Below are 72,089 nucleotides of genomic sequence, written 5' to 3'. Positions count from 1 at the left end.
TCGTATTGCCACTTCTAAATCTAATGGAGAAATTCCTCTCACAATACTCAATATTTTTTCATATGGTACAATCGAGGTAGTTCGTCCTAAATTTGACACTTTTAAGGTAAATAGTACTCGTTTAAAACCTTATTTTGATAAAATTGATAGCAGAGAGGAGGTGTAACACCCCAATCCCGTATCCGTCGCCGGAATAGATAAAGGGGCATTACCAGTCTTGAAACTCATATCAGAAGAGTAAAATTTTTTATTTTTATTTTTTGAACATTCCTTTAGATAAGTACTAGAGACAGTCAGGGATACAATTTAAACTTCTATAAGTACACATTCAAAAGATGTCATTTTCGCATGGCTTATATACATTAACCAAAATATCCTCTCACTACTAGTCTATTCTATACATGCCATAAGATAATCCAAAACGTAGTAGTACCAAACAATGGATAGTGATAGTGTGACTAGTTGCTGATGATCCCCGAGCCTGTAGCTTCGCAATGAGATCTATAAAAGAGAGAAAACAAAGTAAACGGAGTAAGCATTACAATGCTTAGTAAGTTTTAAGCAGTGACAACAGATAACAATCAAATTATAACATAGTTGTTCATATTTTATTTCACTCTTCCTTCGGGCATACCATCCCTTTACCGAATATGCACATCTCATCATATACAATAGGCAGATAAACTTTCACATAAAAGTGAGCTCATGTGACATAGATATATTGTATGATTTCACATATCCTCTCACACTGATCCGAAGTCACATAATCATAGGAATAGTCTCATAGATTGTTCTCATATGCATCACATAACTACCTTATGATTTAGTTCAAATCAAGCTCACATATAAACTTGGAGTACATACCTGTTTAACCTTTCGCGTTGAATATATTTATATGCAATTCTTATTACGAAGTCTTATAGCTCTAACCTCTACTCGGATTATCGACGAGACCTTTAGCTCAGACGAAATCTCCACATGAAGTTATCGGGTCTTACCCGGACAAAATCTCCACACGTAGTCATCGGGTCTTACTCGGACATAATCTCCACACGTAGTCATCGGGTCTTACCCGGACATAATCTCCACACGTAGTCATCGGGTCTTACCCGGAATATATTTCCAAGTTTCATGTACATTTAATCACATGTTACAACATTCACATCGACTGTCATATTTGTAATTCCTTTGCCTCATCCAAAAATCTAATAATACACACCTTTCACCGTTTGTCATTTGGCCACAATATATATATATACACATCTCGTACGTATCTCACATTAGCCATTTGGCTTTACCACATATCCATCTCATACATGTTTCGCATTAGCCATTCGGCCTTACCACATATATTCATGTTCACATTCATCACATCGGCCATTCAGCCTTATCTCATATATGCATGTTCACATTCATCACATTGGCCATCCGGCCTTATCACACAAACGCATGTTCACACTCATCACATTGGCCATTCGGCCTTATCACGCATATATATATACAGGTTCACATTCATCACATTGGCCATTCGGCCTTATCACACATATATATACGGGTTCACATTCATCACATTGGCCATTCGGCCTTATCACACATACGCATGTTCACATCCATCACAGTGGCCATTCGGCCTTATCACACATACGCATGTTCACATTCATCACATTGGCCATTGGGCCTTATCACACATATATATACGGGTTCACATTCATCACATTGGCAATTCGGCCTTATCACACATACGCATGTTCACATCCATCACATAAAATCCTAAATCAAAATATAAATTTTCATGTATTCACATCACAATTATCCAAATATACTTCACATACCACATATACTTTCACGTATACACACTGTCTTGGCTGAATCTATATCTATCATTTTCCAATATCACAATTTAGAATTCACGTATGGGTTTAATCAATAGCTTATGAGCAACTAAAACAAGTTTATCAAGGTTTACAACATAATCTCAAATTCAGCACAAGCTGTTTTTCCTGAGCAATAGTCACTAAATTATTTATAACTGGAGATACAAAACTCCAAATCACTTTCCGTTAATTTTTCCTGAATATAGACTCGTATATCTTCCATCCATAAAATTTCCAGAATTTTAGGTTTGGCCAATCAATACCAGATTTTTCTTAAAGTTTCCCCTGTTTCACTGTTTGACTAATCTGACCACTCTTCACTACGAATCAAATTTCTCATTTTACAGAATTAAAAATGTGTTGTATTTGATTTCATTTGAAACTAGACTCATTAAGGAGTCTAAGCATATAAATTTTATCTTATAACAATTTTTGTACAATTTATAATGATTTTCTAAATACCGAACAGGGGATTTCAGAGTCATTCTGACACCATCTCACACAACTTTAAATATATCTTTATAGGAAATTTCTTTGCTCACAAGGTCTCTTTTATAAGAAACTAGACTAATTAAGCCTTGATTACATTTTTCATGCAGCCTATAATTCCACACCAACAATTTATAGTGATTTTCTAAATCACGTTACTGCTGCTGTCCACAGCAAATTATTACAATTTGCTCTTAAATTTCCAAGTCCAAACACTTATGAACTTACCATTTGAGTTTAAGACATATCATGGCCACATCATATCTTATTAAATCAACTCATTATGTCCTATTATGATTGAATTTACTCAACGTTTAATCACTTAAAACTTACCTCGGATGTTGTCGAATGATTTCGGCGGCTATTCGATCACTTTTCCTTTCCTTTATCCAACTTTGGTCCTCTAAGCTCTTGAGCTAATTCAAACAAATTTAACTTATTAAAGTCTCATTATGCTAGCTTATGGCCGAATATGACAATGAATTTGATAGGTCATATGGCCACCTTTAACTCAAATACAAAATGGTCATACGCATTTTTAATCACATTAAGCAATTTAGTACAATTAATCAAACATTTCCTCATGTGCACCTTTATGACCAAATACACACATCATTAACCTAATATCAATTAACTAAGCACTTAACAAATTCTCCTTGAGCCGATTGTCCAAGTCAAGATAGGATCATCATTATGCTTACCTATAGCCGAATGTACAACATCAATCTATGCATTCATTCGTGTGGCCGAACATGCATGTCTATGTTGAGGCCGATTGCATACTTAATAGATTCTACAAGTATGGTCACTTGTATTGACCAAATACCATTTTGTTTCAAGTTCAAAACTTGGCTAATACACATATATGCACTATTAAAACATCCTCTCCATTCCATCAATTCAACTCATGCATTACTCATTAATATACAAAATTATATTCGGCCTTAGCACACCTCTTGCTGGCCGGATTTTTTCTCCATCTAGCAACATTTTATGTACTATGCCGAACCAAAAAGATCAAACACCTAGCTTAATCATTTCCAAAACACTTAACCGGCCTTTGACCAAGACTTTAAACAAAGTCTATGTTCGGCTATCACACATATGGGCATTATTAGTTCAAAGTTTTAACAAGATTAATTTCTTTGATCTTAACCTAAATGACAACCCCCATTGTTCATCTAGATTTAGCATGAAACAAACACCAACCAAGAAGACAACACCCATGGTCGAGTATCATCTTCATCACATAGCAAGATTTAAACCATAGGCTAGGTAGAACTCAAACTAACATGAAAAATATGCATGAATCTCATGGAACAACATCAAACTTACCTTAACCTAGCTACAAGCATGGCCGAATCTCTTCAACATTTCCTCCTCCTAAACACCAACCAACCGAACATGAAGCAAGAACTCCTTCCTTCTTCCTTAGAATTTTCAGCCAAAAGAAATGAAAGAGGATGAACAAATTTTTTTTTTCCTTTCTTCACTCACGGCAATGGGGGGGGACAATCACACATATCCTTTCTTTTCTTTTTTTTGTTTCTCATCCTACTAACACTAATATTTTATTGCCCATGCCCTTTATTTATTAATCCTTACATAATGCACTACCCCAACATGTTTATGACATGTTTTTAGCCATAACATCTTGTCCACCCATGCTCTTTATTTTATTAATCCTTACATAATGCACTACCCCAACATGTTTATGACATGTTTTTAGCCATAACATCTTGTCCACCCATGCTCATGGCCGGCCACTACATATTAGGGGGGGAAATTGACATGCAAGTCCTCCCTTTTGATTACATGCACTATTAGGTCCTTGTAGATTAGCCTATCACATTTCAAAAATGTCACCCATAAGTCCTTTTGACTAAATTCACATGCAATTTACTAAATCGAAGCCTAAAACTTTCACACATTCATATTCACATATTTTAGACAATAATTATCATATTCAAATAATTTGGTGACTCAGTTTAGTGGTCCCGAAACCGCTTTCCGACTAGGGTCACTTTAGGGGTGTCACAACTCTTCCCCCCTTTAGGGATTTTCGTCCCCGAAAATTTCTACCGATGCATAGTTTAGGATAACGTCCTCTTATTGAATTATATTCATATAAACATTAGCTCATCGATAGCAATTGTAATTCATTATTGATTTCTCATCGATCTATAAAATCATTTTCTTATCTTAAAACAAATACATAAACATTTCTACAAGTATGCACATATATCTCATTTTCTTGATTTCATAGGCAATAATCACTTAATTTAATTCACAAATGCATTTCAAACACATATTAGGCACATATTAACATGTATAATTCCCATCATCAACCCACATATTTGTAACCCACATTTTCATTCATGTATAAGCTGTAACCTAACCGAAAGTACACATATACTCAAACATCCCAATAAATATCCTTTATAACTTTATCACTTCTCAATATTCAACTTAACTCATTTCCAAAAGAAAAGTCAACTTCCACGTACCTGAATATTTAGTTCATTTAGCACATTCAATCATAGTTAACGTTACCCGTATACAGTCGAATAGGCATAAAGCCTAATATAATACACTGGCATGAGATTTATTCTAGCGTATAACTCGTATATCCTAAATTATCAACATTCATCAAAAATTCTTTCAAACTTTCGAATGTCGAAACTTAATCAAAATAATTTCTTGAACAAGATTAACAAAATAGTGTCCATTCAGCAATAGCACATATAACTTCATATACCGAGAATCTCATAGACTAAATCCATAACACATTTTCAACTAAGCACTTAAGTGCACATATAACTTAAATCTATTCCTTAACAACATATCCACCATTTTTTTTTCATGTATCCACTTATAACAAAATTACAGCCGAAACAATAATCAATCGTCAATTTATATCTATTAATCCCCAATTCAAACTCAAATACCGAATATCATTATCTAATTAAAATTCAACATCTAACTTCAATTCTACTTCTTAAGATTTGTCAATTTAAAGAGCGTCGTACTTGTCTGAGTATGTCACTTACTTAAAGCCATAGTCCAACCATGGTCTTACATATTATCACATATCGAGTCGATGCCATTTCCTAAACATGGTCTTACACAACATCTCAAATCAATGCCTTCATCCCAGACGAGGTCTTACATGAATCTCATTTCACACACTTAGTGCCCACTGATCGATCTCGCACACATAGTGCTTGGTTGAAGAACTCGCACACACAGTGCCTCAATTACCGATTTCGCACACATAGTGCTCGTTTAAAAGAATTTGCACACACAGTGCCTCTAATCATTCGCACACATAATGCCCATATTCATTCATTATTACACATTGAAATGACTTAACTAAGTCTATAAAACATCATATATGTACACTTTTAAACATATCATCTCATTTAAATTTGAATTCGTATAGTAATGAACACTTAAACTTTGCTCAAATTACCGGCACGAAGCCTACTAGGCACGAAGCCCCGAATACACGTCACCAGCATGATTGCTCTTCGGGACCTAGCCCGGATATAACACCAGCACGAATGCTCTTCGGGGTTTAGCACGGATATATCACTAGCACGAATGCTCTTCGGAACTTAGCCCGGATACATCACTAGCACAAATGCTCCTCGGGACTTAGCCCAGATATATCACTATCACGAATGCTCCTCGGGACTTAGCCCAGATATATCACTAGCACGAATTCTCCTCGGGACTTAGCCCGGATATATCACTAGCACGAATGCTCCTCGGGACTTAGCCCGGATATACCACTAGCACGAATGCTCCTCGGGACTTAGCCCGGATACATCACTAGCACGAATGCTCTTCGGGACTTAGCCCGGATATATCACTCTCAATTCTCATGTACATATACACATATAGCAATACACATTAGTATATCATTTACATTACTTGAATACAAACACAACATGCTTATCGACCATTCAACTTCCAGTTCCATAGCCACATACAATAATCACATTTATAGTCATAACACTCTTTCAAAATTGCATCACTTATACCCTTATAATTCAATCCAAATCGAAATTCAAATACGAGTACATGATACGTACCTGATCAACTTAATAATTTAGGCATATCTAAGTGAAGTTATATCGAAAATTCTCATAGTTAGAAGCTTGCTACAGCTCGATCGGGATCAAGATTCATTACAATACAGCAAACACATTTCAATAGCCAAAAATCATCACACTATCATTTTATCACTTTATGGCATGTATAAATAGACTCACGCGTGCTACGTTAGTCCTAGAATCGACTAAACCGTAGCTCTGATACCAATAAAAAGTTACACCCCAATCTCGTATCCGTCGCCGGAATAGATAAAGGGGCATTACCAGTCTTGAAACTCATATCAGAACAGTAAATTTTTTTTTTTTGAACATTCCTTTAGATAAGTACTAGAGACAGTTAGGGATACAATTTAAACTTCTATAAGTACACATTCAAAAGATGCCATTTTCGCATGGCTTATATACATTAACCAAAATATCCTCTCAGTACTAGTCTATTCTATACATGCCATAAGATAATCCAAAACGTAGCAGTACCAAACAATGGATAGTGATAGTGTGACTAGTTGCTGATGATCCCCGAGCCTGTAGCTTCGCAATGAGATCTATAAAATAGAGAAAACAAAGTAAACGGAGTAAGCATTACAATGCTTAGTAAGTTTTAAGCAGTGACAACAGATAACAATCAAATTATAACATAGTTGTTCATATTTTTATTTCACTCTTCCTACGGGCATACCATCCCTTTACCGAATATGCACATCTCATCATATACAATAGGCAGATAAACTTTCACATAAAAGTGAGCTCATGTGACATAGATATATTGTATGATTTCACATATCCTCTCACACTGATCCGAAGTCACATAATCATAGGAATAGTCTCATAGATTGCTCTCATATGCATCACATAACTACCTTATGATTTAGTTCAAATCAAGCTCACATATAAACTTGGAGTACATACCTGTTTAACCTTTCGCGTTGAATATATTTATATGCAATTCTTATTACGAAGTCTTATAGCTCTAACCTCTACTCGGATTATCGGCGAGACCTTTAGCTCAGACGAAATCTCCACATGAAATTATCGGGTCTTACCCGGACAAAATCTCCACACGTAGTCATCGGGTCTTACCCGGACATAATCTCCACATGTAGTAATCGGGTCTTACCCGGACATAATCTCCACACGTAGTCATCGGGTCTTACCCGGAATATATTTCCAAGTTTCATGTACATTTAATCACATGTTACAACATTCACATCGACTGTCATATTTGTAATTCATTTGCCTCATCCAAAAATCTAATAATACACACCTTTCACCGTTTGTCATTTGGCCACAATATATATATACACATCTCGTACATATCTCACATTAGCCATTTGGCTTTACCACATATCCATCTAATACACGTTTCGCATTAGCCATTCGGCCTTACCACATATATTCATGTTCACATTCATCACATTGGCCATTCAGCCTTATCTCATATATGCATGTTCACATTCATCACATTGGCCATCCGGCCTTATCACACATACGCATGTTCACATTCATCACATTAGCCATTCGGCCTTATCACACATACGCATGTTCACATTCATCACATTGGCCATTCGGCCTTATCACGCATATATATATACAGGTTCACATTCATCACATTGGCCATTCGGCCTTATCACACATACGCATGTTCACATTCATCACGTTGGCCATTCGGCCTTATCACACATATATATACGGGTTCACATTCATCACATTGGCCATTCGGCCTTATCACACATACGCATGTTCACATCCATCACAGTGGCCATTCGGCCTTATCACACATACGCATGTTCACATTCATCACATTGGCCATTCGGCCTTATCACACATATATATACGGGTTCACATTCATCACATTGGCCATTCGGCCTTATCACACATACGCATGTTCACATCCATCACATAAAATCCTAAATCAAAATATAAATTTTCATGTATTCACATTACAATTATCCAAATATACTTCTCATACCACATATACTTTCACGTATACACACTGTCTTGGCTGAATCTACATCTATCATTTTCCAATATCACAATTTAGAATTCACGTATGGGTTTAATCAATAGCTTATGAGCAACTAAAACAAGTTTATCAAGGTTTACAACATAATCTCAAATTCAGCACAAGCTGTTTTTCCTGAGCAATAGTCACTAAATTATTTATAACTGGAGCTACAAAACTCCAAATCACTTTCTGTTAATTTTTCCTGAATATAGACTCGTATATCTTCCATCCATAAAATTTCCAGAATTTTAGGTTTGACCAATCAATACCAGATTTTTCTTAAAGTTTCCCCTGTTTCACTATTTGACTAATCTGACCACTCTTCACTACGAATCAAATTTCTCATTTTACAGAATTCAAAATGTGTTGTATTTGATTTCATTTGAAAATAGACTCATTAAGGAGTCTAAGAATATAACTTTTATCTTATAACCATTTTTTACAATTTATAATGATTTTTTAAAAACTGAACAGGGGATTTCGGAGTCATTCTGACACCGTCTCACACAACTTTCAATATCTCTTTATAGGAAATTTCTTTGCTCCCAAGGTCTATTTTATAAGAAACTAGACTAATTAAGCCTTGATTACATACTTTATGCAGCCTATAATTCCACACCAACAATTTATAGTGATTTTCTAAAATCACGTTACTGCTGCTGTCCAAAGCAAATTATTACAATTTGCTCTTAAATTTCCAAGTCCAAACACTTATGAACTTACCATTTGAGTTTAAGACATATCATGGCCACATCATATCTTATTAAATCAACTCATTATGTCCTATTATGATTGAATTTACTCAACGTTTAATCACTTAAAACTTACCTCGGATGTTGTCGAACGATTTCGGCGGCTATTCGATCACTTTTTCCTTTCCTTTATCCAACTTTGGTCCTCTAAGCTCTTGAGCTAATTCAAACAAATTTAACTTATTAAAGTCTCATTATGCTAGCTTATGGCCGAATATGACAATGAATTTGATAGGTCATATGGCCACCTTTAGCTCAAATACAAAATGGTCATACGCATTTTTAATCACATTAAGCAATTTAGTACAATTAATCAAACATTTCCTCATGTGCACTTTTATGACCAAATACATACATCATTAACCTAATATCAATTAACTAAGCACTTAACAAATTCTCCTTGAGCCGATTGTCTAAGTCAAGATAGGATCATCATTATGCTTACCTATAGCCGAATGTACAACATCAATCTATGCATTCATTCGTGTGGCCGAACATGCTTGTCTATGTTGAGGCCGATTGCATACTTAATAGATTTTACAAGTATGGTCACTTGTATTGACCAAATACCATTTTGTTTCAAGTTCAAAACTTAGCTAATACACATATATGCACTATTAAAACATCCTCTCCATTCCATCAATTCAACACATGCATTACTCATTAATATACAAAATTATATTCGGCCTTAGTACACCTCTTGCTGGCTGAATTTTTTCTCCATCTAGCAACATTTTATGTACTATGCCGAACCAAAAAGATCAAACACCTAGCTTAATCATTTCCCAAAAACTTAACCGGCCTTTGACCAAGACTTTAAACAAAGTCTATGTTCGGCTATCACACATATGGGCATTATTAGTTCAAAGTTTTAACAAGATTAATTTCTTTGATCTTAACCTAAATGACAACCCCCATTGTTCATCTAGATTTAGCATGAAACAAACACCAACCAAGAAAACAACACCCATGGCCGAGTATCATCTTCATCACATAGCAAGATTTAAACCATAGGCTAGGTAGAACTCAAACTAACATGAAAAATATGCATGAATCTCATGGAACAACATCAAACTTACCTTAACCTAGCTACAAGCATGGCCGAATCTCTTCAACATTTCCTCCTCCTAAACACCAACCAACTGAACATGAAGCAAGAACTCCTTCCTTCTTCCTTAGAATTTTCGGCCAAAAGAAATGAAAGAGGATGAACAAATTTTCTATTTTTTCTTTTCTTCACTCACGGCAATGGGGGGGACAATCACACACATCCTTTCTTTTCTTTTTTTTGTTTCTCATCCTACTAACACTAATATTTTATTGCCCATGCCCTTTATTTTATTAATCCTTACATAATGCACTACCCCAACATGTTTATGACATGTTTTTAGCCATAACATCTTGTCCACCCATGCTCTTTATTTTATTAATCCTTACATAATGCACTACCCCAACATGTTTATGACATGTTTTTAGCCATAACATCTTGTCCACCCATGCTCATGGCCGGCCACTACATATTAGGGGGGAAAATTGACATGCAAGTCCTCCCTTTTGATTACATGCACTATTAGGTCCTTGTAGATTAGCCTATCACATTTCAAAAATGTCACCCATAAGTCCTTTTGACTAAATTCACATGCAATTTAATAAATCGAAGCCTAAAACTTTCACACATTCATATTCACATATTTTAGACAATAATTATCATATTCAAATAATTTGGTGACTCAGCTTAGCGGTCCCGAAACCGCTTTTCGACTAGGGTCACTTTAGGGGTGTCACAGGAGGAGTGTAAACTCCTCGCACCACCATGACCGCACAGCAGAAAGGTAAGTCGAGCTTAGACTATAAATAAGCATTTCTCGAGAGGCAACCCGAGCACTAACAGTGTTAACTTCTTTAAATTCTAGTTTTTAACATTTAATCACAAACTGAGTACTTGGCCACAGGCTTTCTAGAACCACACAACCAGGCACACGGGTGTGCCCTAGGCCGTGCTCACACTATGAGAGGAGACATAGCCGTGCGATAAAGTCGTGTGAAAAATAAGGTAAAATTTTCCCAAACACGAGATGCGATAAGTTGCCACGGCCGTACGATGTGGCCCTGGGTGAGTCTGTCAAACAACACGAACGTGCAACACGCCCGTGTCTAGAAACCATGGTTGAAACTGAGAATTTAGCACAGGCGTGCACCTATACACACGAGCGTGGGAGAAGAGAACGAAGTAGGACACAGCCGTGCGACATGGCCATGTGTACCAACACGCCCAAGGGACACGGGCATGGGACGAATTTCAGACGCACCCAAATTTCAAAATCAAGATTAACACGAGCTGAAATGGGGCACACCCGTGAGCCTCAAAATCTATATAAACCCCTCACTATTCATCATCCCCTTCCCCAAAATCCCTAACCCTAGCCGCCACAACTCTTGCCCACGCCCTCCTTACCACGCTCGTGTGCCGACCATAGCATCACTATCGACGTCCGAAGCCCCTCCCTCTACCAAGGCATTGCGTTTCTCCAAAGCTCATCATCACCTAATAACTCGAAACTCCACTGGAAAAGGTTCTCCACGACTGCCATGTCCAGCCTAACCACCACGATAACCTCTTCGCTGGACGTTGTGGTTGTGGAACCCAACCTCTACCACCACCAGAGTATCCTCCTCCAATCTTATCATTACCTTGGCCGATTATTCTACATTCCTCCAATTCAAGGATTCCATTCAATATTCAGGAAGTTTCACTTCTCTCCCTCTCTCTTCTGATATTATCTTTATATCACTATTATATATCTTTGTACATTGAGGACAATGTACATCTTAAGTATGTGGGGGATATTTATATCATTATCAGAAAAATCCCTGAATTTTGTCTTGTTCTCAAATAATCTTCTCATATCATTATTAGAATGCATTTTTGATATATCTTGAATTAAAACATAGGCATTTATGCATTGATTGTTAGACTTTAAAGGAATTAAGGAATCAAGCATGTAAAGTTTATTCTTGAAAATTAAAAATTTTTAGGTTGTTTCATCTTGAGTTAAAATTCACAGGTTTAAACATCAAAAGCCATAATTTTTGTGAGATCTTGAGCCTTTAGAGCATCTATTATTTCTTTCATGCTCACTTTTATTGTTGCTTTAAGTGCGTAATTGTCATTCTAGAACTTGCTTGATTATGCATGTCAAGACCACACCATTTGATTTGATATGTCGAGATGATAAAGGCACTTAGGTTTAACCCACTCATTCCGTAAAAGCCTACCTTTACAATTAACCTTTATTGAACCCCCTCGAGCCTAAAAACCCATTCATTGATTTTCCCCCAACATTAACCCTTAACCCATTATTGTTCAAACCCCCTAAATTAATTTGATCCCTATTTTTGTCGAGATATGATTTGAATAAATTGCTTAGTTATGTTTTATTTTTGATAGATAGCCTATGTTATTTTACATATTCTTAAAAAAAATAATACAATACATACATATATATTAGTGGTAATTCGTCATTTTTTGAGCTTAAGTGTTAATTCCATATTCTGAGAAGAAGCTCACTTGTATTCAATTAATGATTAGTTATTTTTCTAGTTAGGTAATTTTTCAATTCAATCTCGATTCTAACCTTTTCTTTCAGCTTGTGACCACACCCCTTAACCAAAGCCACGTTACAACCCTCTAAAGACCTTTTGATCGACGTATCATCTCAATATATAGCGGTGGAGATTTGATTTTCATGCAAGACTATGGTAATAACTTTTCATATTGACTAATGAGTGCTTCATTTATTGTCCTTAAACACCTCGAGTGATTTGAGTGAATCTTTAGTGAGGATGTTAAACTTTGTGATATTTTGAATCAAAGGTAATCACTTAAATGAGGGGAGACACCTATGTTTTCATGATAAAATGCTCAACTTGGAATGTTTGAAACTTTGATGTTCTTCTAGTTGAATTCTCAATGTATGATTACTTATGGTTTATTTTTGAGATATTATCAATATGGATTATAAGTTGAGAAGAATTTATTTTGATTGTAAGTTGAGGATTTTGCTTGAGGACAAGCAAACGCTTAAGTGTGGGGGTATTTGATAAACAGTAATTTATACATATTTTTATCCCATGCTTATCACATTTATGGATGATTTCTCCTTAGATTTGGTGAATTAGATGCTCCTAATCCTTTAGTTTCATGTTTTATACTTAGGTGAGCATAAGAGAGTAAAAAGAGCGAGAAACAGGCCAAAAACAGAGAAAATGGGCCAACATGGGAAATCAACACGGCCTGGACTTCCTCGCATGGGTAGACCACATGCCCATGCCTATTTAACAGCCTTGACCACAGTCTGAAGCAATCGCACACGTGCATGTCACACAGGCGTGTCCCTGTCGAGCCCAAGTATAGTCTTATTCGAAAAAGGCCACTTTTGAGGGCTCTTAAGCATTCTAAAGTCTATTTAAACACCTGAAGAGGCACTTAGAAAAAAAAAACACAGAGTAAGTTGTAAGGAATTACTCAAAGAAAGCCGATTGATCCATCTTAGAAGTCGGATTCATCGTCAAGATTGAAGATCTCCCTTCAATTCCTTCAGGAGTTTTGGGTTTTCTTTTTGTTTTGTTATCTTTATTCTTTTTAGATGTTTTCTTTCATAATTATGAACTAAATCCCCTAAATACCTAAGGGGAATGAAACCTAAGACTAATCTTGTTATTATTATCTGAATTGTATGATAAATATTTGACTTGTTCTTAATTCTTGTTTTAATATTCCAGGATATTGATTCAAGTTAATATGCTCAGTCAGAGGAGCAAAAGTCCCTGTCTAAGAGTAAATTTGTCGTAATTAAGCGGAGTTGATTGCACGCCTAGAGATAGGGTGACAAGATTTTGCCGGATTAGGGTGAAACCTAATAAGGGAGTCCATAGATCGAGTTAAAGCAACACTAGGGTGTTATTCAGAAAGAGATTTCAATTAATCAACCTAGGGTTAGACGTTATTAGTCTCGAGAGAGATAAAAATATAACTTAGGGATTTCTACTGATCAAGTCAAATGAATAAATCATCTGATTCAGAGTTAAATAACAAGTGAAGTCTGGGTGGATTTTTCCTTGGGTATTGTCTTAATCAATCAAGTTTTCCCAAAAGTTTTTCCCCAATTTTCTCTCTATGCATCCTTAGTTTAGTTAATTAGTTTAGATAAATAAATCCCTTAATTTTTAGGCTAGAAAATAAAAAGAAACTAATTACTAGTACTATTGGTTCCTTTGGGTTCGACAATCCGGTCTTGCTAAAGCTATACTACTATTTGATAGGTACACTTGCCTTCATCGTGATAATAGTTAGTTTCAAGAACGATTAATTATAATTTTTAAAACTTGTCGCGAATATTACGTATCAGCTAACAACAATTATTGGAATAATAGAACTTTATTCATACTGAAGTTTAGCATACTTAACAAAATTTCAAATTTTTGAACAAAATATAATCTCATCATAATTAAAGGAAAAAATTATTCTAAGAGAAAATAATTTCAATTTTTAGGTCCCCCTTACTTAAGATGAACAATGTCCCCATTGTTAAAAACAATAAAGAAAATGAAAATATAGAAGTGAGTAGATATTGTACACCAGGTAGGATCCCAGTAAAAGGAGGTGAGTCAAGTTTGACTGCTTAAATACCAAGCTCTTGATTTTATAAATTGTTAAATTTTATTAATGATTTCAACCTCTTGATTTATTATGTGAGAAATAGGAATATCCTAAGAGATGAAATAAAATAAAGTAGAGAAAAGATCCCCTCTTTTTATTTGCAGAACCCTCAGAATCCGACAGCCTCGTTCCTTCCTCGACATTGGAGTCCATGGTTTGAGTATTAAGTCTGGAAATTCAAGCACAAAAACAAATGGGTTATGAAATATATATTTTTTAAATATATTTTTGGTTGAGTCATCCTAAATTTTTTAATATCTCTAGTAAGATTGTTACTGCAACTGCATGTGTTGCAGCATAGCTATTATATCAAACTATTCACTTTGTGAAATGGTGCTAGATGAAGGGACTCTCGGCATAAAACTTAAAAAACATTTTAAGGGTGGTTTCAGTTTCGAGTTGGTGGTTGAGTAGCTGATGGTGAGGTTTAGAGTTAAAAAAGGTGGCAGTTTTAAGGATAGTTTAGGTGAGGTAGTTGGTGACTTCGAATGAAGGTGTTCAGGGTGGTGATTCAGGGAGTTAAGGGCTATGACATTAAGGGGTTAAGTGATATGTACTATTGGGCTACTTGGAAGTGGCAGTGGAGCAAGGTGAGGACTATAGGTTTATACGAAAAAGGTTTGAATAGTTCCCTTCTTAACAATGTCCTAAGCCCAATGGCTGCACCTTTTTGGATCCTAAGATTCTGTACTGAAAATAAACTAAAAAATACTCAAAGAAATTAGTTATTAGGTTAAAATTTGACCCTTTATTTAACAAAACAAATACTTAAATCCTTTGGGCTACTTAGAAAAATATTTTTCGAAAAATTACATTAAATCCAACTCTTAAGAAAGACTGGAGGTGTCATGGATGGTCTTGCTTAAGTCTCAATCTCTTAGACAAAGTTTTAATTAATGTATTGACCCAAAGAAAATTTTATCTAAGTCGACCATTTTATTCAAATGAGAAAAAAAAAACTAAAAATATAAAATAATGATACAGAAAGTGAAGAGAACTCCCTCCATTTTATTCAGGATCGTCATTGACCATGGTGGTGTCAAATGGTCATCTGTCACACCAACCATAACCATCTAAGGAGAAATCATATTCTTTCCCATTAAATCTATCTAACATCTTAATAGGAAAAGAAAACCTGGAAATGATCTTTCCTAGTGGCCTTATTTAACTTCCTATAATTCCTACAAATCCTCCAACCCATAACTCGAATATGTGAACTAATCCATCCAGTGCGCCTTTCCAAAATCACAAGTGTCTTTTCTTCTTGATCTTTAGTAAACCCAACTGAAATAATGACAGGTAAAGTTGAAGACAGACCCAAATAGTCATATTTCAAATGAGGAGACAAAATCTTCAGTTCAGATTTAGCTTGCTCTTCAATCAATGACTTTGGCTGCATATACTTCTGAGATGATAACTCTAATGATTCAAGTGGAACTTCTTGAGTGAATTCCTTTTAATTAGCATCTAACCAAGACAAACATTCCTTGCCTTCATCATTACTTGGTGAATCCTCTAGTAGAATATGTTCTAACGAATTGTCTAAAAAATTGAGCTCCAATTCTGTAGAAGTCAGCGATTCCATCTTGGAAATAGCAGAGCAATCTTCAACTATATCTGGGGATTTAGCAGCATCTAAGTTATTAAAATTCATCTCGTCATTAAATATTTCTTTCAACCGAGTATCATTTTGCTACTTCTAGAATCGTTGAGGATATGGCAGTGGTAGAATCTTAGCTTTAGCCAGACAACTCTTCTGTGGAAATTTTTCTATATCCGACAAGGGTGTTAGGTAATCAGAATTAACTGGTTTAGAGTTTAACTCAACAAGGATCACTAAATCTGACTTCTGCGATACAAGAGTTTCAACACTTGGTTGAACTTCCTCTTTGTCTTGAGCTACAACAGGCTCATCTTGAACCTCAACCACCTTGGGTTCCAATGTCTTTCCACTTGGCAAAGAGACTACTTTGTAGTGTTCTTGGGCCAAAATTCTTGTGTCACTCGGCCAAATACCTTGGGGTTTATTTCGAATTTCATTGGTTAGCTGACCCATTTGATTCTCCAGATGTCTTAAAGAGGTATTATTCTTCGCTATGTATGCCTTTAGCAGATTCTTAAGATCACTTGAAGATTCAATTGGAGGGGGTTGTTGCACTTGTTGAGAATATTTCGACGGATAATTTGGTTGAGATGGCATAAAAAAGTTGCTGTGGTCTGCCCATTGATTACTCCATGGAGAAATTGGATGATTTTGCCATGAAGAGTTGTAAAAATTTGACTGCGAACCATTCCAATTCTGATTTCCCATGTAATAATTTGACTCTTGATTTGATGGGAAATTTTCAAAGAAATGGCCATCTCCACAATATTCACAAGAAATATTCTCGAACTGGTTCATCTACTGACCTAACAGATTACCATTGAAACCATTAACAATTTTGTTCTTAAGCATAGAAGACATAGAGGATACATGGGCTGTGGTTACGAAACCAATCCATAACCCCGAAAATGAAACAAAGTTTGTTCCCTTTTGTCAAGTAGGTATACGAACCACAAATATGAAGTAAAAATATTTATTTTGTTATTTCATTAAGGTCTACAGCTGGATAGAATATTTGTGTGAAAATTTCGTTAAGAAATTTTATCGAATGAGTGCTCAATTTGACTAGAAGGACTAAATTGCAATAGGTGCAAAACTTGAATTCTATAAGTTAAAGATGTCTATTTGTTATGAAATTTTAAATTCGAGGTCTTTAAATGATAATTAGACCATCATACTTTAGGATGGACAAAAATGGACATGGTTAGGTGAAATTTTAAAGTTATACATTAAGGGTATTTTGGTAATTTAATAAATAAAGACAAATTAACCTAAATAAAAAGTGTCCATCTTCTCAATTTCATCCCCCCATAGCCGAATTTTACAAGGAAGACATAGCTAGGGTTTTGGCCAAGCTTTCAAGCTCGATTGTAAATCCGTTCTTGTCCCATTTTTAATTATTTTTATATTTTTGAGATCGTTGTAACTTGATCTAGCTATTTCAAGGACTAATTTGAGAGAAAGTTAAAGTCTAAAATTTTACCCATGTTGAATATACTTGTATTTTGATGTTTGATTTTAGAATATGCATGTTTGTTGTTTGTTAAACAACATTTGTAAAGTGATTTTCGATAAAAATGTCAAATAGGGACTTATTTGTAAAGTGTTGAAAAATATGTGGGAAAGTGTGAATAAATGTAAAATGTGGGCTGTTATGAGTAAGGGTAACGTTCGGCTCGGCTTGGGTTATGATGAAATCGAATGAAATTCATTTTATGAGCCTAGGGGCTAAATTGTAAAATGTTAAAATATTAGGGACAAAAATGTAATTTTTTCCTTAATATGATTTTGTACTGAATTGAATAGCTTGATGATTAATAAGTTAAATGTGGTATTATAAATCAAGAAAAATGAAGTTCGGATCTAGATCGAGGGAAAAATAAAGTAATTGACGAGTAGATCCTTTTCGCCTTTTTTTAATCGAGGTAAGTTCGTATGTTAATAAGCTTTGTTAAAATTGTATTTTAAATACTTTAATTTATCCATGAAATGTGTAATCAACTTGACGAACACATTTGACGACGTTCTAACAAGCGAGAAATCCCAATCGAACCTTAGGAATAGATTAGGATACAAGTGACATGTCACTAGGGTATTATGTTATGTGATTCGGGTGTTGGTCATGTACATCCTACTGGTGGCTGAGTATACTGGCATATGTTGCGGTTACTTGACAGCTTGTGTGAGCAGCACCATGTAGCTACGTCTTGACTGACAGCTTGTGTGAGCAAGCCCGTTGATGGCTCAAGAGCGAGCATATATGTGTTATGAGATAGAGGTAGCAATGGCTACATATGTGACACCTTGTATGCAAGGTTTCTCGAGTATCCAATGTTATTATTCTGAGTGGTTTATTGGGTATGTCAAAGATGAGAATAAGTATGATACCATTACGAGTTGGTACAGGTATGTGCATAAAACTTATGATTATTAAATTCGCGAAATGATGAATTCAAGGTAAGTTTATGATGAAATGAATTATGGTTATGAGACTATGGTAAATTACATTGTCTTATATTATATTACTTGAATGTTAAATAAATGGTAAGATTTGCTTATTTCTTCATACGAGCTTACTAAGCTATATAGTTTACTCCATTTTACTTTCCATGTTTTATAGTCTCACTAAGCTAGCTCGGGTTGGAGATTGTCGGAGATCGCATCACACTATCAAATTGTCATTTTGGGTATCGATGATGTTAAACATTTTGAGTGTATGGCATGTATAGGGACTTGGTCATTTTGTTATATGTATCATCATGATTTCTACCAAATGTATTGGCTTGTAATTGTCAAAGGCTTAATTTGGTATTTGGCCATGTAAATGGGCTCATTTTGGTTAAATTGATTGAAACTCATATATATATATGCATGTATGTGCCAATGCCCCTTTTTGGTGATGTGGTTTATATTGATTTGCTAAATGTTGATTGTGGCTTAATGACTTGTTTTGAAATGGGTGAGGTTGATTTATTGGTATGATGGAGTATCTTGAATAGTTAATGCAAGTAGTCATAATGGTGTTTTAAATGTAAAATTGGTATGTTTGGTTTGGCATAATGGAATGTCATGAGCGTAATAGATGATGGTATTGCATTGATATGTGTTGGCCTTGATTGTAGATGTTTTGGTTGCCTAAGTATAACGTCATTTATGCCATTGAATTTGTGTATGTGTGTGTGTAAATGAGGGTGGCAAATGGCTTGGTAAATAGCCTTTATTTTGTCCACACAGGTAGGCACACGGGCGTGTGTCCGGCCTATCCCATGGGCATGTGTTTTGGCCGTGTGTCCCTTGCACCTTAATTTTGAGAAACAGAATGCTCAAAATTGAGCTCACGGGCAGTGACACAAGCGTGTGTCTTAGTCGTATCAGGGACACGGCCTCAAGCATGGGCGTGTGTCTTGGCCGTGTGAAGTCTGCACCTATTTTATGAAAATTAACTAACCACACGGCCTAGCACATGGGTGTATGGCTTGGCCGTGTGACTTCAATTTGTTCATGACTTGCAAAACAGAGAGTTACACGGGTTAGGGACACGGGCGTGTGTGACCACACGGCCTGCCCACCCGAGCATGTCCCAAACCACACGGGTGTGTGACCCCTGTTTATAGAAAAAGTTCCCCTGTTTATAGAAAAAGTTTTCTAAGTTTTATAGAAATTTCCTGAGTTATCGGTTTAGTCCCAACCCACTTCCAAAGCATGATTTGGGCCTCATAGGCTCGTATTAGGGACTTTATGATTGAATACAAATGGTTTTAATTTGGATGCAAATTTATGACTCGATTTGTATGTTTGCTTGCGATGTAAGTCTGGTAATGCCTCATATCCTATTCCAGTGTTGAATATGGGTAAGGGGTGTTACATGGGCTGGCAAGAAAGCAAGTGTGTCCACTTCAAGTACTCCTGTTGCTCGTCTTATTGAGGCTACTCAGCTGGTTGGCTCATGATAATTATTGCTAGTAATTCTTTCAATAATCTCGTAAGCATCATTATAAGACTTAGAAAGACTTAGAAAGAATGGCTCCATTTGCAGAAGCATCTACCATCATTCTATTATGAATATTGAGACTAATATAGAAAGCCTCCATTTGAACGCAACAAGGAATGCCGTGATGAGGGCATTTTCGCAATAACTTTTTGAGTCGCTCCTATAACATCCTGAATTAGGGCCTAGTTGGAATAGTGGTTTTGAGACCACAAATCTGAAATAGAAATAACTATTTTATGATTCTCATGAGGTCTATGATATGATTTCATGCTTGTGTAAAAGTTTCATGAAGAAATTCTATGCATAAAATGTCTAATTGAATTTTAGGGACCAAATTGAATACAATGCAAAACTTGCATTCTAGAAGATTTAAGCATGAAATTGCTTTAGATTATGAACTAGAGGGTCCTAATTAGCAATTTGACCAATTTTTATATTTTTGGACAAAAATGAACATGCATATTAAAAATTTGAAAGAAAAACCCTAAGGGCATTTTGGTCATTTGGTAATTAAAAGAACAAAAAGGGAAAATCAAAGAAAAAATGTATCCATCTTCTCAAAGTGCTAGCTGAATTTCTCAATAGCCATAGCTAGGGTTTTGTTCAACATTTCCAAGCTTGATTGTAAGTGCTCCCTAGCCCCGTTTTTAATGTTCTTTGTATTTTTGAAGTCTTTGAAGCATGATCTACCCATTTCTAGCTATATTTTGAGCTAGGTTTCATGTATGAAATTTGACCCATGTGTAACATGTATGTATTTTGTTGATTAATGGAGGAATATGAATGTTTGATGCATGATAAACATCTTTTACTAGGTGATTTTTAGTGAAAACACCTAAAAAGGGGACTTGTTCGTAAAAGTGTAAAAGTGGGTAGTAAAAATGTGAAATAGAGGAAAATATGGGCTGAAATGAGCATGATATAGGCTCGGCTAGGCTTGGGTAACAAAGAAAAGGCATGCATTTTATTTTATGAGCCTAGGGACTAAATTGTAAATAAATGAAAAGTTAAGGGTAAAAAGGTAATTTTACCAAAGCATGAATTATGGATTGATTTGAATAATTAGATTAATAAACAAGTTAAATTTGGCATTATAGATCAAGAAAAAACATGATACAGGTCTTGATCGAGGGAAGAATAAAGTATACGATGATTAGGCTCGATTACCATCATTTTGTACCAAGGTAAGTTCATGTGTAAATATTGCAATGATATATCATGTTTTTAATATTTTGTTAATGTATGAATTTATATGATTACTTATTATGTCAAGTGTGTGAATGATGTTGTAATCTATGAGCACGAGATTGTGAATGAATTCGACGAATATGAGATATCGAAAAAACCCCGTTTGAACCATAGGAATAATTTAGGATACAATGTGACATGTCACTAGGAACTATGTGATTATGAGCTCATAAGATTATGTGTATATGTGACTATGTGAATCAGGGTGTTGTTCTTGTACGTTCTACTGGTGTTTGGGTAACCCGGCATGTGTTGCGATTACCTATCAGCTTGTGTGAGTAGCCCGTGTAGTTACGTCTTGGCTGTCAGCTTGTGTGAGCAGGCCCATGATTAGCTCGTGAGCGAGCAATATTTTATTGTGATATGAGTAGCATGTGGCTACGTTTGAAGCACTATGTGTAAGTCTTCCGTGTATCTAATAATATTTCGAGTGTTCAACAGGTAAACTTGTGAGTCAATCGACACGTAAATCAAAGAAGAGTGAATATGACATTGTCATTTGAGTTGGTACAGGTATGTACGATAAACTCACAAGTATGAGCTCAATATGTGATGAATTTTTGGGTAAGATTGAAAATGTGTAAGTTATGTTTACAAATTTAAGTTAAATCTATGAGTTCAGAATAATACATACGTAAATCTATACTATGTTACTAATGTTTATATATATATATACATATCTATGATTATTGTTGCTATTTATTTACATGTGAACTTACTAAGCTTCATGCTTACTCCCCTCTCTTTTCCCATTTTCTTATAGTAATGCCAAGCTAACCTGGGAATTGAAGAAAGTCGGAGGCTCGATCGCACTATCAACTGGACATTTGGGTATAGTTAGTCTCAATGTTTTGAGTATAGCATGTATAGGGACTTGGTCTATTTGTTATATTTCATACTGGTCTAGTCAAATGTGTTGGCTTATATAAATATTTGATTTATTTGTATATGGCCATGTGATATGGTCCATGTTGATCATTTGGGTTGTAATCCTAATCAGTTATACATGCATTAAATGTTATTATGTTTGATGTGTTTGTTTGTGGATGAGATATGTGATGAATGGAAGATGTGCTAAATGAAAAAATCATGGTTAATATGTATGCTCAATCTATGGTGTAATTAGGTAAATTAAAAGTATGTTTAGCATGATGAATGAATATGAAATTGGTGTGGAATGCCATATGAAAGTATGATGTTTTGGATAAGCGAGATGTTGTCATGAGAAAGGCATGACATAATCACATTTGTGAGTCTTTAAGTGACTAAATGGACTAGGTTGCATGTCATCTTAGATGAATGAGTAAATGAGCATTTAAGGGTGACCAATGGTTTGAAAAATAGCCTCAAATTTGTCCACACGGGTAGACACACGGGCGTGTGTTAGGATGTGTGTGACACACAGTCTGCTCCAGGGGCATGTTGCTAGACCGTGTGTCCCTTGCACCCTAGTTATTGCAAACAAAATGCCCAGTAGTAAACACACGATGATTGTGTGATTCGTAACAAGTAATAAATATTTATAATGAAGATCAAACCTAGACTAACTATTATCGCGATGTAGGCAAGTGTACCTATCGAACAGTAGTATAGTTTTAGCAAGACCAGATTGTCGAACCCAAAGGAACTAAAAGTACTAGTAATGACTATCTCTTTATTATCTAGCCGAAGAATAAAAGGGTTTGTTTTAATTAACTGATTATCTAAACTAAGAACGCACAGAGAAAACAATTGGGGAATTGCTTTTAGGAAAATCGATTGACTTGAGACAATACCTAAGGAAAAATCCACCTAGACTTTACTTGTTATTCTGGCTCCGAATCGGATGATTTATTCATTCAACTTGTTCCATAGAGATCCCTAAGTTATGTTATTATCCCTATTCAAGACTAATAATGTCTAATCCCTAGATTGAATAACTGAGACTTTTCTCTAACTAACACCCTAGGGTTGCATTAACTCGATCTATGGATCCCCTTATTAGGTTTCACCCTAATCTGGCAAAATCTTGTCACCCTATTTCTAGGCGGGCAATCAACTCCGCTTAATTATGACAAATGTACTCTTAGACAGGGTCTATTCCTCCTCTGAATAAGAGCGCCTCTTGAATCAGTATCTTGGGATATCAAAACAAGAATTAAGAACACATAATTAAGAACAAGTTAAATATTTATCATACGATTCAGAAAATAATAACAAGATTCGTCTTAGGTTTCATCCCCCTTAGGTATTTAGGGGTTTAGTTCATAACTAAATAAGAAAACATCTCAGAAGAATAAAGAATACAAACATAAAGAAAACCCAAAACTCCTGAAGGGAAATTGAGGAGAGATCTTCAGTCTTGATGATGAATCCACCTTCTGAGATGGATCAATCGGCTTCCTTGGGGTAATTCCTTACCCCCCTTCTCCGTCTCCCTTTTCTTCCTCCTTTTGGGTGTATTTATAGGCTTTGGAATGCCTAGAAGCCCTCAAAATTAGCCTTTTCCGAATTGGACTCAACTTGGGCTCGACAGGGACATGTCCATGGCACACACCCATGTTCAATTACTTCAGGTCGTGCTCAAGCCTGCCAAATTGACACGACCGTGTGGTTTGCCCGTGTGAGGAGGTCCAGGCTGTGTTGATTTTGTACTTTGGCCCATTTTCTCCGTTTTTGGCCCGTTTCTCGTTCCTTTCGCTCTCCTATGCTCTCCTAGGTATAAAACATGAAGTTAAAGCATTAGGAGCATCGAATTCACCAATTCTAATGAGAAATCATCCATAAAATGCATTAAACATGGGGTAAAAATATGTATAATTTACGGTTTATCAAATACCCCCACGCTTAAGGATTTTGTTGTCCTCAAGCAAAATCCTCAACTCATAATCAAAATAAGTTCTCCTCAACTTATAATTCTTATCGATAATATCTCAAAATAATCAATAGATAATCATACATTGAGAATTCAACTAAAAGAACATAAAAGTTTCAAACATTCCAAGTTGAGTATTTAATCATGCAAACATAGGTGTCTCTCCGCATCTAAGTAATTACCTTTGATTCAGAATATCACAGAGTTTCACATCCTCACTAAAGATTCATTCAAATCACTCGAGGTGTTTAAGGACAATAAATGAAGCACTCAATAGTCAATAATGAAAAGTCATTACCATAGGCTTGCATGAAAATCAAACCTCCACCACTGTAATTTAAGATGATACATCAATCAAAAGGTCTTTAGAGGGTTGTAATGAGGCTTGGTTAGGGGGTGTGGTCACAAGCTGAAAGAAAGGGTTAGAATCGAGATTGAATTGAAAATTTTGGCTAACTAGAAAAAGAGTTAATCTTCACTTGCGTACAACCAGAATATGAAAGTACAGATATGTATACATAGTTCTTTTTTTTCTTTTTTTTTAAGAACAAGTTAAATAATAGACTAACTATTAAGAACAAAACATAGCTAAGAAATCCATCCAACTCAAATCTTGACAAAAATAGGGATTAAATTGGGGGATCTCAACAATAATGGGTTAAGGGTTAATATTATGGGTAATACAAGAAATGGCTTGTTAGGCTCAAGGGGGGTTACTAGGGGTTAATCGTGAAGGTAGGGTTTTCATGGAATGAGTGGGTTAATCCTAAGTGCCTTAATCATTTTGACATATCAAATCAAATGGTGTGGTCTCGACATGCATAATCAAGCAAGTTCTAGAATAACAATTCAATACTAACGCACTCAAAGAAATAATAAAAGTGAGCATGAAAAAAATTAATAGATGCTCAAAAGGCTCAAAAATCTCACAAAAAATTATGGCTTTTTGATGTTTAGACTCGTGAATTCCAATTCAAAGTAATACCTAGACTTTGGGAAACAACCTATAATTTTAAATTCTTAAAAGTCAACTTATCATGATTGATTCTCTAATGTCTTAAAGTTTAAACAATGAATGCATAAATGCGTATGTTTTAATTCAAGATATATCAATCAAAATCATAAATCAATTAAAATTTATCCTAAATATGATATGAGAGCTTTTCAAGAGAATAAGGTGATCATTCAGGGATTTTCTGATAATGAAATAAATACCCCCACACACTTAAGATGTACATTGCCCTCAATGTACAAAAATAGATATTTAGAGTATAAAAATAAGATAGGGGGAGAAGTGAAACTTCCTGTATGATGAAATCCTCGAACTGGAGTTCTGGAGAGGAATTGGTTCGAGAGTGGAGGAGGATACTCCGGTGGTCGTAGAGGTTCATTAGGCCATAAGTCCTGCAACAAAAGAAGATTGTATCTAGTGGTAGCTATGGTCATGGTCGATCAGGACATTGCAGTCGTGGAGAACCTTTCCCGGTGGAGTTTTAGTTCCTATGTGACGATGAGCTTAAGAGCTCTATATAACTGTGATAAAATCAGGAACTTTTTAAGGGATATTAGGAAGAATAATTACATAAAAATAAAATTTCTAAAATCTAATAAAAATAAAAAGTAGTTTCAATAAAAATTAAAAACATAAAATAAGAAATAAATATTTCTAAACATCTTCATCGCTGGATGGTTCACGAGGTGGGACTGGCGATGAGATGTGGAGGTGTTGACAAATCTGCTGTAGAGTAGCATCAATGTTGTCAAATCGTTGAAAACACTGCTGCTCAAATCGGGTGAGGCACTCAGAGATGTCAGCATATGAAACCGTCGCATGAACTGGACGAGAAGGTGGTGGTGGCTGAGTCAATGGGCCCTCGTGCTGTGGGGGGACATCATCAGGAATGTCCTCGTATGCCTCCTCCACGGTAGATTGGGTGAGACGATACTGGGGAGGGTAGGTTCCTCGGCGCCTCTCGATCATCCTCATGCTAAGCATGCTCGAGATGCCTTGTGAAGATTTCTGGCCGATGAGGGTGAGGGAGGATTCTTGGGCCACGGTGTTGAGGAGCCCTAAGTGTTGTGCAAGGACATGTCATCGACCTTGCGACATGCATCATAAGAAGTAGATGTCGTGGGTGTTGACGACGCGAGTGCTCTCTCACCTCCCTATAATCGTGGGAGAAATGTATGTGGCGACTGAGACCATGTAGTTCATTCTCCTCCCTGAATTCCTTCGTATATAGGCCTAGTGCAGCAGCAAACTCTGGGACGCTTAGTTGGTAGATTAATCCGCCTAGGCAAAACTGGACTGTGTCGGGATCATCGTACCTTGTCATTATGGTCTGGAGATAGAACGTTGAACAGAGTTCCATCGTGAGCTTGAGGTATGTCAGCTCGATAATCCCAAAGAACAGCTCCCACGAGTCGGTGGTTAAGAGAGCCCGAATTGCATCAGCCATCTGGACTTGTTCTACGGTAGCCCAGTCGATGCAGCGGCTTGCTGCTAAAGGTCGGGCCCGAAGTATTTGGAAGAGCTCTTCTTGGGGCCCTCGTGGAAACTGTAGGAGCGGGTGACGAATTTCCGCGGTCGGACCCGCGGAAGATGACGCTCCCTTCCTCTTCTTCGAGGCTTGTATGGCGATTTTCTTTCCTCATGAAGATGAAATTGAAGGCCTGTAATATAGAGAATAGTAATAATAGGGACACATATTCGAAGGGGAAGTAAACTATTTCAGCCAAGACTACTAATATGAAGCAAACTCAACCACAATAATAATGAGAATGAGAATAGAAATGTAATGGGTATAAGGTTTTCCTAGTCTCAATTTAACATAAATTGTATGGTAACTAACCTAGAAATGCAATTTAAATGATAGACATTGGCATGATAATAGCATGAAAATGAGCATAGTAATGTCATGGATATGAGGTGTGCCTAACAACTTGATTTAATTTGAAATGTATAATAAAGAACCTAAAAATTGCAAACTAAATGATAAAGTAATAAAAAAATGAAAACTAGTTTAAAAGTAATGGAGCTTATTGTAATAATAAGCATTAATAATGAGTAAAATAGAAAGGAAAAGAGTAAAAAAATGCTAAGGGAAAGAGATTGAGCTTTAAAAACGAAGTTGAAGGCGGCGCACGAGGGTGGCAGGGGGCCGTGTGGAGTTACAGCAGCTAGGGTTAGGGTTTTGAAAGGGGAAGAAGATGAACAGTGTAATTCCCCGTACCCAAGATCGTCGCCGGAGTCAAATACGAGATGTTAACGGACTTAATTCATTACTTATACAGCTCAAATAATTTATTTTTAGAACTTCCAGACAAGCTAGCAATCTGTGCTATAGTCGCTTACAAATTCATATCTCGAGTTCCGAAACTTGAAATCCAATTCCGTAAATTTTTCCTGAAATTAGATTCATATATCTATCTACTAATTATTTTCTAGAATTTTGGGTCAGGCCAATTAGTACAGTTTATTAGTTAAAGTCTCCCCTGTTTTAGGGTTTGACTTCTTTGACCTCTGTCTATTACGAATTAGATTTCTCTCTGTAAAGATTTTCAAAGACTACAACGTTTATTTCTCTTAAAACTAAACTCAATAGGGAATCTGTACATATAAATAATGACTTCTAATTAGTTTTTTTAATATTTATGGTGAATTCTTAAAGTCAGAATAAGGGATCTAGAAATCACTCTGGCCTTGTTTCACAAAAATTCAAATATCTCGTAAAATATAATTCATATACCTGTTTTGTTCAATCCATATGAAAATAGACTCATTAAGCTTTGATTCATTAACTTATTCATCATTTAAATCAATTTTTACTATTTTTAGTGATTTTTCAAATTCACATCATTGCTATAGCAATATTCTGTTTTATAACAAATTTCACTTTACTATAGATTTCCATGGACTAAATAGCATTTTAAACATACATGGCATCAAATATGACTTAGATTTTCACAAACCCTTTTCTTACCAAACCATAACCAAGCCATAAAATCATTTACACAAAGTGAGTATTTTGCCATACATGCCACATTCAAAATACACAAGCCATTTTACCAATTTAGGCCTTCGGATAGTGTGAACAAGTCTTCGACCTATCCCGATTCTCAAGCCAGCTTGTCAAAAACTACAATGAATGAAAAGGAGGGGGTAAGCATAAATGCTTAGTAAGTTCATATGCAAATAGAAAGTAACATAATCATGCAATTCCACATAAAACATCGTTTGCATAAACAACATCAAGACATTCATGTTTCGTTTTCATTTAATATCTTTCAATGATTTCATCATACCAAGTTCTCAACCCCAGGATTTAAGCACATACCTGTCAAATTTTCTCATTCACCACACTTACCAATAAATCACCTTCGTTTTAGGCATTCTTCTCATTCACTTAAGATTCACCCGTTGAACCCATCGGAATATAATTCGAATACGCGGATTTCATGAACGTAAGTGCCATACCCATAGCGAGACAAACTCAATAGCCTGCGGAACTTATGTAGCCAAGCTACCATGTAACCCGCCCATAAGTGAACTCAAACTCAACTCAACGAGCTCGGGCGTTCACATCCATAAGTGAACTCGGACTCAACTCAACGAGTTCGGATGCCTAGTTACATCTCACGAACTCATACTCAACTCAACGAGTTCGGAACTCAAATATCCTAGTGACGTGTCATTTTTATTATAATCTATTCCCAAGGTTCAAACGGGTTTTTTCCTCGATTACACATTTTTTCCATCTTCCACGGAATATCGAAATCGATACTTCAGTGATAGTTCATACTTATCAAGTAATTCACATAATTACATATTATTCAACAATAACCACAAAATATAACATTTCATGATAATAATAGGCATCATATCATATAAACAACATTAAATTGCTTAAAATGACAATTATGTTACTACATTTACACATGAACTTACCTCGATATAAAATATTAGCAATCGAGCCTATTCTTCGTAAACTTTGTTTTTCCCTCGATCACGACTTGAATCTCGTTTCTCTTGATCTATAATGCAAAATTAATCTTATTTAATACATACATTCATCAAAACAGTCTTTAATACAAACTTTGGCAAAATTACATTTTTGCCCCTAAACTTTTTCATAATTACACTTTTTCCCCTAGGCTCGGGAATTAAACTTCATCCCTTATTCTTATATTTTATGACATGCTGATCATTTTTCCCTTCTATAGCAACATCATATTCACACTCTAACATGCACTTATGACTATTAGGTATTTTTACCGATTAAGCCCTTTTACTCGTTTTCACTTAAAACCGAGTAGTACAAGTTGTCTAACATAATTTAAAACCTCATATTCTATCATAAAACACCAAAGTAAACAAATTTCACATATGGGTATTTTTCCAAATATGAACCCTGGGTTGAATTATTGCTAGCATAAGCTTAATCGAGCTACCGGGATTCCCAAAATGTAAAGAACATTAAAAACGGGGCTTGGAATCACTTACTATGGAGTTTTAAAGCTTGAAACAAACCCTAGCTATGGAGAACCCTTGAAATTTCAGCCTAATGAAGAAGATGGACAAAAATTGGCTTTTAATTTTGTTTCTAAATTCATTTTAATAACTAAATGACCAAAATGCCCTTCCTACTAAACTTTCAAAAAAATTCCATCCATGTCCAATTTTTGTCCATAGACTTAGAAGTTGGTTAAATTTCTATTTAAGACCTCCTCATTAATATTACAAAGCAATTTCATACTAAAAACTCCTAGAATGCAAGTTTTGCCAATTATTCGATTTAGTCCTTAATTTCAATTTAAGCACTTTAGGCATAGGATTTCATCACGAAAATTTCACAAAATCATGCAATCATATCATAAACATCAAAATAATTATAAAATGGTTATTTCTATCTCAGATTTGTGGTCACAAAACCACTATTCTGTTTAGGCCCTAATTCGGGATATTACAACTCTCCCCGTTTTAAGGATTTTCTTCCTCGAAAATCTTACCGGTAAACAGGTGTGGGTATTGGTTTCTCATAGTTTCCTTAGGTTCCCATGTAGTCTCTTCTACCCCGTGCTTTTGCCACAATACTTTCACGAGAGCGACACTTTTATTTCTTAGTTGTTTGACTTCTCGAGCTAAAATCTTAATCGGTTCTTCTTCGTAAGTCATATCCAGTCGTAGCTAAACTTCTGTCGGTGAAATTATATGTGAAGGATCCGAACGATACCGACGTAGCATAAATACGTGGAAAACATCATGTATCCTCTCTAATTCAGATGGCAATGCTAATCGATAAGCTACTGGTCCAATTCTTTCAATTACTTCATACGGTCCAATAAAACGCGGACTTAACTTACCCTTCCGTCCAAATCTAAGGACTTTCTTCCATGGAGACACTTTAAAAAATACCTTATCACGAACTTGAAACTCGATTTCCTTTCGTTTCAAATCCGCATAAGATTTTTGTCTATCTGAAGCTGCTTTCAAACAATCTCGAATCACTTTCACCTTTTCTTTGGTTTCTTTTATTAGATCAACTCCATAAATCTGATTTTCCTTGAGTTCAGTCCAATACAATGGCGTCCGACATTTACGACCATACAATGCTTCATAAGGTGCCATCTTCAAACTCGTCTGATAACTATTATTATAAGCAAATTCTACCAACGGTAAGTACCTCTCCCAACTACCTTGAAATCCCAATATGCAACATCTAAGCATGTCTTCAAGAATTTGAATTACTCCCTCTGATTGTCCATCAGTTTGTGGATGAAAGGCAGTGCTGAAATTTAACTTCGCACCTAATGCCTCTTGCAACTTTTGCCAAAACCATAAAGTAAATCTCGGATCTCTATCCGAAATGATTGACAAAGGTATTCCATGAAGTCTAACAATCTCACGGATATATAGTTCAGCCAAATTATTAAGAGAATAATCCGTATGTACCGGAATAAAATGAGCCGATTTAGTCAGTCTGTCAACTATTACCTAGATGGAATTTTTCTTCCCCGGAGTTAACAGCAAACCTGATACAAAATCCATAGTAATCCGATCCCATTTCCATTCAGGAACCATGATAGGCTAGATTTATCTCGAAGGTAGTTGGTGTTCAGCTTTCACTTGTTGACAAACTAAGCACTTTGATACAAACTTGGAAATATCTCTTTTCATTCCACTCCACCGGTACATTTTCTTCAAGTCATTATACATTTTCGTACTGCCCGGATGAACCGCCAAACAACCATTATGTGCTTCATGCAAAATCTTTTTAATCAACTCATCATTTTTCGGTGCACAAATCTGATTTTTAAATATTAAGCAACCATCAGAACCGATTCTAAAATCTGATCCCGTATCAGCTTCACACTGCTTTCTCTTGGCTTGCAAATATTGATCATTTTTTTGAGCTTCACAAATCTCTTGTAAAAACATCGGTCTTGCTCTTAACTCTGCTAGAATCGAACCATCATCTGATACCTTTAACTAAGTGTTCATAGCTTTCAAAGCAAATAACAACTTTCTTCTCAAAGAATCGGCAACCACATTTGCTTTTCCCAGATGATAGTCAATAACAAGCTCGTAATCTTTCAACAACTCCAACCATCTTCGCTGTCTCAAATTCAAGTCTTTCTCTGACATCAAGTACTTATGACTTTTGTGATCTGTATATACTCGGTACTTTTCACCATACAGATAATGTCGCCAAATCTTCAAAGCAAACACTATAGCAACCAATTCCAAATCATGAGTCGGATAATTCCTTTCGTGAGATTTTAACTGTCTCGAAGCATAAGCCACCACTTTTCCTTCTTGCATAAGTACACATCCTAAGCCATTTCGAGAAGCATCACTATACCCCACAAATTCTTTACCTTATTCGGGTTGTACCAACACTGGTGCTTTAATTAATAACTTTTTCAATTCTTCAAAACTTTGTTAACATTCTTCCATCCACTCAAATTTAACATCCTTTCGAAGTAGTCTAGTCATAGGAGCAGCAATTATAGAAAATCCATTTACAAACCGCCGATAATACCCAGCTAGTCCCAAGAAACTTCTAACCTCGATTACATTTTTCGGTGGTTTCCAATCAACAATGGCTGAAATTTTACTAGGATCAACCCGTATACCATCACCTGAAACAATATGACCTAAAAATCCAACTTCCCGAAGCCAAAATTCACTTTTACTGAACTTAGCATACAGCTGCTTATCTCTCAAAGTTTACAAAACTATCCTCAAGTGCTCAGCATGCTCTGTCTCATCTTTTGAATAAATTAAGATGTCATCTATAAACACCACAACAAATATGTCCAAGTATGGCCGAAATATGGATTCATTAAATCCATAAACACAGCAGGAGCATTTGTCAACCCGAATGGCATAACTAAAAATTCATAGTGACCATACCTTGTTCTAAAAGAAGTTTTAGGCACATCCGACTCTTTTACTCATAGCTGGTAGTACCCAGATCTCGAGTCAATCTTTGAAAACAATGTCGCTCCTTTTAGCTGATCAAACAAATCATCAATTCTTGGCAATGGATACTTGTTTTTGATTGTCACCTTGTTTAATTGCCGATAGTCAACACACAATCTCATAGAACCATCTTTTTTTTTCACAAATAACACGGGAGCACCCCAGGGTGAAAAACTCGGTCTCACAAAGCCTTTATCAGTCAACTCTTGCAACTACGACTTTAATTCCTTCAACTCTACTGGTGCCATTCTATACGAGGGAATCGAGATCGGATCTATTCCCGGTATAAATTAAATACTAAATTCTACTTCCCTGATTGAAGGCAAACCCGGCAATTCTTCTGAAAATACATCCGCAAATTCACACACAACCGGTACTGATTCAACTTTATTTTCAATTTCTTTTGTATTAATTACATACACCAAATAAGCTTCATAACCCTTTCTCAAATATCTCCGAGTCGACATCGAAGAAATCATACTAGATAATGCCTCTGATTTGTCTAGTTCAACCCGCAGAATTTCACCACTTTCATACTTTAATTCTATAACCTTTTCTTTACAATTTACTATAGCATCATGCAATGTCAACCAATCCATACCCAAAATAACATCAAATTCATCAAACGGCAACAACATCAAGTTGGCCGGAAAGTAATGACCCTGAATCATTAAAGGGCATTTCTTGCATACTTTATCAACTATCACACATTTGCCTAGCGGATTTGACAATTCTGTGTTCTCAATAGGTATATTCATACTAGACACCAATTTCATGCACACATATGAATGAGTAGAACCGGGATCAATCAAAGCAATAACATTAATATCATAAAGAGAAAATATACCAGTAATCACGTCAGGTGATGAAGCATCTTCACGTGCCTTTATAGCATAAGTTTTAGCTGGAGCCTTTGCTTCAGATTTAGCTGCTGAATCTCTGGCTACATTCTTGCTGCTTGCTTCATTTCCAGCTTTTCTCGAATATCTTCCCCTCGAGTCTACACCAGTAGCTTTTACAGTCTGAAATTTTTCTTTCTCGATCCTCTCTGGGTAGTCTCTAATAAAATGATCCGGAGAACCACACCGAAAACATTCATTCTCTCTACATGGGCCAAAATGATTTCTGCCACACTGCTGGCACTCGGGCTTAACAAATCTCGTATTTCCCACACTAGCCGCAGAAGTAGTCTGAGATTTAGGACCCACATTTTGCTTCTTAAAATTTCCACATGATTTTCCAGCCGAAACCTGTGAACAAGGATTCATATTTCTAGATTTTCTGGATTGCTATGAGAATGAACTGCTCGTCGGTCTTTTCTTCCAATTTCTAGTCTCGGCCTTTACTTTTTTCTTCTCTTTAAGTAGTTCTTCAGCCTTGCAAGCTCGATCAACCAGTACTACCATTTCTTTTAATTCAAGAATCCCAACAAATACTTTGATGTCTTCATTGAGTCCGTCTTTAAATCATCTGCACTTTTTAGCCTCTATAGGAATATATTCTCTAGCATACTTACTCAACCTGACGAACTCCCTTTCGTATTCAGTAACTGTCATGTTTCCCTGCTTCAAATCAAGAAACTCTTTACGCTTTTGATCAACAAATATTTCACTGATGTATTTCTTCCGAAATTCTTCTTGAAAGAACTCCCAAGTTACTTTCTCTTTCAGTACTACTGAAGTCAGTGTCTTCCACCAATGATAAGCTGAATCCCTCAACAATGATATAGCACATTTCAAGCATTCCTCAGGTGTACAAAACAATTCATCAAATACCCGAATAGAATTCTCAAGCCAAAACTCTTCTTTCTCGACATCATCATCAATATTTGCCCTGAATTCTTTGGCCCCTTGCTTACAGATTCTGTCAACTAGAGTTCTTTGAAATTTCATCAGATCTACGCCTTGAGACATCAGGGGTACATGTTGAGGAATCGGGGGAGGTGGGGGAGGTTGTGCATTCGGGTTCGTACGAACGAACTCAGTATACCAGGCATTCATCATCTGGAGAAAGGCTTCTTGAGCCCTTTCTCCTCCTCCTTGACCAACAGCAGGAGGTGGATTTTTAGTTGGCATCGCCCCTTCAGCCGGAGCTAGTGCATTACTCTTTACATCATCAACCGCAACTGGATCGAGATCCATTTACTATAAAAAATATCATTTAAAAGGTCAGAAGTCGTCACACTATCACAATATATATATGACATGTATAGAAAAACCCATACATAAACACATTAGTCCAAGAACTGACTAAACCTACTCTGATACCACCAAATGTAATGCCCCGTACCAGAGACCGTCGTCGGAGTCGAATACGAGGTGTTAACGGACTTAATTCATTACTTATACAGCTCAAACAATTTATTTTTAAAACTTCCAAACAAGCTGGCAAACTGCATTATAGTCGCTTAAAAATTCATACCTCAAGTTCCGAAACTTGAAATCCAATTCCGTAAATTTTTCCTGAAACTAGACTCATATATCTATCTACTAATTTTTTCTAGAATTTTTGGATTTGACTTATTTGACCTTTGTGTATTACGTATCAGATTTCTCTCTGTACAAAATTTCCATGACTATGCCATTTGTTTCCCTTAAAATTAGACTCAATAAGGAATCTTTACATATAAATAACGACTTCTAATTATTTTTGTACAATTTATGGTTAATTATTAAAGTCAGAATAGGGGATCCAGAAATCACTTTGGCCCTGTTTCACAAAAATTCAAATATCTCATAAAATATAATTCATATACCTATTTTGTTCAATTCATATGAAAATAGACTCATTAAGCTTCGATTCCTCAACTTATTCATCATTTAAGTCAATTTATACTATTTTTAGTGATTTTTCAAATTCAAATCATTGCTACAGCAATATTCTATTTTATAACAAATTTCACTTTACTATAGATTTCCATGGACTAAATGGCATTTTAAACATACATGGCATCAAAAATGATTTAGATTGGCCATTCCAATGGCTAATTATTCACAAACACTTTTCTTACCAAACCATAACCATGTCATAAAATCATTTACACAAAGTGAGTATTGTGCCATACATGCCACATTCAAAATACTCAAGCCATTTTACCAAATTAAGCCTTCGAATTGTGTGAACGAGTCTTCGACCTATCCCGATTCTCAAGCCGGCTTGTCAGCAACTACAATGAATGAAAAGGAGGGGGTAAGCATAAATACTTAGTAAGTTCACATGCAAATAGAAAGTAACATAATCATTCAATTCCACATAAATCATCATTTGCATAAACAACATCAAGACATTCGTGTTTCGTTTGCATTTAATATCTTTCTACGATTTCATCATACCAAGTTCGTAACCCGAGGATTTAAGCACAGACCTATCAAATTTTCTCATTCACCACACTTACCAATATATCACCTTCGTTTTAGGCATTCTTCTCATTCACTTAAGATTCACTCGTTGAACACATCGTAATATAATTCGAATACGCGGATTTCATGAACGTAAGTGCCATACCCGCAGCTAGACAAACTCAATAGCCTGTAGAACTTATGTAGCCAAGCTACCATGTGACCCGCCCATAAGTGACCTCAGACTCAACTCAACGAGCTCGGGCGTTCGCATCCATATGTGAACTCGGACTCAACTCAACGAGTTCGGATGCCTAGTTACATCTCATGAACTCGAACTCAACTCAACGAGTTTGGAACAGTGACATGTCACTTGTATTCTAATCTATTCCCAAGGTTCAAGTGGGCTTTTTCCTCGATTACACATATTTTCCGTCATCCACGGAATATTGAAATTGATACTTCGGTGATAGTTCATACTTATCAAGTAATTCACATAATTACATATTATTCAACAATAACCACAAAACATAACATTTCATGATAATAATAAGCATCATATCATATAAACAACATTAAATTCTTAAATTGACAATTATGTTACTACATTTACACATGAACTTACCTCGATACAAAATATTAGCAATCGAGCCTATTCTTCGTAAACTTTGTTTTTCCCTCGATCGCGATTTGAATCTCGTTTCTTTTGATCTATAATGCCAAATTAATCTTATTTAATACATACATTCATCAAAACAGTCTTTAATACGATCTTTGGAAAAATTACATTTTTGCCCCTAAACTTTTGTATAATTACACTTTTGCCCCTAGGCTTGGGAACTATACTTCATCCCTTATTCTTATGTTTTATGGCATGCTGATCATTTTTCCCTTCTATAGCAACATCAAATTCACACTCTAACATGCATTTATGACTATTAGGTATTTTTTACCAATTAAGCCCTTTTACTCGTTTTCACTTAAAACCGAGTAGTAAAAGTTGTCTAACATAATTTAAAAGCTCATATTCTATCATAAAACACCAGAATACACAAATTTCACCTATGGGTATTTTTCCAAATATGAACCCTAGGTTGAATTATTGCTAGCATAAGCTTAATCGAGCTACCGGGATTCTAAAAACGTACAGAACATTAAAAACGGGGCTTGGAATCACTTACTATGGAGCTTGGAAGCTTGAAAAAAACCCTAGCTATGGAGAACCCTTGAAATTTTGGCCTAATGAAGAAGATGGACAAAAGTTGGCTTTTAATTTTGTTTTTAATTCATTTTAATAACTAAATGACCAAAATGCCCTTCCTACTAAACTTTCAAAAAAATTCCATCCATGTCCAATTTTTGTCCATAGACTTAGAAATTGGTCAAATTGCTTTTTAATACCTCCTCATTAATATTCCAAAGCAATTTCATACTAAAAACTCGTAGAATGCAAGTTTTGCAAATTATTCGATTTAGTCCCTAATTTCAATTTAAGCACTTTAGGCATAGGATTTCATCACGAAAATTTCACACAATCATGCAATCATATCATAAACATCAAAATAATTATAAAATAGTTATTTCTATCTCATATTTGTGGTCACAAAACCGCTATTCCGTTTAGGCCCTAATTTGGGATATTACAAACAGTGGTTTGCTTCTATAGGGGAGGGCCACACTGTAACACCCCTTACCCATTTTTGACGCTGGAACAGGGTACGAGGCATTACTGGACTTAATCACTAATCATCGTATAAAAATCGATTCATAATTTCACTCTAATTTAAAACTTTTTCAAACACATTCAAGCTATCCCTTAAAAAGAGCTTACAAGGCCCATATCATGCTTTAATTCAACCACACACATAGGCAAGCATGCGCATTCATAAATTGCATTATTTAATTAATAACATAATCAAGACTATCTACATTAAATGACTTTATACAATAGAGACCTTCAAATGACATACGTCAGTATTTTATGCCAATTCCTAGCAACTAAATAACAATTAAATGAGTCTCCATACATGCCAAAGACTTAAAATACTTTAAAACCTTTATATATCAATCAATAGTTTAATAGTGTGATTTAACCTCCGACGACCTCCAACTCGAGCTAACATTTGCGACACTATAGGAAAAAGGAAAGGAAGGGAGTAAGCATTATAGCTTAGTAAGTAAGTATGTAAATATTAATAAACAATACATTCTCATACTTTAAACAAATTCACAATATGTTCTCGGAATATTACCATCACAAACACACATACTTTCACTATTACAATCATAAACAGGTTCAAAATAAGCTATTTAGTAGAGTACCAGCAAGTAAATTATTTATTTCTAGAGCTACAGAACTCCAAATTACAAATCGTTAATTTTCCGTGAAACTAGATTCACATATATTCTTACTATAAAATTTTCAGAATTTTTGGTCTAGCCAATTAGTACATTTTATTCATTGAAGTTACCCCTATTTCACTGCTCAACTGTTCTTACCACTCTTCACTATGAATCAATTTTATAATCATACAGAATTCAAAGGATGTTCTCGTTTATTTGATTGGAAACTAGACTCATTATGGATTTCAAGAATATAAATTATATCCCCTAATTATTTTTGTACAATTTTTAATGATTTTTCCAATTCAGAATAGGGGATCACGTAGTCATTCTGAATCAGTTTCTCAAAAACTTAAATATCTCATAATATAGAATTCCTTTGCTTTCTATGTTTCTGTTATATGAAAATAGACTCATTAAGCTCTAATTTTATATCTCATTCAGTCTCTGATTCAATTTCTACTATTTTTGGTAAAATTTTTGGTTCACATCACTGCAGCTATCCAGAATAGTTTTATTGTCTATTTTGATCTTTCACACTTCAATTGTATTCATCACTTTCCCATAACAATCTTTCCAATTTCCAATCAAATATCGAGCATATTTCTCATAAGTTACACACTATATACTTACACTTATCATCACAAAGTCATACACAATTTCATTTAATCAATTTCCCAGTTGAACGCTTCGGAATAATAACAGATACGCGATGGTATCGTACACAGCCCACCTTTAAAAACGAAGCTCTCTTGTACACATAGTGGCCTTCACTTATCACCACTCATGTGACCTAGCTCGATTGTACATATAATTTTGGCTCTCTTGTATACATGGTGAACACTTAATACCACCCATGTGACCTAGCCAGATTATCTCGTAGCTCTCTTGTCTACATGGTGTCCTTCACCTAGAACCACGCATGCGACCTTGCTACATATATCCCGTAGCTCTCTTGTCTACATGGTGTACAGATAGTATCACCCATGCGACCTAGCTACATCATAATTTCTCGTAGCTCTCTTGTACACATGATGTGCACTCAGCACTATACATGTGACCTAGCTACATACCATCTGTATCATCCAATCTTTCCGAAGGTTCAACCGGGATTTCTCTCTCTTTCTAATACTTCATTCCATACTTCCAATAGTCAATTATGATTCAAAAATCAGCTACAATACATAAAATATGCTGAAATACAAAAACATAATAAAGATAATGTATTATTTACATATAAACTTACTACTATCTCATTTCCATGTTGAATTAATATTGAACATTTAAATCATCATAATTATACTTACTTTCAACACCTCGACAATCATAGTAAATATATCAATTTTACATTGAAACATGCATAAATTAATTCTTATTATACATATGAACTTACCTCGATACTAAAACGGCCATTTTACCAACTTTCCTGATTTTCGATTTTTCTCCCATTCTAGATTCAAATCTCATTTTCCGGGATCTAAAACATAATATTTTACTTATTTAATTAAAGTACTATTCAAAACAGTCCTTAACTCAAACTTTTGCAAAATTACAATTTTGCCCCTAAACTTTTACATATTTACACTTTTGCCCCTAGGCTTGGAAATTAAACTTCATCCCTTATTCTTATGTTTTATGACATGCTGATCATTTTTCCCTTCTATGGCAACATCAAATTCTCACTCTAACACATAGTTATGAACAATAACATCTTTTACCGATTAAGTCGTTTTACTCATTTTTGCTTAAAACCGCTTAGCAAAAGTTGTTTAACATAATTTCAGCCTTCATATTCTACCATAAAACATCAAAATAAACACATTTGACCTATGGGTATTTTTCCAAATATGAACCCTAGCTTAAATTATTGCTAGAATAAGCTTAATCAAGTTATTGGGATTCCAAAATCGTAAAGAACTTGAAAAACGAGGCTAGAACGGACTTACTATTGAGCTTGGAAAGCTTGAAAACCTAGCCATGGCTTCCCCTATGGAAATTTCAGCCTCCATGAAAAAAATTAGTCAAATTTGGCTCTATTTTCCCTTTTTATTTCTTTTAATTACCAAATGATTAAGATGCCCTTAAGGCCTTTCTTTAAAATTTTGTCCTATTCATGCCCATTTTTGTCCAAACAAAATATAATGGTCTAATTACCATTTAAGGACCTCCTCTTTAAATCCCCATTTCAATCAAGTACTTATGAATTAGAACACATATTTTGCAACTTTTGCAATTTAGTCCTAAAAGTCCAATTAAGCACTTTATTAGTAAAATTACTTAACGATATTTTTACACAATATTTTAATCAATAAATAAACCTTAAAACTTAATCAAAATAAATTTTTTGACTTCGAATTTGTGGTTCTAAAACCATCATTCCGTTTAGGCCCTAAATCGGGCTGTTACAGCAACTTCTGCAAATAAGCCCTAATAGGTAAATTAAACATGCAATCTATAAAATTTCTTATCAATACTCTAACACATGCATCTAAACACTCGATAAATCATAAAAATTAATCGAAATAAACTTTTCTATCTCATATTTGTGGTTTTGCAACCACTATTCCATTTAGGCCCTATTTCGAGATGTTACACACACGACCTAAGGCCACGCCCATGTACTCTTAAGGTGAGCCCGTGTTTTTTGAATTTTTTGATTTAGGTCGTGCCCAGCTACTATCCCGCGCCAGTGTGTCTTGGGCGTGTGTGGCACACAGCCATGTCACACAGTCGTGCCTATCTTTGTTCACTTCTCCCATGCCCATGTGTTAGGGTACCACGCCCATGTATTGTTGTCCACGGCTTAACGGTACGGGCGTGTCTCACGCTCGTGTTGAAGAAACAGAATCAAGCCTTGCCTCTGGCACGCCCGTATTTTTCTATTCCCATGCCCGTGTTCACCTATCAAGTTCACCCATGACCATGTCGCACGGCCATGGGGATTTATCGCATCCCGTGTTTTGGGGAAATCATGTCCTACATCCACACGGTTGTATCACACGGTCGTGTCTCTTCCCTTGTTTGGCCACGGCTTTAGGCACGCCTGTGTGTCTGGCCGTGTGTGCTGAAAATCTTTGCAATTCAAAGATAAAGTTAATGATTAAAGTGTTAGAAATTAAAAATAAAGAAATCAAAATATGTTAGTGCTCGGGTTGCCTCCTGAGAAGCGCTTATTTATAGTCTAAGCTCGACTTACCTCTCTAGTGAATGGTCAGGATGGTTCGAGGAGTTTATACTCCTCATTCCTGCTATCAATCTCATCAAAATAAGGTTTTAATCGGGTGTTGTTTACCTTAAAAGTGCCGAACATGGAGTGACTCACCTCCGCCGTACCGAATGGAAAAATACTGAGTACTGTAAGAGGGATTTCCTCATTCAGTGTGGTAGTGACAATGTGAGGATCTGCGGCATCTAGTAAGACTTTATCGCCAACCTTAAGTTGATTTGGAGAGGTATCAGCATTGTTTTGGCATAGTTTCAGTTTATCATGTGTTCTCAGTTTGTGTGCTCGCATTCATCGAGCTCCTCTATCCGTAGCCTTTGTTCTTCATGAGTATGTCCTCTATCATTTCTGGAACATGGCTCGTGAACTTCTTTGAAGCTCAATTTTTGCAAAGTCATATTTTCAGTTTTAGTAGACTGGTGTGGACTATTACCTTCAATATTCGATGTGATGCCAGAATTACGAGCTTGAAGGGTGATCGTGTCGTCTCCTACGCGAAGCGTGAGCTCACTTGTGCCAACATCAATAATTGTTTTAGCAGTTGCTAAAAAGGGCCCCCTAAAATCAAAGGGGTGTTATTATCCTCCTCTATGTCTAGAACAATGAAATCAATGGGAAATATGAACTTATCTACTTTTACTAGTACATATTCAATAATACCTCTAGGAAACCTTATAGTTTTATCTGCCAATTGAATGCTCATATTAGTTTCTTTAGGTTTCCCAAGACCTAGTTGCTTAAACATTTTGTAAGGCGTGACGTTAATACTAGCCCCTAAATCAGCTAATGCATGACTTATATCTAAACTACCAATTAAGCAAGGAATTGTAAAACTCCCTGGATCTTCCAATTTGTGGGGTAGTTTATTCTGTAGAATAGATGAGCAGACTGCGTTTAGCTCCACATGGGACGCTTCGTCCAACTACCACTTATTTACTAAAAGCTCTTTTAAAAATTTCATTGCATTTAGCATCTGGGACAAAGCTTCAATAAACGGTAAGTTAATATGTAATTTTTCCAAAAGTTTGAGGAATTTACCGAATTGTTCGTCTGAGCGGTCTTTCCTTGTCTCGTTAGGATATGGGATACGAGGTTTATATTCTTCATTCACCATTTTGTTATGACTTACCTCACTTTTACCTTTGCTCACCACAGTTTCTTGCATCAATTCTGGCTCAGGCGCAATGAATCCTTCCTTATCTTGAGTACTAATTGCGTTGAGGTATTCCCTTGGGTTAGGTTCAGTATTACTTGGTAAGCTACCTTGTGGTCATTCAGATATTAGTTTGGATAGCTGGCCTATCTGAGTTTCGAGCCCTTGGATCGATGCTTGTTGATTCTTAAGTGCTATATCGGTATTTTGGAAATGGGTTTCTGATACCTAGATGAATTTAGAAAGCATCTCTTCAAGGTTCAGTTTCTTCTCTTGTTGATACGGTGGCTGTTGAAAACCCTGAGGATTTTGTGGCTTTTGATTCCCTTGACCACCCCAGGAGAAATTTGGGTGGTTCTTCCAACCTCCATTATAAGTATTACTGTATGGGTTATTTTGAGATCTAAAGTTATTGTTACCCATATAGTTGACTTGTTCCTCTTCGGTTGTAGGATTGAAGGATTGATATTCTGTATGCACACCTCCTCCACTTGAGTCACACCTCATTACTGGATGTACCTGCGTAGAAACAAGTAAACCATCAATCTTTTTATTGAGAAGTTCTACCTGATTTGACACCATAGTAACTGAGTCGATGTTATAAACGCTGGCCATTTTTGTTGGCTTAGTCCTCATGACTTGCCACTGATAATTATTCAGTGACATTTCTTGAATGAATTCATAAGCCTCTTCAGGTGTTTTGTTGTTGATGGTTCCTCCAGCAGCTGCGTCAACCATTTGCCGAGTCAAGGGATTCAGACCATTTTGGAATGTTTGTACTTGAAGCCAAAGCGGTAACCCATATGAGGGCACCTTCGCAATGGATCCTTGTATCTCTCCCATGCATCGTAAAGTGTTTCTAAGTCCGTCTGTACAAAAGAAGAAATATCATTATGTAACTTAGTCTTTTTTGTCAGCGAAAAATATTTTATTAGAAATTTTTCGGTCATTTGTTCCCAAGTAGTAATTGACCCTCGTGGTGACGAGTTCAACCATCGTTTATCTTTGTTCCTCAATGAAAAAGGAAATAACCAAAGACGAATGGCATTATCAGAAACGCCATTGATTTTAAATGTATCGCAAAATTCCAGAAAGTTTGCTAAGTGAGCGTTGGGATCTTCATCCTGCAAACCATCAAACTGAACAAACTACTATATCATTTGAATTGTGTTAGGTTTCAGTTCAAAAGTATTTGCAGCTACAGCCGGTCTAACTATGCTAGATTCAATTCCTGTTAGAGAAGGTTTAGCATAATCATACATAGTACGTGGAGCAGGATTTTGTTTAGCCGAAATTGCATGAGGTAGCTGATTGTCTTGGTTTTCAGCCATCCCTTTGGTTGGGGGTTGAGTATTGTCTTCTTGCTCATTTTCTGTGTATCTTAAGCTTCGCCTTATTTCTCTTTGGTTTCTACAAACTGTACGATTGATTTCTTCGTCAAAAAGTAACGATCCTGACGGGTTTCTTCTAGTCTTAAACTAGGAAAACCTGCCAAGAGAAAGAAAAAGTAAATTAATTAGTAATAACTAAATTGCAAGAAAAAATAAAAGGCTAAAGTAATAAAAATTGAGTATTCCTAATATTTTAGTTCCCTGGCAACGACGCCAAAAACTTGATCGCGTGATTCGTAACAAGTAATAAATAACTATAATGAAGATGAAACCTAGACTAACTATTATCGCGATGTAGGCAAGTGTACCTATCGAATAGTAGTATAGTTTTAGCAAGACCGGATTGTCGAACCCAAAGGAACTAAAAGTACTAGTAATGACTGTCTTTTTATTATCTAGCCTAAGAATAAAAGGGTTTGTTTTAATTAACTGATTATCTAAACTAAGAACGCACAGAGAAAAGAATTGGGGAATTGCTTTTGGGAAAATCAATTGACTTGAGACAATACTTAAGGAAAAATCCACCTAGACTTTACTAGTTATTCTTGCTCCGAATTGGATGATTTATTCATTCAACTTGTTCCGTAGAGATCCCTAAGTTATGTTATTATCCCTATTCAAGACTAATAACATCTAATCCCTAGATTGAATAACCGAGACTTTTCTCTAATTAACACTCTAGGGTTGTATTAACTCGATCTACGGATCCCCTTATTAGGTTTCACCCTAATCCGGCAAAATCTTGTCACCCTATTTCTAGGCGCGCAATCATCTCTGCTTAATTATGACAAATGTACTCTTAGACAGGGTCTATTCCTCCTCTGAATAAGAGCGTGTCTTGAATCAGTATCCTGGGATATCAAAACAAGAATTAAGAACACATAATTTAGAACAAGTTAAATATTTATCATACGATTCAGAAAATAATAACAAGATTCGTCTTATGTTTCATCCCCCTTAGGTATTTAGGGGTTTAGTTTATAACTAAATAAGAAAACACCTCAGAAGTATAAAGAATACAAAACATAAAGAAAACCCAAAACTCCTGAAGGGAAATTGAGGAGAGATCTTCAGTCTTGATAATGAATCCGCCTTCCAAGATGGATCAATTGGCTTCCTTGGGGTAATTCTTTACCCCCTTCTCCGTCTCCCTTTTCTTCCTCCTCTAGGGTGTATTTATAGGCTTTGGAATGCCTAGAAGCCCTCAAAATTAGCCTTTTCTGAATTGGACTCAACTTGGGCTCGGTAGGGACACGCCCGTGGTCGATTACTTCAGGCCGTGCTCCAGCCTGCCAAATTGACACGGCCGTCTGGTCTGCCCGTTTGAGGAGGTCCAGGCCATGTTGATTTCATACTTTGGCCCATTTTCTCCGTTTTTGGCCTGTTTCTCGTTCCTTTTACTCTCCTATGTTCTCCTAAGTATAAAACATGAAACTAAAGCATTAGGAACATCGAATTCACCAATTCTAATGAGAAATCATCCATAAAATGCATTAAACATGGGATAAAAATATGTATAATTTACGGTTTATCACACGGGTAGAGACATGCCTGTGTGTCTCAGCCGTGTGACAGGTACAGATTTAGGACATGGGTGTGTGCCCAGGCCGTATGAACCCTGCACTTAATTTCGAGAATTTAATTCACCACATGGCCGAAGCACACAGGTATATGACTTGGCCATGTAACCCTGATTGTATGATGACTACAGAGTTACACGGGCTGAGGACACAGGCGTGTGTAACAACACGACATACCCACACGGGCGTGTGACTCCCAAAGTAGGAAAATTTTGCTAAGTCATCCTAAAGTTTTCTAAAGTCCTCGGTTAATCTCGAATTACCTTCAATTTATGTTTTGGGCCTCGTAGGCCCTTATAAGGGACAATTTGCATGAAATTGAAAAGTTTTAAATTCGAACAAAAATTTTATGGTTGGTTTTGTGTGAATGTTATTTTAGCCCGGTAATGCCTCGTACCCTATCCCGACATCAGATATGGGTAAGGGGTGTTACATTTAGTGGTATCAGAGCTATGGTTTAGTCGATTCTTGGACTAACGTAAGATGTGTACGAGTCTAGCTATACATGCCATACATATATTATGATAGTTTGACGACTCTTGGCAATTTTAAAATGTATTTTCATATAGTCAATGGATCTCGACAGAGCAATGGCGAATGATGTAGAAAGCAATGAGCCTACCCCTGCTAAAGGGGCAGTGCCAGTTGAGAGTAGACCCGAAACTGTTAGTAAATGAGAAGATGGTAGAGAAGCCTTTCTCTACATGATGGACGCCTGGTATACGAAATTCGTTCAAACGAACCCGAATGCTCAACCACCTCTACCCCCACCTATTCCTCAACCTATCTCCGTAGCACCTTAAGGTATAGACTTTGTGCGACTGAATAGACCTCTAGTGGATAAGATTTGGAAACAAGGAGCTGAAGAGATCAGGGCTAGTAAAGATGATGACCCTGAGAGGGCAGAGTTCTGGCTCGAGAATACCCTTAAGGTGTTTGATGAGTTATTATGCACTCCTAAGGAATGCGTGAAGTGTGTTGTGTCCTTCTTGGGAGACATGGACTACCAGTGGTGGAACACCCTTGTGTCAGTGGTACCAAGGGGGGAGTTAATTGGGAGTTCTTCCAAGAAGAATTTCGTAAGAAGTACATTAGCCAAAGATTTATTGATCAGAAAAAGAAGGAATTCCTCGAGTTAAAGCAGGGTCGAATGATAGTAATGGAATATGAGCGTGAATTCGTGAGACTGTGCAAATATGCTTGAAAATGTGTATCGACTGAGGCCATCATGTGCAAAAGATTTGAAGATGGATTAAACAAAGACATCCGGTTGTTGGTGGGTGTACTTGAACTGAGAGGATTTGTTGTGCTCGTAGAGAGAGCTTTAAAGTCAAGGAATTGGCTAAAGACAAGAGAAAAACTGAATTAGAGTTTTGAGATTTGAAGAAGAGACAAATGGGTAAATCATCTCAGTCCTCAATTAAGAAGCTGAAAGAGTTTAATACTCGATCGAGTGTTTCAGCTGGGTTTTCAACTAGGAACCATGGGAGACAATATTCGGGTCACAAGGCTCAGACTACTTTGATAGCGAGTGTGGGTAACGCTCGAGCTAATAGACCTGAGTGCCAATATTGTGGCAGATGTCACCCTGGTGAATGCTAGATGAATAGCCGAGCATGTTTTAAGTGCGGTTCACATGATCATTTTATCAAGGATTATCCTAAGACAATCGAAAAGGAAAATTTTCAAAGTGCGAGACCGAGCAATGCTACTTCTAAAGGAAGACCATAGAAAAATCCAGGAAATAGAGCCAATAGCAATGGTGCACCTAGAGAACCGACTGGGAGACCCGAGTGTAAAGCACCTGCCAGGACTTACGCCATTCATGCTTACGAAGAGGCCTCATCCCCTGACGTGATTACGGGTACTTTTTCTCTCTATGATACTTCTGTTGTTCCTTTGATTGATCCGGGATCTACCCATTCATATGTATGTGTGAAACTGATGTCTAGTATAAATATACCCATTGATTCTACAGAATTCGTGATAAAAGTGTCAAACCCACTAGGCAAGCATGTGATAGTTGACCAAGTATGTAAGGATTTCCCTTTAATGATTAGAGGTCATATTTTTTGGTTAATCTCATGCTTTTGCCGTTTGATGGATTTGATATAATACTTGGTACGGATTGGTTGATCATGCATGATGTAGTGGTAGAATATGAAAAGAAAATCATTAAATTGAAATGTAAAAGTGGCGATATCCTTCGGGTTGAATTAGATGAATCAGATAGCTTGCCTGTAGTAATTTCTTCTATGATTACTCAGAGATATATGAGAAAAGGTTATGACGCGTATCTTGCCTTTGTTTTCAATACGAAGGAGTCTGAGTTGAAAATTGAGTCAATTCCGGTAGTATGTGAATATCCGGATGTGTTCCCTGAATAGTTGCCCGGATTGCCTCCAATTAGGGAAGTTGAGTTTGGCATCGAATTAGTTCCGGGCACTGCACCTATTTTGATCGCTCCATATAGGATGGCTCTGACGGAGTTAAAGGAGTTGAAAGAGTTGAAAGTCCAGTTGCAAGATTTGATGGACAAAGGTTTCTCGAGACCTAGTTAATTTCCATGGGGCGCATCGGTGTTATTTGTGAAAAAGAAAGACGGTTCGATGAGATTGTGCATTGACTACAGACAACTCAATAAGGTAACCATAAAGAACAAGTACCCCTTACCAAGACTTGATGACTTGTTTGACCAGTTGAAAGGGGCCACAGTATTTTCATAGATAGACCTAAGGTCCGATTACTACCAATTGAGAGTGAAAGATTTGGACATACTGAAGACTGCATTTTGGACAAGGTATGGTCACTACAAATTTTTTGTTATGCCTTTTGGTTTAACGAATGCGCCCGCTGTATTTATGGACTTAATGAATCGTATTTTCTGACCATAATTGGATAAATTTGTGGTTGTTTTTATTGATGATATCCTAATTTATTCTCGTGATGAGACTGAGCATGCCAAGCATTTGAGAACGGTTCTACAAACCTTAAGAGACAAACAGTTGTATGCTAAGTTTAGTAAGAGTGAGTTTTGGCTTCGAGAAGTTGGATTCTTGGGATACATTATCTCGGGTGATGGCATCCGAGTCGATCCGAGTAAGGTTTCGGCTATTGTTGAATAGAAACTGCCGTGGAATGTGTCAGAGGTTAGAAGCTTTCTAGGCTTAGCCGGTTATTACGAACAGTTTGTTAAAGGATTCTTCATGATTGCCACTTCGATGACGAGATTGTTACAGAAGGATGTTAAATTTGAATGGATAGGAAAATGCCAACAGAGTTTTGAGAAGCTAAAGGCATTGTTGACTGAGGCCCCAATTTTAGTACAACCTGAACCAGGAAAAGAATTTGTGGTTTATAGTGATGCATCCTTGAATGGATTGGGTTGTGTGCTTATGCAAGAAGGCAAGGTGATAACTTATGCCTCGAGGCAGCTGAAACCGTATGAGAAGAATTATCCAACATACGATTTGGAGTTGGCTATCATTGTGTTCACGTTGAAGATTTAAAGATAAGATTTGTATGTTGAGAAATGTCGGGTGTATACTGACCATAAAAGTCTGAAGTATTTGATGACTCAAAAGGACTTGAACCTACGACAATGAAGATGGCTAGAGTTGATAAATGACTATGAGTTAGTGATTGATTATCACCCAAGAAAGGCGAACGTGGTCGCCAATACCTTGAGTAGGAAATCCTTGTTCATGTTGAGGACAATGAACACTCAGTTGGCCTTAGTAGATGATGGTTCGATTCTAGCCGAGTTGAGAGCTAGACAGATGTTTCTTCAAGAGATTTATGAAGCCCAACAAAGTGACGGTGAATTGCAAGCCAAAAGAGTCCAATGTGAATCGGATATAGAATCAGATTTTCGGATTAGTTTCGATGGTTGCTTAATGTTCTGAGATAGGATTTGTATTCCTAAGAATAATGAGTTGATTCAGAAGATTTTTCTTAAGGCCCATAGTGGTCGTTTGTCTATGCATACGGGTAGAACGAAAATGTACAATGATTTGAAAAAATTTTATTGGTGGACAAGTATAAAAAGAGATATTTTTGAGTTCATTTTGAGATGCCTGATTTACCAACAAGTGAAAGCTGAACACCAAGTACCTTCTGGCTTATTTCATCCTATGATGGTTCCCGAGTGGAAATGGGACCGTAGTACTATGGATTTCGTGATGAGTTTTCCTTTGACACCAAGAAAGAAAGATGTCGTATGGGCTGTGATTGACAGATTGACCAAATTGGCTAATTTTATACCGGTACGCGTTGATTATTCACTTGATAAGTTAGCTGAATTGTATATTTCTAAGATTGTGAGACTTCATGGAGTACCTTATCGATTATTTTAAATAAATATTTGAGGTTTACTTTGTGGTTTTGGAAGAAGTTACAAGAAGCTTTGGGTACAAAATTGAATTTTAGTACGGCTTTTCACCTACAGACTGATGGAAAATCCGAGAGAGTAATTCAGACACTTGAAGATATGCTCAGATGTTGTGTTCTTGAGTTCCAAGGTAGCTGGGAAAAGAACTTACCTTTGGTTGAATTTGCTTACAACAATAGTTATTAGCCGAGCTTGAAGATGGTCTATGGACGTAAATGTCGTACACCATTGTATTGGACTGAGCTTAAAGAGAATAAGATTCATGGAATCGATTTAGTTAGGGAAACCGAAGAAAAGGTGAAAGTAATTCGTGATTGTTTAAAAGCAACTTCGAATAGACAAAAGTCGTACATAGATTTTAAAAGAAAGGAAATTGAGTATCAGGTCGGTGATAAAGTATTCTTGAAAGTGTCTCCATGGAAAAAGGTTTTGAGATTTGGTAGAAAAGGCAAGTTGAGTCCTCGTTAAATAGGACCGTATAAGATTACCAAGAGGATAGGGCCTATTGCTTATCGATTGGCTTTGCTGCCTGAGTTAGAAAAGATTCACGATGTATTTCATGTATCCATGTTGCACCGATATAGATCCGATCCTTCTCATGTGATTTCACCGACAGAGGTTGAAATCAGACTGGATATGACATATGGTGAGGAACCGGTTAAGATATTGGCTCGAGAAGTCAAGCAATTGAGAAATAAAAGTGTTGCTCTTATGAAAGTTTTATGGAAAAGACATGGGGTCAAAGAGGCTACATGGGAGCCCGATGAGGCTATGAGGAAACAGTATCCAATTCTTTTCACCGGTAAAATTTTCGGTGACAAAAATCCCTAAGGGGGGAGAATAGTAACATCCCAAATTAGGGCCTATCAGAATAGTGGTTTCAAGACCACAATTTCAAAATAGAAATAATTATTTTATGATTCTCATGAGGTCTATGATATGATTGCATGCTTGTGTGAAAGTTTCATGAAGAAATTCTATGCACAAAATGTCCAATTGAATTTTAAGGAGCAAATTGAATAAGATGCAAAACTTGCATTGTAGAAGCTTTAAGCATGAAATTGCTTTAGATTATGAATTAGAAAGTCCTAATTGCTTTTCACTTAATTAATCATGCAAACATCAAAATTTCTTAATGAATTTTAGTACGACCTTACTAACATCCCATAGACATTAAAATAATACTAAAATAATAATTTACTCGTTGGATTTGTGTTTCTGAAACCATTGCTCCAATTTATACTAAAAACGGGTTGTTACAACTCTCCCCCTAAAGGAATTTTCATCCTCGAAAATCTTACCTGAAAATAAGTTTGGGTATTGCACTTCCATAGTTTCTTCTGGTTCCCAGGTAGCCTCTTCTATTCCGTGACATTGCCAGAGAACTTTAACTAAACCTATACTTTTATTTCTCAATTCTTTAACTTCCCAAGATAAAATTTTGATCGGTTCTTCATTGTACGTCATATTTGACTGAATCTCAATGTCTACCAAGGAAATAACATATGAAGGATCTTATCGATACCATCGTAACATCAATACATGAAATACATTATGAATCTCTTCTAACTCTGATGGCAAAGCCAATCTGTAAGCTATAGGTCCAATTCTCTCAATGATCTCGTACGGCTCGATAAACTATGAACTAAGCTTTCCTTTCCAGCCAAATCGACAAACTTTCTTCCAAGGTGATACTTTCAAAAATATCTTGTCGCTGACTTGAAATTCAATATCTTTTCTTTTCAAATCCACGTAAGATTTCGGTCAATCCGAAGCTACTTTCAAACTGTCACGTATCACTTTGACCTTTTCTTCTGTTTCCTGTATCAAATCAACGCCGAATAACATTTTCTCACTTAACCCAATCTAGTATAACAGAGTTAGACAATTTCAACCATACAAAGCTTCATGCAGTGCCATTTTAATGCTCGCTTGATAACTGTTATTATACGCAAATTCAAATAACAGTAGAAATTTCTCCCAGTTACCTTCGAACTCTAAAACTGAACATCGAAACATATCTTCGAGTATCTGAATTACTCGCTCAGACTGACCATGAAACACTGTACTAGAATGCATTCGAGTGCCTAGAGCTTTATGTAACTTGCTCCAGAATCAAGATGTAAACCGTGGATCCCTCTCAGAGATAATAGAAATTGGCAGTTTAACAATCTTGGTAACATACAACTCCTCCAATCTCTTAAGCAAAAAATTTGCATGCACTGGAATGAAATGCGTGGATTTCATCAAACGATCTACAATGACCCATACAACATATTTTTTTCTTAGTGATAGAGGCAATCTTGACACAAAATCCATCGTGACACATTGCCATTTCCACTCCGGAATCATCACAGGTTGTAACAAACCAGAAAGTACCTGATGTTTGGCTTTAAATTGCTGACAAACCAAACATTTCAATACAAACTCTGAAATCCCTCTTTTCATACCTGCCTACCAGGATGAATTGATAAGCTACTATTGTGAGCTTCCTGATAAATCTTCTGAATAAGATCAGAATTTCTCGGAACACAGATTTTGCCTTTGAAATACATACTATCATTAAAACCAACATGAAAATCTGAATCATATGTTGACTCAATCTATTTTTTTTAGTGATCAAAACATCGTCGCATTTCAGAGCTTCGTAAATCTATTTCAAAAACATCGATCTAACTTTTAATTTTGCCAAAATTGAACCATCATCAATCAACGTTAATCAAGTGTTCAAAACTCGCAAAGAAAATAGGGATTTTCTATTCAGCATCGGCAACAACATTAGCCTTTCCTGGATGATAGTCAATAATCAAGTCATAGTCTTTCAACAACTCAAGCCACCCACGCTGTCTCAAATTCAAATCTTTTCGTGACATCAAATACTTCAAGCTTTTATTATTCGTGAAGATATGAAAATTTTCTTTGTACATATGGAGTTTCCAAATATTTAAAGCAAATACGATAGCTATAAGTTCTAAATCGTGAGTCAGATAATTCTTTCGATGCGGTTTCAACTATTGGGAAGCATACACTATCACTTTGCCCTTTTGCATTAAAACACAACCCAAACCATTTAATGAAGCATCACAATAAATCACAAATTCTTTACTAGATTTTAGCTAAACTAACACAGGTGCCTCAGTTAACAAAGCTTTCAACTAATTAAAACTTTGCTGACATTTCTGAGACCATTCGAATTTGACATCTTTTTGAAGCAGTTTCGCCAACGGCGTAGCGATCATCAAAAATCCCTTGACAAATCTTATATAATATCCAGCTAATCCAAAAAAACTTCTAACTTTCGATACATTTCTCGGAGGTTTTTGGTCTACCGCAGTTGAGATTTTACTCAGATCAACTCTAATACCATCTGCCAACATAACATGTGACAGCCCTAAAGTGACCCTAGTCGGAAAGCGATTTCGGGACCGCTAAATCGAGTCACCAAATTATTTGAATATGATAATTATTGTCTAAAATATGTGAATATGAATGTGTGAAAGTTTTAAGCTTCGATTTAGTTAATTGCATGTGAAATTAGTTAATAGGACTTATGTGTGACACTTTTGAAATGTGATAGGTTAATCTATAAGGATCTATTAGTGCATGTAATCAAAAGGGTGGACTTGCATGTCAATTTCCCCACTTAACTAGTAGTGGCCGGCCATGACAATGAGGGTGGACAAAATGTGATGGGTAAAACATGTCATAAACATGTTGTGTTAATGCTTTATGTTAGAAATGATAAAATAAGGAGCATGGTAATAAAATAATGAAAAGGAAAATGATGAAGAAAAAAAAAGAAAAAAGTTCTCATGTTGTTGAACTTGGCCGAATAGAAGAAAGAAAAAGAAGGGAAAGAGCTTGGAGAAAATCGGCTATGGTGGTTCACTAGACTAAGGTATGTTAATGTTGTTCCATGAGATTCATGCATATTTTTAGTTGTTAGCTTGAGTTCTACCTAGCCCATGGTTTAAATCTTTGCTATGAGATGGAGATGATATTCGGCCATGGGTGTTGCCTTCTTGGTTGGTGTTTGATGTTGTGGTGATGAGGCATGAAGATGAGCTAAGTTTCGGCTAAAGTGGACTTGTGTTGATGTCATTTGCATGCTAAGTGTGAAGCTTTGTAATGATACATGTGATGGTGATTGATGACTCTTGGATTTTCTTTTTAGCATGTTTGAGTTAGACATTAAGTTCTTTGTTTAACCCATGACCAAAATTGAAATGGTATGGTGTCTTGATGCATTCGGCCATGGTAGGAAGTAGATGAGAATTGGTAGTAAGGTGAAGTGCAAATGTTAGTATTTGATTACTAGTGTATATATGTGTATTAGCCGAGTTTTGAACTTGAAACAAAATGGTATGTAGTCAATACAATTAACCATATTTGTAGGAAGTATTAAGCATATAATCGGCCTCAACATAGACATGCATATTCGGCCACATGAGGTAGATTGGTGTTACATGTATTCGGTTAGAGGCAAGCATATTGATGCTTTTATCTTTGCTTAGATAATCGGCTAAAAGAGAGTGTGGGCTAATATGTTGAGTTGATTCATGATTTCATATATATGTGACTCTAATGTCTAATGTATATATGGGTTAAGTACCTTGAGTTTCTCTTTTTGATGTTCAAATGATTAAATCAATTTATTTGTTAAATTAAGCTCAAGAGCAAAGGGGAACTAAATCCGATAAAGGGAAGGAAAAAGTGATCGAATAGCCGTCAAAATCGTTCGACAACATCCAAGGTAAGTTTTCGAGTAATGAAACTTAGTTTACGATTTGATTAAGTCATGACGTATAATCATAACAAATATACGGTGATATAATGATTCTACTTGAAGTATATGTTGAGTTAATTAGTCTATACGTATGATGGGTAGCCGTATGTGCATAGAGATCATGTCACAAAGCAAACCAAATCATGCTGTTTGTATGTGGCTATTGAGCCGAAAATGAGAATGCTTAATAATTGACTTGTGTTTGAATTCTAGTTATGAAAATGAAATAAAGATGTGTCATGATTTACTGATATGTGCATGAATATTCGGATGATAACGGGGCTAAGTCCCGAAGGCATTTGTGCTAGTGACTAATTCCGGGCTAAGTCCCGAAGGCATTTGTGCGAGTTACTAATTCCGAGCTAAGTCCCGAAGGCATTTGCGCTAGTTACTATATCTGGGCTAAGTCCCGAAGGCATTTGTGCGAGTTACTATATCCGGGCTAAGTCCCGAAGGCATTTGTGCGAACTACTATATCCAGGCTAAGTCCCGAAGGCATTTTAGCGAGTAGCTATATCCGGTTAAATCCCGAAGGTACTTGGTTTGGGAATGAGCGATCTTGCTGTAATAATTTCAATTAATATGCTTGTAAAATCCCAACGATGAGGTATGTTTCTTATATGCATTGGATTAGTTTATTCCTTTTAAATAGTATTCGCTCAGTCGATTAATGAGCTTCCGGCTTTTGGTTAAGTTGATCTCTTATGTATGAGTATAAGGGTTGGTAATGTGAAGTAGGTATGATTTTGAGAATGTGTGTATATGAAATTATCCGTTTCGTCATATAAATGCTATACTTCAATTGTGCCTAATTTCATTGCTCAAAACTTACTAAGCATTAAATGCTTACTTCGTTTCTTTGATTCTCTATTTTATAGATTTTGGTTCGTCAGCTATCGGACTCGGGATTGTCGAAGTCGAAGTCGTCCACACTATCAAAGCCCTTTTGGTACACTTTTGGTTGAACTCTGAAAATGGCATGTATAGGACTACCCTTTTTGTTGTTGGTCATGTACCCTTTGGTTTTGTATAAACTTGGATAGCCATGCGAAAATGGCTTATATATACTTTGGGCATAGCATTATAATCATTTTGTATGTTGTTCATTGAGAGGTATGGAAATGTTTGGTAACGATTAGCCATTGGAATGGTTAATCATGATCATTTTGGTGCTTTGTATGACAAATTCTAGTTGATTCATGGAAAACCATGAAATAGGTAAAGTTTACCTTAAAAATAGATGCTGACAGCAGCAGTGGTGTGGATTTGAAAAATCAATAAAAATAGTAGGAATGGAATTAAATAGTTAATAAATTATGTAATCGAACCTTGATGAATCTACTTTCATATGGAAGAAACAAAATGATCATATAAGTAGTAGTTTAGGAGATATTTAAGTTTTCGTGGAACAGGGCCAGAGCGATTTCTGGATCCCCTGATCTGACTTTGGAAATTCACTATAAATTAACCAGAGATAATTAGAGGTCATGCCATATATGTATAGATTCCTTTTTTAGTCTAGTTTCGTTATAAACAAACGGTATAAGTAATGAAGCTCTGCACAGGAATATATATAAGTCGTAATGCATGAAGGTCAGAGCAGTCGAACCCTAAAATAGGGGCGACTTTAACTAATAAAATGTACTAATTGACTCGACCAAAAATTCTAGAAAAAAATTTGTAGATGGATATATGAGTCTAGTTTCAGGTAAAATTTACGAAACTGGTTTTCGAGTTTTGGAACTCAATATATGATTTTTAAGGTAACAATGACGCAGTTAGCCAGCTTGTCTGGAAATTTTTTAAATGGACTGTGAAAATAAATGAAATAAGTCCGTAAATACCTCGTGTTCGACTCCGGAAACGGTCTCGGGTACGGGGTGTTACAATTTTATTGGTATCAGAGCTACGGTTTACTTGATTCTAGGACTACCGTAATACGTTTGGGTCTAGCTATACATGCCATTATGCGATTATTTGATAGTGTGGTGATTTCTGACAATTGAAAATGTGTTTATTTATAGTAATGGATCCCGATCCCAACCGAGCGGTAGCTGATGATCTTGAGAGTGTAGCGCCTGCTCCCGCGCAAGGGAAAGCGCTGGCGGACTCTCAACCTATTGCTAGTAATCCGAACGATGAAGCTAGACAAGCTTTTTATAGCGTGATGAATGATTGGTTCAACCAATACATTCGAACTAATACGGCTGTTCCACAACCTCCATTCCCGACTAATACCACCCCCGCACCTACAATACCTCCTGGAACTGACCAAATAAGGTCAAATAAGCCCCCAGTTGACAGAATCCGAAAACACGGGGCTACTGAATTTAAAGCTACGGACAGCGATGATGCCGAGCAAGCTGAATTTTGGTTGGACAACACTATTCGGGGTACTCGATGAGCTATCTTGCACACCCGATGAGTGCCTAAAGTGTACTATCTCCTTGCTACGTGATTCTGCCTACTATTGGTGGAATACATTGACTTCTGTTGTACCTAGAGAGCAAGTAACTTGGGAGTTTTTCCAAACCGAGTTTCAGAAAAAGTATATCAGTCAGAGATTCATGGATCAAAAACGGAAGGAATTTCTTGAACTTAAACAAGGTTCCATGTCGGTTACCGACTATGAATGAAAGTTTGTAAGGCTTAGCTGGTACGCTCGAGAATGTATTTCTTCAGAAGCCGTGATGTGTAAACGTTTTGAGGATGGGCTGAATGATGATATAAAGCTGTATGTTGGCATTTTGGAAATTCGAGAATTTGTGGTACTTGTCGAGCGAGCTTGCAAAGCCGAGGAGCTCAGTATGGAGTAAAGAAAAGCTGAGGTGGGAGCAAAGGAGTTTCGTAAGAGGTCTTCGGGGAAGCCCTTCCATCAGTCATCAAAGAAATTTAGAGATGACTTAGGCCGGTCTAGAGACACTTCGGGTTTTTCTAGACGAGATCGCGATCGACCCCCTGTGAGTGCACGAGTCACTTCGGTCGCCAGTGTTGGAAATGATCGTCGAGACAGAACGGAGTGTCAGCATTGTGGTAAATGGCATTCGGGGAGTTGTAGATTCCATGACCGCTCCTGTTACAAGTGCGGATCAGCTGACCACTTTATTAAAGATTGCCCGAGATTGTCTGAACAGAACGTAAATCAGAGTGGGAAACCTAGTGCTACTACTGCTCGGGGTAAACCATCTAGAAATACGGGCAATGCTAGTGGCGGTCAGAGAGGATCTAGAGATGCTACAACCAGATCTGAGGCTCGTGCTCCTAATAGAGCTTACGCTATACGCGCACGCGAGGATGCTTCCTCGCCAGATGTTATTACCGGTACTTTTACTCTCTTTGATACTAATGTGATTGCTTTGATTGACCCTGGTTCTACTCATTCTTATATATGTGAAACCTTAGCATCCAGTAAGACTCTACCTGTTGAGTCTACTGAGTTTGTAATTCGGGTGTCAAATCCTTTGGGTCGTTACGTGCTTGTCGACAAAGTGTGCAAGAAATGTCCCCTAGTAATCCGAGGTTCCTATTTTTCGGCCGATTTGATGCTTTTACCGTTTGATGAATTTGATGTTATCCTCGGTATGGATTGGTTGACCGTACATGATGCAATTGTAAATTGCAAAAGAAAAACCATCAATTTAAGGTGTGTAAATAACGAGGTAATCCGAGTTGAGTCTACTGACTTGAATAGGTTGCCAGCTGTAATATCATCGATGTTGGCTCAGAAATATGTAAGAAAGGGGTGTGAAGCATACCTTGTGTATGTACTTGATGACAAAGAGTTAGAAAAGAAGCCTGAATCTGTGCCAGTGGTTTGTGAATACCCGGATGTTTTTCCCGAAGAATTACCGGGTTTACCACCCGTTCGGGAGGTAGAGTTTTGTATTGAGCTTGTACCTGGGACTACACCGATTTCGATAGCTCCGTATCGTATGGCACCAACAGAATTAAAGGAATTGAAAGCTCACTTGCAAGAGTTAACGGATAAAGGTTTCGCTCGACCGAGTTTCTCACCTTGGGGTGCACCAGTATTATTTGTGAAAAAGAAGGACGGAACCATGAGGTTGTGCATCGACTATCGTCAGGTGAATAAGGTGACAATAAAGAATAAATATCCGATACCGCGCATTGACGATTTGTTTGATCAGCTAAAGGGAGCCTCAGTGTTTTCAAAGATAGATTTGAGATCGGGTTATTATCAGTTGCGAATTCGAGATTCAGATATACCCAAAACAGCTTTCAGAACGAGATACGGTCACTACGAGTTCTTAGTGATGCCGTTTGGGCTCACTAATGCCCCTACGGTATTTATGGATCTGATGAACCGGGTCTTCAGGCAGTATCTGGACCGGTTTGTAGTTGTGTTTATTGATGACATCTTGGTCTACTCAAGAGATGAAACCAAGCATGCTGAGCACCTGAGATTAGTGTTGCAGATTTTACGAGATAAGCAGTTATATGCTAAGTTCAATAAGTGTGAGTTCTGGTTAAGAGAGGTGAGCTTCTTGGGTTATGTGGTATCCGCATCGGGTATTCGAGTTGATCCGAGCAAAATTTCAGCCATACTTAATTGGAAGCCTCCGAGAAATATTACTGAGGTTCGGAGCTTTTTGGGACTTGCCGGTTACTACCGACGGTTTGTAAAAGGTTTCTCGATGATAGCCACACCAATGACGAAACTACTTCAGAAAGATGTTAAGTTTGAATGGACAGAAAAGTGTCAGAAAAGTTTCGATCAATTGAAAACTCATTTGACGGAAGCTCCAGTACTAGTGCAGCCCGAATCAGGCAAGGAGTTCGTCATTTAGAGTGATGCATCCTTACTTGGGTTGGGTTGTGTATTGATGCAAGAAGGTCGAGTTGTAACTTATGCGTCGAGGCAACTGAAGCCACATGAGAAAAATTATCCAACCCATGATCTCGAACTGGCTGCCATCGTATTCGCTTTGAAAATATGGCGACATTACTTATTTGGTGAGAAGTGCCATGTATATTCGGATCACAAAAGTCTCAAATATTTGATGACTCAAAGAGACTTGAATCTGCGACAAAGACGTTGGCTTGAGTTGTAAAAACATTATGAGCTTGTCATTGACTATCACCCGGGAAAGGCTAATGTGGTTGCGAATGCTTTGAGTAGTAAATCACTGTTTTCTTTACGAGCGATGAATGTACACTTGTCTGTTCTATCCGACAATGTGTCAGTAGCAGAATTAAAGGCTAGACCATTGTTGATTCATCAAATTCGTGAAGCTCAGAAAGTCGATGATGAATTGGTTGCAAAGCAGGCTGAATGTGTTTCGGATAGGGAGTCAAAGTTTCAAATTGATGACGACGATTGTTTGAGGTTCAGAAGTCGTTTGTGTGTTCCAAGAAATTCAGAACTTATTTCGATGATTCTGAACGAAGCTCATAGTAGCCGAATGTCAATTCACCCGGGGAGCACGAAAATGTACAACGATCTGAGACGTCAGTTTTGGTGGCATGGTATGAGACGAGACATTTCAGATTTTGTTTCGAAGTGTTTAATATGCCAACAAGTGAAAGCGGAACATCAAGTGCCTACGGGTTTACTCCAGCCAATCATGATACCTGAATGGAAATGGGATCGAGTCACGATGGATTTTGTGTCTGGGTTGCAATTTTCGACAAGTAAGAAAGATGCGATTTGAGTTGTTGTTGATAGACTAACTAAGTCGGCTCATTTTATTCCCGTACGTACAGATTATTCACTGGATAAACTAGCTGAATTGTATGTTTCTCAGATTGTGAGATTACATGGGGTACCCATTTCTATTGTGTCGGATAGAGATCCGAGATTCACCTCGCGATTTTGGAAGAAATTGCAAGAAGCTTTGGGTACCAAGTTGCATTTTAGCACTGCTTTTCATCCCCAAACCGATGGTCAATCCGAGCGGATAATTCAGATACTCGAGGATATGTTGAGATGCTGTATCCTTGAGTTTAGTGGTTCATGGGAATGGTATCTACCTTTGATTGAGTTCGCTTACAACAATAGTTTTCAGTCAAGAATTAAGATGGCGCCTTACGAGGCTTTGTACGGTCGAAAATGACATACGCCATTGTTTTGGACCGAGCTCGGTGAAAGTAAAATTTTCGGAGTTGATTTGATTAAAGATGTTGAGCAAAAAGTAAAAATAATTCGTGAAAGTCTGAAGGCAGCATCAGATCATCAGAAGTCGTATGCAGATTTGAAACGAAAAGACATTAAGTATCAGGTGGGAGACAAAGTGTTTCTTAAAGTTTCACCTTGGAAAAAGATACTCAGATTTGGCCGTAAGGGCAAATTGAGTCCGAGATTCATTGGGCCGTATGAAATCTCCGAACGAGTTGGTCCAGTTGCATATAGGTTGCTTTTACCCCCTAAACTTGAAAGGATCCACAACGTTTTTCATGTTTCGATGCTTCGACGTTACAGATCTGATCCTTCGCACATAATAAGTCCCTCCGAGGTTGAAATTCAAGCCGATATGAGTTATGAAGAAGAACCAATTCGTATCCTAGCTCGTAAAGTGAAAGAGTTGCGAAACAAAAAGGTTCCTTTAGTAAAAGTGTTATGGCTCAAACATAGGATGGAAGAAGCTACTTGGGAACCCGAGAACTCTATGAAAGAACGATACCCAAACTTATTTACCGGTAAGATTTTCGGGGACGAAAATTTCTTAAGTGGGGGAGAGTTGTGACAGCCCTAGAGTGACCCTAGTCGGAAAGCGGTTTTGGGACCGCTAAACCGAGTCACCAAGTTATTTGAATATGATAATTATTGTCTAAAATATGTGAATATGAATGTGTGAAAGTTTTAAGCTTCGATTTAATTAATTGCATGTGAAATTAGTTAATAGGACTTATGTGTGACACTTTTGAAATGTGATAGGTTAATCTATAAGGATCTATTAGTGCATGTAATCAAAAGGGTGGACTTGCTTGTCAATTTCCCCACTTAATTAGTAGTGGCCGGCCATGACAATGAGGGTGGACAAAATGTGATGGGTAAAACATGTCATAAACATGTTGTGTTAATGCTTTATGTTAGAAATGATAAAATAAGGAGCATGGTAATAAAATAATGAAAAGGAAAATGATGAAGAAAAAAAAGAAAAAAGTTCTCATGTTGTTGAACTTGGCCGAATAGAAGAAAGAAAAAGAAGGGAAAGAGCTTGGAGAAAATCGGCTATGGTGGTTCACTAGACTAAGGTATGTTGATGTTGTTCCATGAGATTCATGCATATTTTTAGTTGTTAGCTTGAGTTCTACCTAGCCCATGGTTTAAATCTTTGCTATGAGATGGAGATGATATTCGGCCATGGGTGTTGCCTTCTTGGTTGGTGTTTGATGTTGTGGTGATGAGGCATGAAGATGAGCTAAGTTTCGGCTAAGGTGGACTTGTGTTGATGTCATTTGCATGCTAAGTGTGAAGCTTTGTAATGATACATGTGATGGTGATTGATGACTCTTGGATTTTCTTTTTAGCATGTTTGAGTTAGACATTAAGTTCTTTGTTTAACCCATGACCAAAATTGAAATGGTATGGTGTCTTGATGCATTCGGCCATGGTAGGAAGTAGATGACAATTGGTAGTAAGGTGAAGTGCAAATGTTAGTATTTGATTACTAGTGTATATATGTGTACTAGCCGAGTTTTGAACTTGAAACAAAATGGTATGTAGTCAATACAAGTAACCATATTTGTAGGAAGTATTAAGCATATAATCGGCTTCAACATAGACATGCATATTCGGCCACATGAGGTAGATTGGTGTTGCATGTATTCGGTTAGAGGCAAGCATATTGATGCTTTTATCTTGGCTTAGATAATCGGCTAAAAGAGAGTGTGGGCTAATATGTTGAGTTGATTCATGATTTCATATATATGTGACTCTAATGTCTAATGTATATATAGGTTAAGTACCTTGAGTTTCTCTTTTTGATGTTCAAATGATTAAATCAAGTTATTTGTTAAATTAAGCTCAAGAGCAAAGGGGAACTAAATCCGATAAAGGGAAGGAAAAAGTGATCGAATAGCCGTTGAAATCGTTCGACAACATCCGAGGTAAGTTCTCGAGTAATGAAACTCAGTTTACGATTTGATTAAGTCATGACGTATAATCATAACAAATATACGGTGATATAATGATTCTACTTGAATTATATGTTGAGTTAATTAGTCTATACGTATAATGGGTAGCCGTATGTGCATAGAGATCATGTCACAAAGCAAACCAAATCATGCTGTTTGTATGTGGCTATTGAGCCGAAAATGAGAATGCTTAATAATTGACTTGTGTTTGAATTCTAGTTATGAAAATGAAATAAAGATGTGTCATGATTTACTGATATGTGCATGAATATTCGAATGATAACGGGGCTAAGTCCCGAAGGCATTTGTGCTAGTGACTAATTCCGGGCTAAGTCCCGAAGGCATTTGTGCGAGTTACTAATTCTGGGCTAAGTCCCTGTAGCACCCCGAACCCGAGACCGTCACCGGAGTCGAACACGAGGTGTTAACAGACTTTAAACCACTCATAAAAAAAATTTCCCAGACACGGCCAATCTGCGTACTAGTCGCTTTAAAAATCATATCTTGAGTTCAGAAACTCAGAATCCAGTTCCGTAAATTTTCCCTGAAACTAAACCCATATGCCCATCTACATATTTTTTTCTAGAATTTTTGTTGGGCCAATTAGTACAGTTTATTAGTCAAAGTCTCCCATGTTACAGGGATCGACTACACTGACCTTTGCGCATTACGACTTGGATATCTCCCTGTACAGAGCTTCAATACTGATGTCGTTTGTTTCTATAGAAACTAGACTCAAATAGGAATCTATAAATATATGGCATGACTCCTAATTATTTCTGGTTAATTTATAATGAATTTCCAAAGTCGAAACAGGGAATCCAGAAACCGTTCTGGTCCTGTCTGACGAGAACCTGAATATCTCTTACCATATTGTCCATATCATCGTTTCGTTACTTTCCTATGAAAATAGATTCATCAAGGTTCGTTACAATAATTTATTCACTATTTAATTCCATTCCTACTATTTTTAGTGATTTTCCAAATCTACATCACTGCTGCTGTCAGCATCTGCCTTTAAGGTAGACTTTACCTATTTCATAGTTTCCATGATTCAACTAGCCCTTTTAGCATAAATAGCACAATTTATGATAGTGATTAACCATTCCCATGGCCAATCCTTGTTAAGCATATCCATACCAAATGATTATAACATTATACTCAAACATATATAAGCCGTTTTCGCATGGCTATCCAAAATTATACAAGTCCAAAGGGTCCATGACCCACAACAAAAGGGTAGTCCTATACATGCCATTTCGAAGTTCAACCAGAATTGTACCAAAAAGGGGGGGCTTTGATAGTGTGGGCGACTTCGACTTCAAAATCCCGAGTCCGATAGCTGGAGAACCAAAATCTATAAAACAGAGAATCAAGGAGACGGAGTAAGCAATTTATGCTTAGTAAGTTTGAGCAAGGGATTCCAGCACAACAAAAGTATAGCATTCATGTAGCTAAACGGATAATTTCATATGCACAATTTTTCAATATCATACTTACTTCACATTACCAACCCTTTTATTCATACACAAAGATCAACTTAGCCAAAGGCCGGTAGCTCATTTATCAACTGAGCGAATACTTATTTGTAAGGGCTCAACTAATTCAAAGCACATACGAAACATACCTCAATGTTGGGATGTTTCAAGCGTATTAACTGAAATTTTTACAGCAAGATCATTCATTCCCAAATCACGTACCTTCGGAATTTAACCGGATATAGCTACTCATTCAAATGTCTTCGGGACATAGCCCGGTTATAGTAACTCGCACAAATGCCTTCGGGACTTATCCCAGATTTAGTAACTCGCACAAATGCCTTCCGGACTTAACCCAGATTTAGTAACTCGCACCACTGCCTTCGGGCTTAGCCCGGAATTAGTATCTCGCACAAATGCCTTCGGATCTTAGTCCGGATATGGTCACTTAGCACAAAGCCTTCGGGTCTTAGCCCGGACATCATTCAAATAACCATGCACATTTAACAATAAATCATGGCACATTCGTATTTCGTTTTCGTTAGCAAAACTCAAACACAAGACACTTATCATTCTTGCAATTTCGGCTCAACAGCCACACACAAAGAGCATGATTTTGATTTGCTTAAAACATGATCTAATCAAATCATAATTTAAGCTCTTTTACTCAAGAACTTACCTCGGATGTTGTCGAACGATTCTGATAGCTATTCGACCACTTTTTCCTTCCCTTTATCGGATTTAGTTCCCCTTTGCTCTTGAGCTTAATTAAACAAATAAATTGATTTAATCATTTGAGCATCGAAAAGAGGAACACAAGGCACTTAGCCCATATTTATACATTAGACATTAAAGTCACATATGTACGGAATCATGAATCAAACTCAACATTGTAGCTAATTTTCCCCCTTGGCCAAATTTTCTAAGCCAAGACAAAAGCATCAATATGCTTGCCTCTAACCGAATACATGCAACACCAATCTCCTTCCTATGGCCGAATATGCATGTCTATGTTGGGGCCGATTGCAACACTTACTACATTCTACAAGTATGGTCACTTGTATTGACTAAACACCATTTTGTTTCAAGTTCAAAACTTGGCTAATACACACATATATACACTAGTAAAGCATCCTCTCCCTTTCCATCAATTTAACACATGCATTACTCATTAATATACAAAAATTATATTCGGCCTTAGCACACAACTTGCTAGCCGATTCTTCTCCATCTAGCAACTAATGCACATATGTGCTCACTCAAAAATGCTAAAAAGAAGATTCAAGAATCATCAATCCACCATCACATGCATCATTAACAAGCTTCATATTTAGCATGCAATGGCATTAACACAAAATCCACCTAGGCTGAATATCATCCCCATGACATAGCAAAGATTTGAACCATGGGCTAATTAGAACTCAAGCTAGCAACTAAAAACATGCATGAATCTCATGGCACAACCTCAAACATACCTTGATCTAGATACAAGTATGGCCAAACCTCCTCCTAATCCTCTTCCAAACCAAACATGAAGCAAGAACTCCTTCCTCCTTCCTTAGAATTTTTGGCCAAAAGAAGATGAAAAAGGATGAACAAAATTTTTCTTTTCTTTTCTTTAACTCACGGCAATGGGGGGGGCATGGATGAGACCATTCTTTTTTTTTTTTCATCACTCCTCCCTTTCATTATTTAATTACCATGCTCATTATTTTATTGTTTCCACCCATGATGCACCAACACAACATGTCTATGACATGTCTTGCCCATCACACTTGGTCTACCATACTTGTCATGGCCGGTCACTACTAATAGAGGGGGGGAAATTGACATGCAAGTCCCCCCTTTTTCAACATGCACTAATAGGTCCTTATGCTTTGACCTATCACATTTCAAAATTTTCTCACATAAGTCCTATTTACTAAAACTCACATGCAATCGACTAAATCGAAGCTTGAAATTTTCACACATTCATAATTACATATTCTAGACAATAAATATCACATTCGAACATTTCGGTGACTCGGTTTAGCGGTCCCGAAACCACTTCCCGACTAGGGTCAATTTTGGGCTATCACAACTCTCCCCCACTTAAGAAATTTTCGTCCCCGAAAATCTTACCGGTAAAGAGGTTTGGGTATCGTTCTTTCATCGAGCTCTCGGTTTCCCAAGTAGCTTCCTCGATCCCGTGTTTGAGCCATAACACCTTAACTAACGGAACCCTTTTTTTTTCGCAACTCTTTTACTTCACGAGCTAGGATACGAATCGGTTCTTCTTCATAACTCAAGTCAGATTGAATTTCAACTTCTGAGGGATTAATCACATGTGACGGATCGGATCTATAACGTCGAAGCATCGAAACATGAAAGACATCGTGAATATTTTCAAGTTCAGGGGGCAAAATCAATCTATACGCAACCGGACCAACTCGTTCGGAGATTTCGTACGGCCCAATGAATCTCGGGCTCAACTTGCCCTTACGGCCAAATCTAAGTACCCTTTTCCAAGGCGAAACTTTAAGAAACACTTTATCTCCCACCTGATATTCAATGTCTTTTCGTTTCAAATCCGCATACAATTTTTGACGATCTGTGGCTGCCTTCAGACTTTCACGTATTACCTTTACTTTCTGTTCGGCATCTTTAATCAAATCAACTCCGAAAATTTTACTTTCACCGAGCTCAGTCCAAAACAATGGTGTACGGCATTTACGACCGTACAAAGCCTCGTAAGGTGCCATCTTAATACTTGATTGAAAACTATTGTTGTAAGCGAATTCAATCAAAGGTAAATACCATTCCCATGAACTACTGAACTCGAGGATGCAACATCTCAACATATCCTCAAGTATCTGAATTATCCGCTCAGATTGACCATCGGTTTGGGGGTGAAAAGCAGTGCTAAAATGCAGCTTGGTACCCAAAGCTTCTTGCAATTTCCTCCAAAATCGTGAGGTGAATCTCGGATCTCTATCCGACACGATAGAAATAGGTACCCCATGTAATCTCACAATCTGAGAAACGTACAATTCAGCTAGTTTATTCACTGAAAAATCCGTACGCACAGGGATAAAGTGAGCCGACTTAGTCAGTCTGTCGACAACAACCCAAATCGCATCTTTCTTACTTGCTGACATTTCTCCGTCCATTCGAACTTAACATCCTTTTGAAGTAGCTTCGTCATTGGTGTGGCTATCAATGAAAAACCTTTGACAAATCGTCGGTAATAACCGGCGAGTCCCAAAAAGCTCCGAACCTCAGTAATATTTCTCGGAGGTTTCCAGTTAAGTATGGCTGAAATTTTGTTCGGGTCAACTCGAATACCCGATGCGGATACCACATGACCCAAGAAGCTAACCTCTCTTAACCAGAACTCACACTTACTGAACTTAGCATATAATTGCTTATCCCGCAAAATTTGCAACACTAGTCTCAGGTGCTCAGCATGTTCGGTCTCATCTCTTGAATAGACCAAGATGTCATCAATGAACACAACTACGAACCGATCCAAATATGGTCTGAAGATCCGATTCATCAAATCCATAAATACTGCAGGGGCATTAGTGAGCCCAAACGGCATCACTAAGAATTCGTAGTGACCATATCTCATTCTGAAGGCAGTTTTGGGTATGTCCGAATCTCGAATTCGCAACTGATAATAGCCCGATCTCAAATCTATTTTTGAGAACACTAAGGCTCCTTTTAGTTGATCAAACAAATCATCAATACGCGGTAACGGATATTTATTCTTTATCGTCACTTTATTTAGTTGACGATAGTCAATGCACAACCTCATGGTTCCGTCCTTCTTTTTCACGAACAATACTGGTGCACCCCAAGGTGAGAAACTTGGTCGAGCAAAACCTCTATCCGTCAATTCTTGCAACTGAGCTTTCAACTCTTTTAACTCGGTTGGTGCCATACGATACGGAGCTATCGAAATCGGCGTAGTCCCATGTACAAGCTCAATACCAAACTCTATCTCCCGAACAGGTGGTAAACCCGGTAATTCTTTAGGAAAAACATCCGGGTATTCACAAACCACCGGCATAGATTCGGGTTTCTTTTCTAATTCTTTGTCATCAAGTACATACGCAAGGTATGCTTCGCACCCTTTTCTTACATATTTCTGGGCCAACATTGAGGATATTACAGTTGGCAACCCCTTTAAGTCCATAGACTCAACTCGGATTATCTCGTTATTTGCACACCTCAAATCAATAGTCTTGCTTTTGTAATTCACAACCGCATCATGTTCGGTCAACCAATCCAAAACAAGAATAACATCAAATTCATCAAACGGAAAAAGCATCAAGTCCGCCGGAAAACAGGAACCTCGAATTACTAGGGGACATTTCTTACACACTTTGTCGACAAGCACGTAGCGACCCAAGGGATTTGACACCCGAATTACGAACTCAGTAGACTCAATAGGTAAAGTCTTACTGGATGCTAAGGTTTCACATATGTAAGAATGAGTAGAACCGAGGTCAATCAAAGCAATTACATTAGTATCAAAGAGAGTAAAAGTACCGGTAATAACATCAGGCGAAGAAGCATCCTCACGGGCACGTATAGCATAAGCTCTAGCAGGCGCACGAGCCTCGGATCTGGTTGTAGCATCTCTAGATCCTCTCTGACCACCGCTAGCATTGCCCGTATTTCTAGATGGTCTACCTCGAGCAGTGGTAGCACCCGGTTTCCCACTCTGATTTACATTCTGTTCAGACAACCTCGGGCAATCTTTAATGAAGTGGTCAACTGATCCGCACTTGTAACAGGAGCGGTCAGGGAATCTACAACTCCCCGAATGCCATTTACCGCAATATCGACATTCCGTTCTATCTCGACGTTCATTCCCAACACTGGCGACCGAAGTGCCTCGTGTACCCACAGGGGGTCGATCACGATCTCGTCTAAAAAGGCCCGAAGTGCCTCTAGACCGGCCCACATCATCTCGAAATTTCTTCGATGCCTGTTGAAGAGACTTTCCCGAGGATCTTTTACGAAACTCTCCAGTTCCCACATCAACTTTTTGTTTTTCTTTTCTAAGCTCTTTGGCTTTACAAGCTCGCTCGACAAGTACTACGAACTCTCGTATTTCAAGAATGCCAACGAACATTTTTATATCTTCATTCAGCCCATCCTCGAAGCGTTTACACATGATAGCCTCGGACGAAACACATTCCTGAGCGTATCTACTAAGTCTAACAAATTTTCGCTCGTAATCAGTAACTGACATAGAACCTTGCTTAAGCTCAAGAAATTCCTTCCGTTTTTGATCAACAAATCTCTGACTGATATACTTTTTGCGAAACTCAGTTTGGAAAAACTCCCAAGTTACTTGCTCTCGGGGCACAACAGAAGTCAGAGTACTCCACCAATAGTAGGCAGAATCGCGTAGCAAGGAGATAGTACACTTTAGGCATTCATCAGGTGTACAAGATAGCTCATCAAGTACCCGGATAGTGTTGTCCAACCAAAATTCAGCTTGCTCGGCATCGTCGCTATCCGTAGCTTTAAAATCAGTAGCCCCATGCTTTCGGATTCTGTCAACTGGGGGCTTATCTGACCTTATTTGGTCAGTTTCCAGAGGTATTGTAGGTGTGGGGGTGGTATTAGTCGGGAATGGAGGTTGTGGAACAGCCGTATTAGTTCGAATGTATTGGTTGAACCAATCATTCATCACGCTATAGAAAGCTTGTCTAGCTTAATCATTCGGGTTACTAGCATTAGGTTGAGAGTCCGCCGGCGCTGTCCCTTGTGCGGGAGCGGGCGCTAGACTCTCAAGATCATCAGCTACCGCTCGATCGGGATCGGGATCCATTACTATAAATAAACACATTTGCAAATGTCAGAAATCACCACACTATCAATTGATCACATTAAATGGCATGTATCGCTAGACCCAACGCATTACGGTAGTCCTAGAATCGACTAAACCGTAGCTCTGATACCAATCAAGTGTAACACCCCGAACCCGAGACCGTCACCGGAGTCGAACACGAGGTGTTAACAGACTTTAAACCACTTATAAAAAAAATTTCCCAGACACTGCCAATCTGCGTACTAGTCGCTTTAAAAATCATACCTTGAGTTCAGAAACTCAGAATCCAGTTCCATAAATTTTCCCTGAAACTAGACTCATATTCCCATCTACATATTTTTTTCTAGAATTTTTGGTTGGGCCAATTAGTACAGTTTATTAGTCAAAGTCTCCCATGTTACAGGGATCGACTACACTGACCTTTGCGCATTACAACTTGGATATCTCCCTGTACAGGGCTTCAATACTGATGTCGTTTGTTTCTATAGAAACTAGACTCAAAGAGGAATCTATACATATATGGAATGACTCCTAATTATTTCTGGTTAATTTATAATGAATTTCCAAAGTCGAAACAGGGAATCCAGAAACCGTTCTGGCCCTGTCTTACGAGAACCTGAATATCTCTTAACATACTGTCCATATCATCGTTTTTTACTTTCCTATGAAAAGAGATTCATCAAGGTTCGTTTACATAATTTATTCACTATTTAATTCCATTCCTACTATTTTTAGTGATTTTCCAAATCTACATCACTGCTGCTGTCAGCATCTGCCTTTAAGGTAGACTTTACCTATTTCATAGTTTCCATGATTCAACTAGCCCTTTTAGCATAAATAGCACAATTTATGATAGTGATTAACCATTCCCATGGCCAATCCTTGTTAAGCATATCCATACCAAATGATTATAACATTATACTCAAACATATATAAGCCATTTTCGCATGGCTATCCAAAATTATACAAGTCCAAAGGGTCCATGACCCACAACAAAAGGGTAGTCCTATACATGCCATTTCGAAGTTCAACCAAAATTGTACCAAAAAGGGGGGGGCTTTGATAGTGTGGGCGACTTCGACTTCAAAATCCCGAGTCTGATAGCTGGAGAACCAAAATCTATAAAACAGAGAATCAAGGAGACGGAGTAAGCAATTTATGCTTAGTAAGTTTTGAGCAAGGGATTCCAGCACAATAAAAGTATAGCATTCATGTAGCTAAACGGATAATTTCATATGCACAATTTTTCAATATCATACTTACTTCACATTACCAACCCTTTTATTCATACACAAAGATCAACTTAGCCAAAGGCCGGTAGCTCATTTATCAACTGAGCGAATAC

At 37.0% G+C, this 72,089-nt stretch overlaps 1 non-coding gene across 1 annotated transcript; it reads left to right on the top strand.

Moving 5' to 3' along the window:
- The first annotated feature begins 43,991 nt into the window (after window positions 1-43,991).
- LOC121228781 (small nucleolar RNA R71) lies at window positions 43,992-44,096 on the top strand. The gene has a single exon (XR_005926356.1). It is a non-coding gene; the product is annotated as a small nucleolar RNA R71 (small nucleolar RNA).
- The last annotated feature ends 27,993 nt before the right edge of the window (window positions 44,097-72,089 follow it).

Source organism: Gossypium hirsutum, chromosome A04 (genome assembly GCF_007990345.1).
Source record: "Gossypium hirsutum isolate 1008001.06 chromosome A04, Gossypium_hirsutum_v2.1, whole genome shotgun sequence".
NCBI classification, from domain to species: domain Eukaryota; kingdom Viridiplantae; phylum Streptophyta; class Magnoliopsida; order Malvales; family Malvaceae; genus Gossypium; species Gossypium hirsutum.
This window is presented reverse-complemented; position numbering and strand designations above follow the sequence as displayed.